A 72,089-nucleotide genomic window follows, 5' to 3' on the forward strand; every position below is an offset into this window, starting at 1 on the left:
AGATGGCAGAAGAGATTCTGAGCCAAGTAATATAGTTCACCTCTAGAAGCAAAAATGGAAATGGAGCTTCACTGTATTAGTCAGATTTCCTGTTGCTGGGAAAACCTACCTGACATTCACATTAAAGAGAACTTTATTTGGCTTATGGTTTCAGAGAGTTCAAACCATGACTGGCTGATGTCAAGACAGGAACATGACAGTGGAAAAGTATGGTGGTGTACAACTGCTTAGTCCATGGCAGCTAGGAAGAAGAGCAGAGAAACAGTCCTGTACAGTAAAGGGCCAAGAACCGTATATAGTACCTAAGACATACCTCGAAATGTTTTTTTGCAAATTCCATAGGTCTCCCAAGCCAATCAAGTGAACCGAATTAAGTTTAACTATTATATTCCAGCATTACCAACTTGACACGTAAACACATTTGCTTAAAACCATATTTCTCTCCAAATAAATATAATAAGTTAATAATTCCACTAAAAATGATACAACTATGTTGTGTATAGCCCAAATCACAATAATCCCTCCCTACTGTCTCAACAGTTAGTATTTTTCAAAAGTCTAAGTCAAAGTCTCTTATGGGACAAGGCAAACTCTTAGCTGTAAAACTCTGTAAAAAAAAGTTATGTAATCTAAGAAGGGGATGGAAAAGAATAGGACCAGAGGAAGACTCAAACCCAATAGTGCAAACACTAAGTCCTGTAGCTTCATATCTGACATTCAGGACACATATGGCAAATTCCAAAGGGCTTGAGTGGTCCACTCATGTGCTTGCAGCCCACATGACACCATTTCTTTTTTAGCTGGCTTCAATCGTGGCATGGAAGTTCCACTGGAAGAAGCTTTTGGGTTCCTGGCAGGACTCAATTCCAGGGGTCTTCCCTTTACTTTCATTCTAAAGTTTCACACATTTCCCCCCTACTAGCTCCTACCCTGGGCTCTCAAACCTTCCTCTGAAATTTGGGTGGAAGCTCTCTGACCCCACAACTATTGCATTCTACATGCCAGCAAAACCACTATCACATGGACAGTACGAAGGTCTGCTGTCAGTGGAAGTTATCAGCTCCTCTTATGCCATAGCTGTAGCAGCCTCTGCATGCCAGGATGGCTGAGTAGAGTAAAATGAATCCCAGGGAAACAATTCTCTAGGAGAACCTACTCAAGCAGGGGTCCCAGACTCTTCTCAGATGAGAAGTTTTCACTGTTTCACTCTTGAGTCCTTGATGGGTGGGGTCTTACTCATTTCTGAGATGCCTTCAAGGCATGTTTCATGTTGCCCCAGTACAGAGTACTTGGTTTCTTCTTAACCTCTTACAGAAGCATACCTGCTTTGGATCTGAATTCACTTGTGGTTTCCTTTGGTCCAAAATGTAGGTTTTTTCAAAGTTTTCTGCTTAGATTTTTGTTTCTGATTCTCATGCCACACACCTAACTGCTGGGATGGCTAAACATTTCTCCTTCATCTTCTGGCACCTTAACTATGTTAACTTTTGTCAGTACAAGATGATAGAAGAACAGTGCATGGGGGAAATGTTTCTCTTCCTGCTTCAGACATCCTTTCTCTTCTTGGTTCAGATGTATTTTCCCTCTTTCCTGTGGTGATTGCTGGGGTCGCCTAACAGAGGCAAGTTCGATGATATCAACTGCAGGCAGTGTCTGAGGTAGCAAGCCTTGCAGTATGCTTAGCAGCACTCTTATGGATGGCATTCTGGTGAACTCTATGGTTCTGATACTTGCCTGGTGCATTCAACAGCAGTTTATGAAGGAGTGTTACTGACATTCAAGGGGTAGTTTCCTACTACAGACCAATTGTGACTTCTCTGCTGTCCAATAAGCTGAAATTATTGCCCTTCTATTAAGGACTGAACATGAGTCTTGGAAGGGTATCCCCTTTCCAAAGGAGATTGTCCTTCTCTGGAGTTCTTTCACTTAGATGTAGGACAATCTTTAGAATTCACTTTTATCCTCTCTTAGTAGTTGATCCCCTATAAATAGTAATTCTTTATATGCCTTTTCATTTTCAAATTATTTTGTGATTTTTGTCTTCTCATTAGTCTTTGACTAACAATTAGGTCTTAAAGTCAAAGAAAGAACTGATTTTTTAAAAAATTTTTTTTGTCTTTTTCTTTTTTATTGGTACCGGGGATTGAACTCGTGACTGCCTGCTTGCAAGGCAGGCGCTTATGCCGCTGAGCTAAATCCCCAGCCCCTGAAAGAGCTGATATTTCATGCAGGGCCAAGTTCACACATTACCATCACTTCTCAACAGAATTTTAGAACAATTTTATCTCTTAGATGTTATTTTTACTCTAGCATGATAATGATGCTATTAATAAGAGTTTCTTCAGTTCAAATTTTACATTTAAGAATTAAGTAGAATATTGACAAGCATTGCATATTGTGTGTATACCTGCACATCTGTAGGCCTTTAGGGGTCAAAGCCATCGGTTCTAATCATAACTCTGATCATAACAAACACTGGGACTATCAGCAATTGTCAGACACAAAACTCCTAATTTCCTTTTTAGAGAGCTTAATTAGACAGATTTTATAGAATTTAAGTTGAAAGGATATGATCAGCTCAAAGGATTTATGATATTTGATCTAAGTGATGCGACGGTCAAACAACAAAATGATGGAGATGGATCATTCTGAAAGCTAACCATAGATTTTGGGTTTATATGTGAGTAAAAAGTAAAGAATAACCACTGAGACCAAGAAGAGATGTTCTGAGCTAGTAGTTGCTCTGCCTGAGTCAAATGTAGGAAAATCTAGAAAATGTACCTCACCTCACAGTTACAGAAAAAAACATTCTTAGGCAGCTAGATAGTAGACATATTTTTCAGTATTGGAGGAGATTCATAGAAAAACATGAAAACAGATGTAAAATTACATAAGTCTGGTTGAACATTTCTCTTTGCCTTAGAGTCTGAGCTTTAAGTATTTGCAGATTCAAAGAATGGAAATTTGTTTTACAGCAATGTTTTACAATAACCAGACCAACATGAAATAGATTAATTTAGCATTGAAAAAAATCATCAGATGATGAAGATCTATGACAGATAACAATAAAAAGATTCTATGCAGATAATTATCTGTGTAGTAAATGGTCTTAGGCCTAGTGACCAACTTCTGAAAAAGCAAAGTGAAGGTAGTTGAAAAAAATATGCTGACTTCTGCCTGTGGACTTATTTATATTAAATGCCTCTCTCTGCTTCTGTGTCTCATTGTCACTCTCTCCTTCTTCCTTCCTCCATATCAGCTGTAATGTTGTAAGATGGCCTAGGAAGAATCACAGGGGCAATTACAAACTGAGGGTAGCAGCTAACAATATTCAGCAAGGATCCAGCTATTCCACTTCTAGGCATATTCCCAGAAGAACTGAAAGCATCATACCACAGTGATATATGTTCACCTATGTTTATAGCAGCACAATTTGTAATCGCCAGATCTTGGAAACAACCCAAGTGTCCATCAACTGAGGAATGGATAAAAAAGTTGTGGTATTTCTATACAATGGAGTATTATTCAGCTATAAAGAAGGATCACATTGAGATATTTATCAATAAATGGGCACAGCTTGAGACCATACTCATAAGTGAAATAAATCTATCTCGCATGTATGAATACCGAATAGTCTCCCTAATGTAAGTAATGATTCAAATATATAAAAATATGTGGTAATCATGATTCCCCATTATGTGGCCTTGAAGCCTTATAAAATTTTCACTTATTAATTAGAAAGGCTTTATTCTGGGCTTCTTGATATGGAAATATTTGAAGCTATAGTATATGAAGTTTTATACAAATATTTCAAGGAAAAAGACAGACACTATGGTAACTACTATTCTTTAAAAAAATTATTTAGTTATTTCTTATGTTTATTTTAATTAAGGGAAAAATTTAAAAAAATTAGGATATATAATAGTAACTCTTTTTGATTTCCTATTAACTTGTTTTGAAGTCCTGTAATACTCCCACGATCTTGTTTTGACTGATTAGACTCTGTTCCATTCTGTGCGATAGTATCAAGTCTGAGGGTATAGGCAACTACTTTGAAGGCAATAAGATTCACAAAGATGCTCATTCTGGTTTGACTATTGTCTCCTTTGGAAGTCCTGTAATGTTTACAATGCCTAAGTTTTATTGGTCTTGTTCTCTACTGTTTTGTCCAACTTTATAATATCTAATGAGATAGACAATTCTTTTTAAGGAAACAAGAGACAACGTTGATAACCATTGTTAATAACCTTGTACTCTGTTCTACATCATGTGCTATGTCTATCCTTGGTTTTGAGTGACAGCTTTGTTTTCCATATTTGACTTTATTCTCCCCCCCCCCAAAAAGTAATAAGAACTAAGGAGTAATAAAATCCAAAATGTGTAAATTTTGTTGTAAAAAAGAGAGGGAGGAAAAAAAAAAGAGCTCTAACGGATATAACAGCAAGTGTGTTTAGGGGTGTTAAATAGCTGACTATATTAATGTTTTGGATCATTGAACACAGCTGTTTGCAGTCTCTCTGTTTGAATGTCTACTTTGTATTCTTTGATACTGTGATTTGAGCAACTATTTCCAAGATGATAATATGTAATCTATTAACAGGTGATTTCTTACTGTTATGTTTTTTTTTGTAGTTCTGTATTATGTGTAAACTTACACTGCTTTGTTTTGTTTTGTGTTTTTCTCTTTTTCCTCTTAAATAAAAAAAAATATTCAGCAAGGATATGTGAGCCTCAGGCTAGCAGCTTGTGGAGAACTGACTTTTGCTCAGACTTTTCTCATTTGAACCTTAAGAACAGGTCACAGGCCCAGTTGCAACCTTGATGGCAGCCTTTATGAGACGCCTTGGGGCAGAAGCATTTAGCAAAGCTGTACCTAGACCCATTGATACTACTGCAGAGCGCAATTGTTTAAACCACTAAGTTGTGTCACACAGCAGTAGGTAATCAATACAAATATATAAGAATATAATATTATAAAACCAATTTCTTGTGGGTGTTATAGCAAATAAGCTACACATTGGTGGCTTAAAACAACAGAAATTTATTCTTTTACAGTACTAGTGGGCAGAAGTTCAAAACCAGTATCACTGGGCCAGCATCAAGGCATTGGCCGAACTACATCTCCATCAGATATTGTAAAGATGTCTTGGTTACTTTTCTTATTGCTGAGGCAAAAATGAAGAAAGGAAGGGTTTATTTAGCTTACCATTTTTGAAAGTTTTAGTCCATAATCAGCTGGCTCCAAGGCAGGGTGGCGTGGCTAAGGGGCAATCATTCATGGCAGCCACAAGCGTGAAAAGGGCAAAAGGGGGAAAACATGCCTCCTTTCATCCCTTATATCACATGCCCTTGAGCAGGTACAGCACTCACACCGCCAATTGCAGTGCTGGACAGTGAACCAGTCACAAATGCTAGATTCAGCTGCCTCCCTGATTGTCTGAGGCGTGGGAGGCCATTCAAACATAAACCATAACAAGGGTAAATCATTTTCTTGCCTCTCCCAGCATCTGGTGGCTGCTAATGTGTCTTGGCTTATGATAACATCACTCTAGTCTTTAAGGCACAGACTTTCAGACCTCTGTCTGCACCCACCTTTGCATCAACCCTTCCTTTGTGTATATGATCTCCCTCTGCTTCCCCATAATAAAGATACTTACCTTTGCATTCAGGGCCCACTCTGACAGTCTGGACATTCCCTATCTCAAAGATCTTTAGTCACACTGCAAAATGCTTGTGACTTATAAGGCCACCTTAATAGGTTCCAGAGGTGAGAAGATGCCCTGCCACAAATAGTTACTGTTTTAAAACTCTTATTGTGCTCCAGATACTATTGCACACACTTTATGGATATTTTATGTACATGCATTATTATTCCCTATTTAAATATAAAAAAATGAATGTTAGAGAACTTAAGTGACTTGACTCAGATCATACAAGCAGTAGTGAAGCCACGTGAATCCAGCAGTTTCATGTTAGAGTTTGTACACCTAACTGCTATGTCACCTCTCCAGCATGTGCTTATGTTACATAGAAAAGTGTATACTTCCGCCTCTGTGTACAATATATTCAGTGAGCTCTTACTAACTCTGTATCTTTTGGTGTCTTCCCAAGTGTTATAGTTTGGATTGGAAATGTTCCCCAGAAGTCTCCTGTGTTCAGAGGAGGAACTTTGAGAAGGCACTATACTTCTCAGTGGATTAATCTGATGAGTTCATAGCTAAATATTTTAGGAGGCAGACTTAGTCAGAAGAGATCATGGAAGTGTAACTTGGAAGGGTATATTCTTAACTCTAGCTCCTCCCTTCTCTTCTTTTTCTCTCTGCTTCTTGGTAGTCATGAGCTAAGCAGCTTTATTCTGTCATGTCCATCTACTATGTGGTATCTAACTTGAAGCCAGTCAAACGTAGTCTAAACCTGCTAAAACTGTGAGCTAAAATACATTTCTCCATTAAATTGTTGATATTGGGTATTTTGTTCCAGTAACCTGAAAGTGACTAGTACAGAAAATTGTTACCAGAAGTCAGGTGGTTGTTGTGACTGTACCCCATCACGTGATTTAGGAGCATTTGAAACCAGTTGCAGGAAGAGTTTGGAAAGGTTAGAAATACCACCTGATAAGCCATAGAGTGCTGCAAGCTGAGCTTAACAGGAAGTGCTCTTTACAGCTCAGTGGACCAAAATGCTGGCAGGCCTGTGGACAGTAAAGCCAGCGTCAGGAGGTGTCCCCTGCAACACCACTCTATTTCAAACTGGCTTAGAGGCTGTGTGTATTTCATTTTGGCAAAGAATGACTTAGGACTTTGTGTGAAGCTAAATTTAAAGGTGGTAGACTAATGAATCAGGTGGAGGAAATTTCAAGGTAGCCAAACATTTAAATTGTAGCCGGCTGTAGCGTTACACACCTGAAATAAAATCAATCTGGGAGGCTGAGGCAGAGAGATCCTGTCTCAAAACTGGGTGTGGGTCTGGGAATATAGCTCACTGTGAAGACTTTGGGTACAATTTCCAGTAGTGAAAAAGATAGAAAATAAACAAATAAAAAAATGCAGCCAAAAGATCTAAAAATTTTACATTTTTTCCAGAAAGAAACTCCTAGAAAGCTGGGGCCACAGAGAGGATAGTTGTTATAAAGACCAACATTGAAAGGAAGCCAGATACTTTGCATCAGGACAATAGACAATATTCCTAGAGCTATGGGGTCATGGAGGCTTCCACCAAGATTTCAAAAGAAGGCCTAGGAGACAAAGCAAAAATGAGAGACAGGGTCATGCCTCCTGGAGTCGTGCAGAAGGAAATATGTAATGATGTGAGATTAAAGCCAAAGGGGAAGTGGAGTCCCCAGAAAATTAGAAATGGAAGATACATAAAATCCTAGCTGAGGAAAGATGCAGGCAGTGAGCAGAGGCAGCCTACAAGGGCCATGTGAACTACAGCTAACCAGGTCATGGGATAAGCCTGCCCACGCCCTTTGGAGGTCGCCTGCCCACGCCCTTTGGAGGTCACCTGCCCCAGGTGCTACATGGAGTTACAGGGCCTAATGTTTGCTCTGATGGGTTTCAGTCTTGCTCTGGTCTGATTTTGTCCCCTATTCCTTCCTTTAGAATACGTATTGCATCACTTTTTTATTTTTTATTTTAATGGGGGCTTACAGCTAATAATTTGCCTTGAGTCTCAGGGGAAACTTTGACCTAGAACTTGTCAACAATGTTAAGACAGACAGACAGACAGACAGACAGACAGACAAGATTTGGTGACCCTTGAAGAGGGTCTGAGTACATTTCTTATGAGATGGGCATAAGGCTTTTAGGGGTCGGGGCAGAGTATTATGGTTTGGAACTATAATGCCTCCACTAAAGTCTTAGGCATTCAGAGGTGGGGATTTTGAAGGTGTTTGGATCATGGGAGTGCTATACTCTTGAGAGGATTAATTCACTCAGGAGTTCATGGCTAAATGTACTGTGGGGAAGTAGGCCCTGGTCAGAAAAAGTGGTCAGTGCTCTGAAAGGACATATTATTGTCCTTAACTCTTTCCTCTTTTCTCTGTCTCTTTCTGTGTCTCTCCCTCTCCCTGTATGCCTCTGTCTGACTGTGTTTCTGTCTGCCTGTCTCTGTTTCTCTTTCTATCTCTGTCTCTTTGTCTCTGTCTCTCTATGTCTGCCTATCTGTCTCTCTGTACGTCTCTCTGTCTCTCACCTTCTTAGCTGTGGTCATGAACTTTCCTCCACGATGATCATCTATTATGATATTTCTCCCTTGGAGTGAGACAGCCATGGAATAGATCTGCTAAAACCATAAGCCAAAGTAAAGTCCTCCTCTTTTAAATTGTAGGTAGCAGGTATTTTGTTCCAGTGACATAAAAGTGATTACTACAGCAAGTTAAAGAGCGCTCCCAGTTTTGTCAAGGAGAAACCTTTCGAACTAGAATTTAGATTGTTTCCTAGAGAAGATAGATCAAGAACAGAATAGCTATCACTGAACAGATTCTGCACAAGTACTCTTGCTTTGGTGCATGGCATACTTCTATGACCCTCTTTATTGGCATTGAGGAGCCAAAGAGCTGGTATAGCCAAGATGTGCTTTGCTATGCAAAGCTCTAGGAGAACTGATTGTTTTGAACCCTGTAAGACACTTCTCAGAATCAGTTTTAGATGTATTCAGTTAACTTTCCTGAGAAATATGGATTTTGAGGTGAAATCTAAGAATAGAGAAGAGGTAATTCTTTTGTTGATCCAAGTGCCAAATGGAAAAAAAAAAAAAACATGCAATGGATTCCAGATTAGATTGCACTTAGCTTTAACAATTTTCTGAATTTCTATGTATGACCTGTGGTCGAAAAAATCATATCTCACAGAAACTTCAGTCCTGTGTACATTTAAGCTTTTTGTGCATGAGTCTGTTTTCTACATGTTTTTTAATGGATGCAGATTTCAAATTTCAGGAGGTTTTGGTGTCAGAGGGCTCAGAGCTATCTCTTGGGTTCTGGTTGTATTGCTACAGCATTACTGATGGTGTGATCATGCCTCCCTCAGGGTGTCATCCTGAGCAAGTATGTAGATGATCAGGGGTCTCTGGAAACGGGACCTGTATGACAGGTGGCGGTGACTTGTCCTGATTCCACCTACAATTTGAGCATTCTGTCCCTCCTCTGACATGCGTCACTTCACACGGCAACCTCATCTGGAGGAGAATTACAATTATTCTTAGCTGTGGTTTTCATGGTGGAGTTGACCTCAAGCCTGATGCTGTGTGAAACGTATTGGCCCAGTTTCTGCCCCTGAGACACTAGCGGCTTACTGATATTCAGTGAATGCTTTGTTGCACTGATTTTAGAAAATGAAGAGCTTTTCTAATTTTACCAAGATTATCCATTCACGGGCATCTTTATATTTACCTTTTAGCGGCATCTTGCCGCCCAGGACAGATGTCTCATGAGACAGGAGTTTTAGCTGGAAGTAAGTTAGGATGGTTAAGGGAAGAAAGTGCTCAGAGGCCAAATGAATTTAGAAAATGTGGTTCCACTCTCCTCCGCCTCCATCACCCTATGTAGCTAGCATGTGGACCCCATTTCCCTTCACCCTGTTTCTGACGCCCTATCTTCTCCTTGCTGGAGGGCTTTCTTTAGCACTCCGGAGCTTCTGGGCTCTCCTCACGTGCTGGCTGGAGCTGTGGTGCACTCACCCACCCACTCAGCAACAGCCCTTGCCCCTCGGGAGACTGGACTATGTGAGGAGGCTCAGGTCTTTCCAGGTCCCTGGAGCCATTCTGAAGCCTCATCACAGTGTTCTGAGGGCGTCCGGCAGCTCCCAGGGCCCTCAGCAGCAGCTTGCTCCTGAGCAGAGCTTGTGGCTTTTCTCATGTTCATGTTTCAATTTTCTGTCTCCTCTGTGCTGCCTTTTTTCATACCTGACAGTAATTACTCAAACCCACATCTTTGAGAATCTTAATTTGTGACCTAGTCTTGGTTCTCTTAATTCATGTGAGAGCTGAGAAATAAAAATTTGTATTTAACCTTGCTTCTTAAACTTTTCATTCTATGATTTTTTTTTGAGATAGGATCTTGTTGTATCCCTGGCCTCAAAAAGCCTCCTCCTCCTTTTCGGCCTCCCTAGTTCTAGGATTACCGGTGTGTACCACCATACCCGGGAATTAAAAAAAATTTTTTTGACATCCTGTGTGCCTAATGTTCTTCACAATGTAGTTTGTGAATTACTTTTATTCTTGGAGATAATCAGAGATAAAAGTCTTCCTTCTGCCCTTCCCTTCTCTTCTCTTTTCTTCCTTTCCATCTACAAAGTCTCATTATGTATTGTATGTACTCCAAGCTGGCCTTGGTCCTCCTACTTCAGTTCCTGAGAAGTATTTCATAAGTATTTCTTAAGAGTGTCCCATGAAAAAGAGTTTACAAACTCCATTTTACAACTGATATATTTGCGTGGGTGGTTGAGTATCCTTTGCAAAATCTTCAAGGTCACAGGTCCTCAAGAGACCACGGAGTCCAGTTATCTTATGTTATCACTGAAGAAACTAAGACCTAGAGTGCAGAGCTGTCATCAGGCTTAGCCGTCTGAGATTTCAGAGAAAAGGTGAAGACAAATCCCATAGTCTAAGGGTCAAACTATGGCTCCTGGACAGAACTCAGCCTGCAGCAGGCTTCATTGGATTTTGGAAACGTGACATCAAATCTATAAATATCCACTTCATTGCTTATAAAATGGAAGGGACTGTGTCAGATATTCTTTAGAGGTTCTTAATTCTCTGTGTTTTCTTATATTCTGTATGTGTCTATTTGGTATTCAGTATTCACAGGGCTACACTGGTGGACAAGGCCCTACCTGTCCCCTATGAGATACAGCTTTTACAGTTGAAATCATGTTGAAAGTCCTCTGGTGAATCCTGAGTCCTTACAGCCAGCCACCTCCTTTCTCTAATGCTCCCTTGTCCTACACAGCATCAACCCGGTCAGGTACCAGCAGTTACTGAGCAGCCCTGCAGCCCAGAGTGGCCAACATTCATCATAGTCTCTCCAGAGCTGTGTCTTGCCTGCCTGCTTTGTATGCAGAAGTACATCAAAGGCTCCTGACCATGTCCATCCTGTCTCCCTCTGGTGCCCTAAAGGGTCCTCTGTGATAAGGGGTCACTTCTTTTCAGCCACGCAGTGTCCTTTCAAAGGCACTGACCTCTTCACATCAGCATTTGTCTACCTTTATGAATGAAGGCTGGGGTACCAATCATCTGGGTGCATTCTAAGTAATGACGTAAGTGTTTGAGGCGCATGAACTTTCTAGAACACGGTGTACTGTCTCTGTGAGCCCCTGCCCAGGTTCCTGACAAACTCAGCCTTTTGCAGTCACCTAGGAGCTGAGCCTGCTTCCCAGGGAGCCTTGCCAGTCTGATGTCCACGGGCTCCTTAGCAAGTCCTGTGGTTTGCCTCCTCATAAATCACAGCTGGGCTCAGGAAAACCTTCTTAGCACACAGATTTCCTCTTGTCTTTCTCCCCCCACACTTGGAACACTGTGCTTCCTATTTAACCCAGGTGTGTTGTGCTCTATTGAATTTTCTCTGGGTATTTTCTGTACTTCTGTGAGAATCAACCTTGCTCTTTTCTGAAGGTCATGTGCCTTTTTGTTCCCACACTATTGTCCTTCTGATGATGCTCTTTCTAGGTGCCTGCATGGGATGATCTCTTTAGGTGTCCTCATTCAGGACCTTCAGGGGGCAGGACAGTGGCATAGAGGAGCAAAGTGGACCCAGTGTGACCCAATAGGGTGAGGAAATGACTGTGTTCTCTTATGGGCTATTCTCAAATTTAAGCAATCATTGTCACACAAGAATTCTGCCCAATAGTGGTAAAATTTTTCATTTCTTTAAAGAGTAATTTCGAATCTAGATTTTTAGGTGAGATCTCCAGAATTATAAATATTTGCAACAAATTCACATTTGAAAAACAGAGCAAAACTTGGTTGAACCAAACACAAATCCATCTGTGAGTTTGGCCTTTTGAGCCATTACTTTGCTATGACTGATCTGTGACAAGTGGAGAAAATTTTTCCAGATTAATTCTTGCTTATTCCCCAAGTTACTCATTTGTCCCAGAACTTACGATGGTTAAACCCTTTGTTCTTTGCTGACATTTAACTGTCACGTATGTCATCATCTCAGGACTCAGCTCTTTGACATTCCCAGGGTAGACGAGCCAATCTAAAGGTTCATTCATTCTGCTGGGAACCAGTCCCAGGTCCTGCTTTCTTTCTTAGTTAAGATGCCTATTTTAAGATAGCACTTGTAGGAATAATATTCTTAGCATTAGAGTATTATTAATACAGTGTTCTAAAGTTGATGATTTTAAATATGGAAAAGAGCCAAGATCTAGCAGGACCAAGAAGGTCACTTTGGTGCGTGGATTAGTGCCCTGTGATAGCTCCTGAGCCCGCGGGCATGTGGGTGGGGCCTGGTTGTTATCAGCCAGGTCAGGTCAGGGCAGACTTAGAGAGGGCCACGAGAGAGCTTTCCAAAGTTGACAAGGTATTTTAGTGTTTACGGATTCTATGTTTAAAAAATAATTGTTTTGTGCATCTGGTAATTGATCCTGTTTACTCTGTTGCTTGAGCACCATTTAGCATTCGTTAATGAGATTCTCTTGTACCTTTAAGTGACTTAAATCAAAGATAAGGGGCCACAAAGAGAAAAGACAGCTGGAGAATTGTGGTGCTATGACAGAGAATGTATTTTGGGGCGTTCAAACGCCCAAAGAACTTCTCTGCCCACTGGGCTGGGAAGCGTGACTCTCTGCTGCTCCCGCCTTCTCTGATCCCCGAAGCACTTACCGGAACCCAGTCAGAGGCTCAGCTCAGAGGTCCTTCCCCAAACACCCAGCACCCTCTCTGCAAGGCCCTGTGCCAGGAGTGTGAGTCATCCTTTAGCCCGGGGTTGGTAAAGATTGAATCAGTGAGTTGCAAAGAAGGGTAATTTGGTTCCTTTCCTTCCCTTTGGGAAGTAGGGTGAGGATGAGGACAAATCCATCTATTTTAGGTGCTTATCTGCCAAAGCAACGTCCCTTTAGACGACTGATATTTTGACCATAGTGTTCAGGTTTGCCATTAAAGGCGGAACTATTTTTGTTTCTTTGGAGCTGGAGACGGGCATTTTCTGGAGGCTACCACCACCATGTGGAAGAAGCGGGCACGACACCCTGCTATTGCATAACAGGCAGGCGGTTTAGTTAATTTTTCATCCATTGCGTCTCTTTTCCTGAGTCACTGCACAGCATCCTAGTGATAAAATTAGTTCTGGTAGGAGTATGATATACTTCTTGGATGCAGAGGATCTTGTGCTTCAGTACACGGGCTGACTGATTTTCAGGAAAAGTCACAAGGCAGCACTCAAGCACCATCTTCACTAGAGCTAATTTCCCAGCACTCTCCAGAGGAGACTGTGGGCTTGGGCTGGAGAAACGCCAGGGCATGTCCCCGAGGCAACTTGCTGACCTGGATTGCCCGTGGTAAATTGGCTGAATCAGGTGAAAGGATAAAAAATAAAATCTGGTTGCAGGGGGCAAATGAATTTTATAAAAGCACATAGCTTATCTTGTTGAGTTAGCAAGTGAAATGGCGTTTTTCCTGTAAAGTCAGAATAGAGAGGAAGGAACGGCGTAATGTAGAGACACTCTACTGATGGTAGCTTCAGAGTGTGAGGCAAACAGAAGATCATGAAAGCCTGGAAAGATAGAAGAAGGGTGTTGGGAGTGGACCCCAAAGTAGCAATCAGCACCTTTGATACCCACCCTTTACTCCTCCCCAGGCCTGGTCTGGCTCCTCCTACAGTAGATGTTAAGAAATCTACAGTTCTGTATTGAAATAGTTTCTTGTGGTTGAAAATGTGCCGATGATAATCCAGAAGGAGTTTGTTTACAGCCATATCGTGCACCTCTCTCCTCTGCAGAAGGTCATAGACTGAACTTAAGCATGAGGACAAGAGGTTGGGCCAGAGGCCGTGGTAAATGCAGGCTTAAATCCCACAAATTAGCAAGTAATTAGCACGACGTTGAATTAAACAATATGCTAGAAGTCCAATAGCAACTTAAAAATCTATGTAGTATGTAGAATTTTTTTTTTTTTTTTAAATCGGTACCGGGGATCGAACTCACGACCGCCTGCTTGCAAGGCAGGTGCTTATGCCGCTGAGCTAAATCCCCAGCCTCAAATCTATGTAGTATGGATGAAGAAGACAGTTAAAAAAGTACAGTTTTGATTCATTTATATTAAAATATTTGCCCAATAGGACATGGAATCCAATAATTTAAGCTGGGGGGAATAATTCTAATTTTTGAAGAAAATTAATAATCTTTCTCTTTACTCTGTCACAATTCGAATCTGGTGGATTAGTCTGTCACCTGCCCCATGGTTTGCCTCCTGTGCAGTGGAGAAGTGAGCAGGAGACTTTTCTGTTTGAAAGAAAGAAGAGAAAGATGTAGAAGATTTTCATAAACTACATGTCAGCAGGGGCTGGCGCACACTTGGCCACCAGCTGAGACCGCCTTGCTAACAGCTGACTCTTGCCCAGTCCATGTGCTGTTATGTTTTTTCCCCTAAGGCTTTCCGCAAATATCTTCTAATTACTTCTCTGTTCTGTAAGTTACGATTGCTTCCTTAACTCCCATCCAGCATGGACTCTAAATTTGAGATACAACATCTTCCCTCCCAAAATTCATTTGGAGCTTATCTCAGTCTGTTCTTGCTGCCCTTGCAAATTACGTTAGACTGGACAACAGAATTTTGCTTCTCACAGTTCTGGAGCTTGGGAAGTTATAGGCCAAGTTACCTGCAGATACGGTGTCTGGGGACAGTTCCTTGCATTTCTAAGATGGTGCATGTTGCTGGGCCTCACATGCTGGACAGCAGAAGGGCAAGCAGTGACCTCTGCAGCCCTTTTCAGAAGGCCACTTGGTCTTTAGCCAGGTTTAAGTGTAAGAGTTTTGGAGGAACACAGATTCAAACCACAGTAAAGAACAAAGAAGAACTTGGAGAGGCAATTAACTGCAGCAGTGAGAGGTCGACCTGCTGGAGGAGGAATTGTGTAAGAATTATGCATTGCAGCACCACGTAGAATAACATTCAACATTTTGGAGACCAGGGATCAGATTCATGGAAGACACTTTATTCACAGGAGGCAGGGAGCTGGTTCAGAGATGATTCATAAGAATGTGTGTGTATCTGAAGCTCCCTGTCGGGTTTGAGCTCCTCTGAGAATCTGAGGCTGCTGCCCATGTCACGGTGGTAGAGCGCTCGTGGCGAGGACAGCATGGAAGTGGCTGAGAACACAGCTCGCCTGGCGCTGCACAGCTTGGTGTTGAACAGGCCTTAGAGCAGTGCTGTTACTGTTGGGATCCCCTGATCTGTAAGTAGTCCAAGACTGCATAGTGGCTTTGCTGGTCCTCAGGAAGCCTTGCCCATTTTCACTGACCAGGATCCCGTGCTCTAGTGTGCCATCAGTTCTGCCCTGCTTCTCTCCATCTCCCAGGTGCAGCAAAAGCTTTTTGTGTTTTATTATTATGAAGAGGGTACTGTAGATTTTAGTTTTAAATAGCAAGTTGGAACAGAATCTCTGTTGCTAATGGCCCAAAGTAGAGTTGGAAAATGCTAGAGGTTTTGTTTGTTTTTGTCTTTTTTCTTTCTTTTCTTTTTTCCTTCTCCGTCTTTCTTTTTCTTCTTCTTCCCCTTTTCTTCCTCCTCCACCACCTCCTCCTCCTCCTCCTCTTCTTCTTCTTTCTCCCCTCTCCCCCTTGCTGGAATCAAACTCAGGACCTTGTGCTTGCCAGGTAGGTGTTGTGCTACAGAGCTAAATCCTGTTTGTTTCATTTTTGTTACTGTATGTTTGCAATAAATGACAATTACACTCTTGGGAATTGGTACATATGCATACCACATCTTAGTCATTTTTGCTTCCTCTTCCCCTTCCTTCCTTCTTGCTTACCCTGAAATGCAGGTTTCATAGAAAGGCCACTGGAAAAGACTCAGGAGGCCAGTTTCTTCTCCTGTGTTCTGTCCCAGTCTCCTTTTGTGGTCTTGAGAAAGTGTCACACTGGACCTGAGTGAGGACTCTCTAAATTGCCTTCCAACTAACTCTATGCATGGCATTGTTGAGAATCTCCTTGTGCCTAATCTGTGTGTACAGACAGCCAGGGCTGGGCTTATTGGCTCACAGTGAGTGCACCTCCCCTGCCCTGGGTACGCTTCAACCTCTCTCTGGTTGGCCATCTGCTCTGCAGTGCAACCGAGGCTTTAGGGGTCAACTTTTGAGTCAGGGACATGCATGGAGCTGCGTTTTTTCAAATGAGAACCTTGGTTGTGTTATCTACTCTCTGAGACTGGCTTTGTCATTTGGAAGGTGGGTATAATGACACCTACCTTGGAGGACTGTGTTTAGTGCAGCAGTGCACATGAATACTTAGAAAAGTGCCCAGCACAGAGTAAGAGTTCCATGAACAGAAGTTCTGATTGTTACCACCAGGTCTTTACAAGGGCAGGGGCTGGCTTTCATGGTAAACTCAGGCCACAGTTTCCAGTTTTATATGCGCGGCACGAGGAACTCAGGTTACTGAGCAGTTAGCTCCCAAACTTTGATGTGCTGAGTGGAAAATAGAAGAAAAGGGGAGTTTAGATAACACAATAAGCCCAGCCCTGGCTGTCTGTACACACAGATTAGGCACAAGGAGATTCTCAACAATGCCATGCATAGAGTTAGTTGGAAGGCAATTTAGAGAGTCCTCATGAGGAAAGACTCCTGATCTTTTGGGAGGGATGAACTCCAGACAGCAAGCTGACTTCTTACACTCAAAGGCTTCCAAAAAAAAAAAAAAAAAAAAAAAAAAAAGAGAGAGAGAGAGAGACAAGGGCAAGGCAGTAGTGGACCTAGAATGGACTTTTTCTGCACTGCTGAGGATTGAACCCAAAGGCTTTGTAATGAGGTACATCTCCACCTAACCCCCTTTTAAAATTTTTGAGAGTCTCATTAATTTGCCCAAGCTGGGCTCAAACTTGTGGTCCTCACATTGTCATACTGCTGGGATTAAAGTCTTGTGCCACCACAAGAATCAGTCTTGTGACTGGAATCAGTCTTGATTCTAGAAACTGCACCCTGGAGCAGAGGGCTGGTTATTTGAGCAGAGGGAGAGCTACACTGTGAGTCTGGTGCTAGCATCCTAAGTGTGCTTCCCTGGGCTGTCCTTAACTTGAAAGAATTGGACCCACGCCATATCTTGGATTACATGTAAGTTTTTCTGAAAGAATCCTGATTTCTCCTGTTCCAGAATAATTATTAATAATACTTTGTTATCAAGTGCGTCTGTTCCTATAGTGTGATCACCTTGTGTAAATCACTTTTCAACAGTGACACCATGTGGCGTTGAGAAGCAATAGCAGTAGATCGATGCATCTCAAGATCATTCCGGACCATTGTGGAAGCCAGAATGATCCCTTGATGCCCATGGACCCCAGAGTTGTCAAGACTTCTGACTATGTAGAAGACAAGGGAAGCCCCAGAAGGAGTTTGGGTACATCCTGTTTATGAGACATGTGAGTGATTCAGAACTTTTAATTGGAAAGATAAGACGTGGCACCATGAATTAGTGAAGTAGTGGATACCAGTTGTAGGCTTTTTAAACTTGAACTCCTTGTTTACTGTACCCCAGAGGTGGATTAATTACAAGCTTTCATGCTAAGCTCCTTGAAGTACTTTTTAATTATATCAATCTGTGATATTGAGAAGTTATAATTTCACTGGTAGAAAGACATGAAGTGAGTTACAGATATAACAGTTGTCTAATTGCTAGAGTTTAATGATTTACATTGACATCTGCTTTTGCCTGTCCAGCATCTTTTCATCTTCCTATGGGAATAGAGACTCTTTTCTTGTGGGAAACATATTCTACATAATTTAGGTGGTGCCAACTCCTTTATCTCTTTCCTCTCCCTTTATCTCATCTCAAGGATTGGTCACATCACTGCTTGACTAATTGAAACTCGTATGCTTTGAGCCCCAGTGACTGTAGGTGAAGTGTAGGTAATCAACCTCAGGTAAGTGGGTTTGTGTTCTTTTCTGGACCTTATGATGGAGCTATTGGACCACTGTTTTATTCTTCTAAGCCTCTAACCTAGTACTATGGAATTCAGGCTTTTTTCAGCCGTCCTGCCACTGAAAGCAGAATCTTATACAAAGAGAGAGGAGCAAAAAAGATGATGCATGGATGACATTGAGGCCTCTAGATCCAGCCCTACCCAAAGCTCTGAACCTTTTATACTCATTTTTCTATTCCCTGAGGAAATGATATATATAAATATAATATTTCAATGTATGTAAGTTATATAAAATTGTTCATATAAATTAAGATTCCTTGTACCTTAAGCCAGTGGTGATGGACTTATAGCATATGAGTTGGTTGTTTCTTTTAAGACAAAAAATGTTAAAGAGTGAGTTGTTTTTCCTAACCTGAAATCTCAGTATTCAGGTTTATTGCAGTGTTGGTACTTTGTGATAAGTAAGTGGGTTTTGGGCTGCAGTGTAGGTACTTTTCTCTAAAAGTTTGCCATCATTGCCTTAAAAGTTTGGATATAAAAAGTGAGCAATCTCTAGGTACGTATTCAACCTCTGCAGATGTTTTGAGATTCACTAGAATCACTGCTCAACTCTGATTTTCTCTAACATCTATATAATTCCCCAAATGGTCAAGGGGACTCTGTTTGCCATCAGATACTGTTCAGCTTCTCCATACAGACACAGAAAGCTAATGACAGAGCTCTTTACTGGGCAATATTACTCCTGGACAAACGTTGCAGAAGAGGAAGTCATCAAACAGACAAAGCTCAAAGGAGAAGCCGGGGAAACTCTCTCCCTCCACAAATGCCACCATTTCTGTTCACAGCTTTGGTCCAACTTGCCTTCTGTTGCCCTAGAATACTTCTTGGCTCAATGAGGCAACAGGTCTTCTGTCTCTAGTGTCAGCGATGGAAAAAGGAAACATCTCAGCTTCCACAAGTTGCTTCTGCTCAGTATTTTCGGCAGGGTGTTAACAAGGAGATCTGGGTTTATAAAAGTGATATGCAAGAGCACGTATCCCAGCAGCCTGACCACAAATAGGACGATGAAAAAGAGACAGTGAAAAATCCTGAAAAGAAAGGTCCAGGAAGCTGTGTTAACTAGAGGTTAGGAAATGCAGAACAAAGTCGAGTCATAATAGTCATAAATGCATATGGCTCCTCAATACCCTAATATCTCCCATTAGTTATGGTCATCTTTCCTGTAACTATAAAGACAGCCCCTTTCCCACATGCTGGTTGACCCTCTTACTGGGTTTTACTATCTTTGTGGCATGTATCACTATTCTAAAATAATCAGTTCTTTTATTTTTTATTTACTTCATTTCTATGAATTATTTTCCAAAGGTTTTGCATCAAATGACACCCCATCAGCAAGGTATATATTTTTGTGGACCCATGTCCTCTCCAACATTTAATATTATCAGGTTTTAAAAATTATGCCAATAAATGAATGTAAAGTAACATCTCTTTTAGTTTCAATTTAAATTTCTCTGATTAAAAATGATACTGAACATCTATTCATAATTTACTGGTTTTGTGTGTCTCTTCTTGCCCGTTTATATACTAGTTTGAGCTTTTCATATTGACTTGTAGTTCTTGTGTTATTTCAACCTTTTCCCATTATGTGTAGTGTTTCCCCAAGTGTATAATTTTTACTTGATCTAAGGTATTAAGGAACAAAATTTCTTAATGTTAACATTGCTTTCTGTCCTGTTTTAAAAATAATTTCCTACTGCAAGACTGGGAAGACACTCATTGTTTTTTTTAAATTTTTTAAATTAAAACTCAATAGTTGTTTTAAAATGTATTTACAAATTCTGTTATTTTTTGCTTCAAGAGATTTCCCTTCATTGTAGTGTGGATGGGACTTATTGATTTGTTTCTTCAGAAAGGAACATGGCAGATATCACAATGTCTTCCTAGACTACCCCACAAAAACACGGTGGCTTCCTCTGACTCCTGGAGGGAAGCCAGCTATCACACTGTGAGGACATGCAAGCAGCCCATTGGAGAGGCCCACGTGTGGAGGAAAAGACTGCCTGCCAAGCGCTAGAAAAGTCATGAAGCAGATAAGAGTAAATTGCTTTCCAGATAGAACCTCCAGCCAAAGACAAGCCTTGAAATGACTGCAACTTTGGTCAACTTTTTGATGACAGCCTCAAGACAGATCCTGAGACATGCTGTCTTAGTTAAGATCACAGAAAAGTGGCTCATAGAAATCTAAGGAAATGTTTGTTGTTAAAACCACTGTTTTTTTGGGGGGTGGGGTGAGGGGGATCTTCCTTATGCAGCAAACATAAAATAATTTTATACATTTTTTTGTTTGTGTTGACATTCAGATCTTTAATGCATGCTCTTTGTGTGTTATATGTAGTGGTCCAGTCTTGTGCTGACCTGATAGCTGTTTCTCCTGAACTGCTCTTACTGAACTATTCTTCCTTCTCCTCTAAGATTTGACCACAGTCACACACCAAAGCGCCAAAGCGCCTGTGTGCCCTGTTTCTGTTACTCAAGACCCAAACCGGCCACCCTACTGGTCAGCTGTCCCATTTCTTTGCCAGTTGCCACAAGACTGCAACTGCTATCACCTCACAGAAGGCCTGATATCTAGAAGGATATAGGCCACCTTTTATGTTCTTTAAAATTATCTAGGTTATTCTTGATTCTACTGTTCCATATATAGCACATTTTAGGACCCTTCCACTCAATTCTATGAAAAATTTTTTGGGGAGTTTGATAGGAATTGAATTATTTGAAGACAATTGGTATTTATGATATAAGTTTTCTATACATTATCATGGTGTTTTTCTTATTTCCTTCATATTATCATTAAAATTTCCTAATAACTTTCTATCAACTTTACTCTGGCAATCTTGATTTCATTAATTACTTAGACTTTCTGATTTTCAAATAATTTTCACAAGCAAGCCTCTACATTATCCTTTCCAGGTGTGCCAGGACAAATTCACTACCTACTTTTTCAGAAACGATTCCATCCTCACCAGCTTTCTCAAGCTTTCTTCTATAATTATCGTGTGACAAGAGCCAGAATTTATTTACTACAGCAGATTAGGCAGAGTTACAATAGAAGGTTTACAAACCCTTCCCAACCTGTCTCTCTCAGACTGAATACAGTGTTTATGGGAAAGCTCTGGGATTATGCTCCCAGAGAAACCCAAGAAATAACCTAGTTTCCTTCTCTTGATTTACTTCCCAGTCTACTAGGATCCTGCAAGGTATAGAAGCAGAACCAAAAGCAACACATTTAGAGTTAGATATGGTTGGCTACAGCTGCAGAATGTCTTTGTTCAGGTTCCCTTCCACACACCAGCGCTCTTCACAACAGCTCATCCTTATCCTACCCAGGAGATTTTATGCTGGGTTTGGGTGCTATAGTAAGCCTAGGCTTCATGGGGAAAATTCTGCTAGGTCTTACAAAAGGGTCGTATGTAAGGATATTGGACTATGTAACATTCCACTTATCTGGTATAAAGGGTGTTCTTCTTAAGCAAATTTCTCAAACAATTGGAACTGATATTTTAACATCAATAACTCTACATTAACCATTTTGATGGAACTCTTGAAATCGTATTTCATACCACTTTAAATGTATGTTTCTGCTTTCTTAAACAGATCATGTTGAACATAATTTGACCTTTTCTTGACAGTGTAGGAACTTCATGAATAATAATTTTACTTCGCTGCTCAGTGATTCCTTCTGGAAAAATATCCACACAACTGTTTGAATCTTGAGTTCCTTCTCAGTATAACAAGCTTTTTTGAGACATTACTATGTGCAGGACACTAATAGGTGCTTGTTTTGCAATCATTTTCTCTCTCTCTCTTCTATCGGCTGTCAGGAAGTGGTAACCTTGTGCCCAGGAGCACTTTAATCCATTTCTAGGCAAATGTTGCTGCTGGGAAACAGTGTACATCAGCTTAGTGAAAATTGTGAAAAAGAAAGAAATACAAGAGTCACCGTATCTATTTTGAGGTGATCAGGATTCTTTTTTTTTTTTCTTCTTAATAGACTGTTGATTTATCACATTGGAAAGTTGAGATTAATTTGCCTTTGGTTAATGAAGTCATAATGCTAGACTGTAGTTGATTATACTAGTTTGCTGACTTGACATGTGAGCTCATGTGTGTGCGTGTGTGTTTGTGTGCATAAAGTATTTCTGGTCTACATTTGCTTCCTGCCAGGACAGCTAAATAGTGCTCTTAGTTTTCCAGGAAGCTTACATGAAGATGTTTTGCTTACCTTTTACACAACCATGTTGCTGTTTTTGGGAAAGAAGTGCACTGGAAGAAGAAAAGAAAACATTGATAAAGAGGGACTGGCTGGAAGCTATTATCATTGTCAAATAGTATTTAGCGAGGTATTCATGAAATATAAATTTAGAAAATATTTTACAATTTTTTTCAAATGGGTAAGTGCACATACTTTTCAAAGATGGAAGTCTTTTGCACACTTATTACAACTGTAATTTTTATTACCATTTTTCATACTAATATGAATAAAGTAAGGTGCAGAAAGATTTAGCATGATGTGGAAGATTGCATAGCTAGTAAGTGGTTAGACTGGGCTTGAGCACTGGCTCCTTCTTCTTCTTAGTTCTGTAAACTGTACCTGTGTTCCTCCTACTGTGAAGAACCTTCCAGGTTATGTAGATTTCACAAACATTTCCTAAGAGAGAAGTTTTGGAAACTATAATAATATAAAAATGAAGATTTATAGATTTCGGTGGCATTTCTTTTCCAAAATATTTTCTCATCTATTTATTTGAGGTTTTACCTTCCTTTGATATCAAAAAGAAGAGAAATTACTATCAGATTTTAGAGTTGTAGAAATGAGTTCACAGAATTATAATTAGAAACTTTCTGAGTTATGAAATCAGGTCTATAGCTCAAGTGGGGTTGTGTTGTATGCCAGATAGTCAATTATTCAGGGAGCCTCTCTGTGAACTTATTTAAATATCAGTAGGTCACTGTTAAGGTTTATATCTAGATGTCCCCCCAAAGCCTCATGGGCTCATATGTGTAGCTTTTGGGAGGTGAGAGTATTGTGTTTGTGTGATGCTAAATTAGAGGCATGTAGCAATTGGATTAGTTATTTGATTGGTTTAGCATAGTTTTGGCTGTGGATAATGAGAAGGCCCACTTTGGGTATGAATGGTATGAATCAATAGGCTTGTAATTTGGATGGAATAAAAAGGGAAAGAAAGACCTGCTACTTTCTGCTTTCTGCCTTCTTTCCATGGACTGTTTCTCCTCAATTATACCCTCTGCTACACTTCCCTGCCTTTGTGCAAGCCAACTATGGACTGAAACTTCTACAAACTGTGAGTCAAAATAAACATTTCCTCCTTCAGCTTGTGTGTGTTGGACACTTTGTCCCACCAAAGGGAAAAAATAACTAAGCCAGCTGATTTACTTAATGATGAAAGTTCTGTTTTTTGTCTGATAGCTGGTTAGAAGGAATAGTTTAATGATCCAGGGGATAAAGATGGTTGAACATGCTTTGGCTGATTCTAGAAAGCTGGGTCCAGTCAATTTTAGGACACGTTTTTTGCAGAGTGAAACATGTAAACTTGGGAGCCACAACAACTTGCTTAGGACAGTGAGATTTACAGTTACCATAGACATGTTCTAACAGAACTCAAATTCCTGGATAATAGGATAATGGCCAATAATTTGTATGTTCTTTTAGAGAAGAGGTGAAGGCTTTGTTGATATTATCAAAACTAGTTATTTTGCCTGCATAAAATGTCTGGGCCATATAAAAGAAAAACTTAGATTCTAACAAATGTTTGTGTTTTTGAAAGAATCTCTCAACAAGTTGCTAATTTGCCAAGGTTGGGCTTGAACTCATGATCCTTCTGCTCTAGCCTTCCGAGAGTGTGAGGATTACAGACGTGCACTACTATGCCAGGTGCATTTATCTTTTAAATCTGTGTGTTTACAATAAGATACCAGGCTTGGTGCTCTATATTCAGGAATGCTGCCTCCTTCAGATTTTTTTGTGTGGTCTTGTATTTTGTAGATTTAAATATGGACATGAAGTTGTATTATAAAGAAGCAATTGTTCACAAGATGTGATTGAAAAATATAATGAAGTTAGTTGTGGTGATGTATGCCTGTAGTTTTAGCACTGAGGAGGCTGAGGCTGGAGGGTTACTGTGAATTCAAGGGCAGATTGGACTACACAGTGAGCTTAAGTCCAGCCTGAACTACATAGCAAGATCCTGTGTCAAAAAACCAAATATCAAAAACCAAAACAAACAAATGACCAAACACAAAAAAAGAAAGATAAATACGCTGAATACTTAAATTTAAAAATTACTTAAATTCTTTCCTCCTTTTGAACACATTTATTCCATAGCTTTTGCTGAAGCAGTTCTGGAAGTCCTCTTTCATGCCTTCACCACTCATGATAAAAATTATAGTGAATGCTGCTTCTGAGTATCATCCAATGGAAAGGCATGCTCATAAAAGCATTAAGGTGTGACCTCATCCACCTTACTTACTGTGTCTGGCACCATGTGATTTCTGGTTCTTCCTCAAAGTCAAAATGACCATGAAAGGAAAGCACTTAGAATTGATACAGGACATCTCTGTAGCTATGACAGCATAACTAGACACTCACAAAAGAGGATATTCCAGAGCTGTTTCAAAAAGTGACAAAAATGAGTTCTGATGAAAGAGGTTCATGGCAATGTCTTTTACATAATACATTTTAAAATATTTTTAACATTAACTGAAATTTTTGATCATACGCCATATGTGATACCTCCTAGGCTAACTCTGATGAAAGGGTGACAGATGCCTCGGGCTTTGTGTGTAAATGATCTGTCATTATACTGGGATCCACAGGAAAGAGCACCATGCCTTCAGGATTTGGGAAGAGGCGAGTGAGAGCCATGTACTGACCTTGTTTTACAGAGCATCCCCTCCTTGCTTTCATTCTGAATTCTCTTAGATCTTGGGCTAATTTTTGGAGAATGTGTCATTCATTATGGCCTTAAGTGGGGAATGGCAGCTGTTCCTTAAAATCTTGTTTGTTGTTTTAGAAGTAGAGTGCTTTGGAATAATAGCAATTCGTAGAAAATGCACATGAACTTGAACCGAGTGTGTGTTTGGTGACTTACATTCCCTGGAAACCCGTCAAAAGTGAGTGATCCTAAGAGGAGCTGAAGATGGTATGGTTCACTTACCTCATTATTTTGATCTTCACAGTTTCTCCTCAGAGAGTCCATGCTCAAGACTTTTGATCTAGAAAGTAGAGTAGGATTCAAGTATTATACTACAGGATGGTGATTAAAACACAGATTTATCATCTAAAGGTACATTCTCTAACGCCATAGCAACTGACTCCATGTGACTATTTAAATTAAATTAAATCAAGCTTCTGTGTACCTACCACCATTGGAGACTTGCCTCCTGTGGGCAGCCAGCATTGGCAGGGAGAAACAGCCAGAGCTGCCTCTGCACATATGCTGCCTTTGGGAAGCTTACTTCCCTCAGATAACCATCACGGGTGGGGGAAAAAAGCCAGATATGTCCCGTGTGCTCACAGGCTACCCTCAGAGACTCTTGCTTCTCATGGGCAGCCAGTGAAGGCTGAAAAAATTGGACAAACACATCCCTGTGTGCCTGCTGCCACATAGGCTGAGAGAAGCAGCCGCCCTGCCACCATGCACCCATGGCCATTGGGGAAGCCTCTGTGTAGCTGCAATGGTCTGGAGAATCCTGCCCCATACCTCACTTCCTCCCTGGGAACCTGACCAATTATTGTCCTACACTGTGGAGTGTCAGCCTTGTGGGAAGTACCTGTGATCCCACAACTGGCTTCTTGGGAGCAATCCAGGAAAATGTCAAGATGAAGGAGCAAAAGGCAGTGTCAGACTTCCAGCCCACATAGAGTGAATACTGGAGATACAGACATGGGAGAAAATGGAAGTCACACACCTGAAATCTCTGAAAGGATAGCAACTGAAAACATCATGGAGATAGAAGAGCAATCGCATCAGAAATAATGTATCAGGTAAAAGAAGAAATCACAAACACAATGAAATAATTGCTGAACATATATAAAGACAGAAAAGAGGACGATAGGAAAATGATAGAAATCTTGAATGAACAATATAGAAAGGAATTACAATTCATGAAACAGAGTCAAAAAGACATCCAGGAAATTAAAAATTTCATTGAAAGCTGGAAAAACTGCTTAAAAGAGATTGAAGATAGACTTTCAGACCTTGAAGACAGGATTGCAGCTAGTGATTACAAAAGAAAAAGTTCTCTTAAAAATAACAAGGACCAGGAAATAACAATTCAACAACTGCAAGAAGACACAAAGAACAATAATTTAAGAGTGCTAAGTGAGGGCCAACACACATGACATAAAAAGACTATTTACAGAAGTAATAGCAAAACTTTCTAAACAAGAGAAAGGGATCTGGCATATAGATAAACATGGTATACAGAACTCCAACTAGGCCTAAGCAAAATTATCTACACCCAGGTTTATAATAATCAGATTCCAAAAATTCAGCACAAGAACAGTATATTAAATGCTGTTTAATATACTATAGAAAAGAAACAGATCACCTAAAAAGGAAAACCCATGAGAATCATGGCAGACTTCTTAACACAAACCATCAAGTCACGAAGAGTTGGAGCATAGTGTTTCAAATTCTGAAAGACAGCAAGTTCCAACCAAGATTGATGTACCCTGCAAAACTACCTTTCAAAATTGATGGAAAAATAAAATACTTTCATGACAAGGAACATCTGAAGGAATTCATTAGCACTGAACCAAAGAGGGCTAAAGGATATTCTAGAGATAAATAAAGATGATGGTGGTTTCAGGAACAGCAGCAGAGAGGGATCACCACCCAGGACATGCAATTGAATACAGGGGAAAAGCGGGGAGCCAACAACAGGAGAATAGCATGGCAGAGACAAACCAATGTATGCTGGTTGTAACCACTAATGTAGATGGTTCTCAATTCACCAATAAAAAGAAACACAGGGAGAATGGATCAAAAAACAATATCTACTATTAGCATGCTGTATACAAGAAGCACATTTAACTCAAAAAGAAATTTATAGACCGAAAGTCAAAGAAGAGAAATCAATGTTACATGCAACAGGAAACCAGAAAAAAAGCAGGTTTAGCTTTCTTATCAACCACAGAATGGATAAGAAACATATGATGTTTTCATACAATGGGAAGCTACTCAGCTATAAGGAAGGATAATCTCAAGGCTCTTGTAAGTAAATGGATGCAACTTGAGGTCACGCTCATGGGTGAAATGGTTTGAACTCTTATGGTGAACACTGTGTTATCTCCTAGCAAAAAAACCTGAAGGAGTTAGTGGGATCCACAATAAATATTATGAAAATGATATGGGAGGAAACATCTAAAAAGGGAAGATAGTACCATTGTTAACTTCATATTACCTTGTTTTGAATTTCTTGTTTTCATAGTTTTGCTAGCTTTGGTTATATTCTGTCTTGTTCTGTTTCATTTTATTGTTTGATGGTATGGGCAGCTATTTTGAAGATAATGGGATGTATTATGGTAGTCATTATTGATTTCTTATTACATTTTTTTTATTTTAAAGAGTATAAAATTAAACATAACAAAGTGGAACAAAACAGATTGCAAGAAAACAATTTAAGAAACACAGATTTCAAAGCAACACCACCGGAGATCTTCCCTGTCTATCATATTGTCTCTTGTTTTCTTCCAAATAGTTGTCCATATCTTCACACACAGTGAATACATACCGAACAAAATAGGACTAAACTGATCAGAGCAGGATGATGAAGGAAGGCATTTTAGGTCTTCAAGACGAGACAATAGAGAAGTCAACAATGGCTGCCATAATGTCTCTTGTTCTGGTCAAAGTAGTTGTCCACACCTTCACGTATATTGAAATTAAACAAAAGAAAACAGACTAATATCACTCTGGACAGAGAGTAATAGTATTGCTAGATTTTATATCATGATGCTACGGAATTAGCACTGGGTACCTTACTGTCTCTTTTTCTTCAAAGTATCTGTTCATTATGGTGTGTATTATATAATCTATTTTCGTAAACTCTTTAGAAGTTCTACACATGTGTGACTCTCTACCTGTATACCTATCCTTTCTGTATTAGAGGGAAAAGCAAATAGAAACAAGACAACAAAACAAATTCCTAGAAAATCAAGAAATGAAAGAGACATATAAAACCACAATACTAGGTGATCTACAGTAGTTACTATGCTGTTTTTTGTTATTTTCAATAGAATTGTCTATATCATCAAGCATAGTACAATTGAACATAGCACCAATTGAACATACATAGAATATAGTACATAGTACCATAGCAATATTAATAAAAACAAAACAATGGAGATATTATAGGACTTCAAAAGCAGTTAATAATCAAGCCAGAATGGATATCTATTGAAACTTGTAATATCTGGTTTTGAAGTCCTGTAATGTTTTCATTCCTTTGTTTTGATTGGTTTTATTCTGTTTCCTTTTGCTTGATTTTACTATGTCTGATGGTATGGATAACTATTTTGCAGAGAACTATTTTGAAAACAAGAGACATTATGGTGGCCATTGATAATTTCCTATTGTTTTGAAATCTTGTGTCACTTTCATTGTACAGTTCTGGTTAGCTTTATTATGTTTTATTTTGTTTGGATTTATTCTCTAAAATATTAAATCAAATTAATAAAATGAAAGTTATTTCCTTTATCACACTAGTACCTTTCAAACACTCAGCAGGCACCTGTTGGGTAACATGAAGATTTTTACATGATTATATATTAGAATCTTCACTTAATCTAACAGTAAAGCTTCCTTAGTGCTCAGAAAGGATCCTAGAGACATGGAGGTGTCTTTTAGGAGCAAGGGCCTCCAGGTCCTAGGACCCTGGCTTCCAGGCCACCGTTTGTATGTGGCCTGTTTAGAGGCTGCATACAGCTTTGATTTAATATTTAATAACTATTTAATAAATGGTAATATAGTTTTACTAAGTTTTATCATAAAAAGAGGGTCAAGAAATGAAGGTGAGGATTTTGGATTTGTACCATTTATACTCTTGAAGTCAAGGAATAGGGGCATATACTTTCTTATTTTTAATTGTCATATTTAGAGCTTAATATAGTAGCCAGGTTTGAGCTTCATAGTACTGTATCTGTAGGGTGTCTAGAGATGAGGCTCAGCTCCTGCCTGGATGGGTGATCTACTCAGATTTGGGGAAAGGGAGAATGGTATTACTTTCAAGGCCTTTCTTGAAATGTAAAGATTATCTTGTCAAAGTGCCTGCCCCACACACCTTTAAAATACAAGCTTTGCTCATTATGTTTTGCTCATACTATAAGCCCAAATAATACTGTGATAAAATTACTAAGGAACGTGTATTTATGTAGTCTCTTTTTAGGGAGGGAATTATACAGTTTGGGTGGTCTAGCAGGACTCAGCCAGATCACTACGGAAGGGGAGATGTGCGCCCTGACTGAGCTGGAGGAGGAGTTACCACTAAACCACGGTGTTCTTTTATTTGCCAAAGCTCACACTTCTCTCTCAAGGAAACGAGTCTCTAGCTCTTCTTCTATCCTCCTCAAGGTTTCCTGGTACTTCTGTAGAGAAGGGAAAAGAAGCCACAGTTACTTCTTACACACTATGGTTTTCTAAACATATAAGCATTATTTAAATTTTTTGGTTTTTTCATACGTAGTAGCAGTATCTTATGCTTACATTCCTTGTGTGGCATTAATACGCATGTACAACACACCTTATTGCTTTTTTCATCCCCCTTCCCTCCCTTCTTCTTTCCTCTATGTCTTGATGCCCTTTCCATTCGAGAAAGATCTACCTCTCCATTTCTTATTAGCTTTTATTTTGCCCTTCCTTCATATTTTGAGTTTCTGTTGTAAGAGAAACTATGCCATAGTTAGGCTTGTGTGCCTGGTTTATTTCACTGAACTTTATGGTCTCTACCGACCCTAAGCACTTACTACACTGCAGCCTTAATATTTGGTGTTCCTGCTGTCATTCACTCTGCTCTTACAGCCCCCCACTGCTGCTCCTGATCTCTGACTATACCTCATCGCTGGCATTGGAAATAGCTGGACGTGCTCAATACCAGTGGAATTACTGGGGAGTCAAGGAAAAATAAAGTGATAATGGTGATGGTTTGTTGCTAACTTTAAAGATTCCTTCAGAGCACCACCGTGCAAAAGCTAAAATTCTTGTGGATAGTAGGTTTTGAACAGCCTAGTTCCATTCCATCCTATCCCTTCATAACCTTTTTGCTGTCCCTTGCCCAAGACGCTGTACCTTTATGCAGAGGGCTTGGTCCTCACAGAGCTGGACTACAAATGCATAGTCTTCTATTATCTGAGGAACCAAAATTGGATCTTACATTTTTCTCAGTAAATTGCTATAAGAACAGGAGTTAAACTGTCATAGACTCAAAATGCAGTCTTCTAATTATTCTTTTTTTCTGTGCCTATATATTTATTTCATTTTGGAAGTGCTTTATAAATTGTGTTTCATAGTCCAAATGAGAATTGGGGTAAGTTGGGAGAAAAAGATACAGAGGATAGGATGCAACCTGCAAAATGTAAATGAAGGTGTCATAGGGGAGTGTGGGTTCCATCTTATCACCTGCTTTTCCCAAAAACGCCCTCACACTGAACACTGGTTATAAGTCAATCATTTACGGAATGTATTAGATTGGCCAAAGATTAAGTATCCCTTTCTTGGGGAGAAGTAACATTGAGGTCCTTGTTGTACCTTGGCCAGTTTCTTTTCTTGGTCTGCACAGGAAGCTTCCAGTTGCTGTAACTTAACCTACAGAAAGGAAAGGAGGCTAGTAATTCAGCAAGGTGAAAATACCCTCGTCTCAAAGATCATCTCCCAGGCTACTGAGAAGTATGAGGGCACCATTTCAGGTGTCTTTTTGATGGAGAAATTAAACCACACAATGCCTTGCAACTTCTTGGTGAACCTACTCCTCCACATATAACTTTCATCTGGTCCTGTTCTCACCCCTAAACTTTAATTCTTGTCTTTCTTAGCTTTTCCATTTGGAAATACAATCAGTCTTGTAAAACTTTGCTCCTTCTTTTGCTTTTTTAAGTCACTGAATCCAAGGCTTTTGCTCACTTCTTTACCTTTATCCGTATTTCTTCTTCTAGATTCTTACCCTAAACACAGAAAACACTGTTCTGTATCAGGCAGTGAAAAGGGTTCGGGTGTATGTGGTAGTGCTGAGGTAGTATTGGGGAACAGATGGACTCGCCAGCCTCACAGAGAGACATTTAATTGGGAGTCATAACAAACAACATGATTATGGCATGTGATATAAAGGAATTAAAAACATTAAAAATACAATTTAGTGCATGTTGGTGGTATGAGGGGGTGATGTGATAGTGGTCCAGAGAGGGAATACTTGAGCAGAAATCTAAATGAGAAATAGTAGCAAAATGGAGATCTGAAATACGTTCCTGGCGAGGTTATTGCCCAGTCAATATTGGAGGGTAGGTAAGTTTTGTTGTGCATGACGTGAGGCTTCTGGTAGGTGGAGAACAAGTGGGAAAGGCAGAGAAGGACTGGATTATGTAAGACTTTGCAGCTTCTAAAGACAGTTTGGTTCTTTGTGGTAACACGAAGCCAGGAGAAGGCTTGAAGTATCAATGTACACACTGACTTGCATGTTTAAAAGCAGATATTTCTGTGTATGGAAGATGGCTTTTTCAGGATTAAGAGCAGAAAGACTAAATCTAGGAGACTAAATTTCAATAGTCCAGGCTATGGTGTTTTGCAGAAGCGTCATAGTAGCAATTGTTTTCTCTATCTTTTATATCTAGCCAGTCAAATAATTCAAGAGACAGTTTCAGCCCACTGGTGTGAGTCATAGGGGTTGAAGCAAGTATACCATTAAGCGGCTGAATTCCTTTATATATCTCAGCCAGATTTTAGATCAAAAAGTTATGTGACTCTCTGAGCGCTTAGCATTCAAAAGAAAAAAGAATATTTTATACACAATCTCATTATCCTCAAGCTGAGGCTGGAAGGGTGTGATTACACTGCCCAAATTCACACACCAAATTAAGTGCTGAAGCTAAGATTTAAACAAGAGATTTTTCAAGTGCTTGAATTGCTGCATATGCATTGGTGCCCTGCTCTTTCTAACAGAAGACAGAACAAACCATCTGACTTCAGAATGAAATTATTTACAGAGGGCAGGAGGAGGAGAATTCAGCCCTTAGGAGCTCAGACTGAAACCTGAAATGGGAGAAAATGTCAAAGCATTCACTCCAAGTTTGCCTTCATTTCTGATTGGACAGCGTGTCTCCTGGTTACACAGTCTAACCTCATTCAGGATACTTTTTCCATTTACCTGCAGCTCTTCTGAGTTGCTGTCCAGATCACATTGTGCATACTTTGTTATCTTGTATGGTTTCCTTGCAAGCTACAGTTTCAAATAAAAATATATATTTCAAATAAAAATACATTAAGTAAAATAGTCAAGAAGACCAGGACTTGTTTTGATGTGTGTGGATCAGTAATTACAGTTTGATAAAAGATGTCAGACGATGGTCCCTTAGGAGATATTTCATGTTCTGTAGAAATATCTTTATTCTACCTATATCCTCTTTTCACTAGGATAACATCCACTCAAGGCAAGGTACTGCCCTGGACTCCTGATTCCTGCAAGGCTGTTCAGGTCACAGGTCAGAGTGTGGGGTGACCACAGGAAGCCCATTGTTCTTGGAACAGGGGTTGTTGAGGTAGAGGCCATGGCTAGCTGAGGGAGAGGAAATCACTGGAGATTAAGTTAGTTGTATCTGTGCATTTCAGTCTCTGTTGAAAGTAAAATTAACCTCGTAGCATATAGGTACCAGTCAGTCATTTCTACAGAGCATCTGTTGGAATCTATTTTCTTGTAAGAAAACAAAGAAAGCATGCCTATGATCACTAAATATCTCATTCACCCTTTTATAACTTGTTCCCTGACAAAAATGGTGGCTTACAGGATTAAGCCTCAGTCTTAGGACAGTGGGTCACAGATAGTACCCCTTTGAGCTCAGGCCTCTTTGATGCAGGGATTTCTTCCCTCTCTTGCCTCTTAGGTTAACGAGGGTGCTATGGGGACTCTGGGGAACACAGAGCTCCACCACACCTTTCTCTGCAGTTCTGTTATACTATGGACCAGAGTCTCGTTCTTCCTTTCCTGGGGAGAGAAAGAAGTAAAAGTATAAGTCTGCATTGGTACATCATCGCCATCTGTTCCAACGCAGCTAATCACTGTCCAATTCACTCCAGCAGTATTTTCCAGCAGTAACTCTATCTTACTTGCATGGTATAAGTAGATCTTGAGATCAAACCACAAGTTAAGTATACACCAACTCAACGGGAATATAGATCTCCATGTGTGGGGTTTCCCAACATTAAACATCACCAAAGAAACCCCACCCTCTACTTGTTCTCTTCCTTGCATGGACACACTTCGTCATGGCTTTGCATGTAAAAAGGGGAGACTAAGCTGTCCTGAAAGTTGTTGAAAGACAGAATGAAGGAAGAAACCTACTGAATGACTCTTTCCAGTTTCACACTTACAAGTTTGGCGCTTTTTTCCTCCAGCTCTTGTAAGGCTCTTTCCTTCTCTACTATCATGAAATTTTCTTTCTCCCATTCTTCATCTCTTGCTGAGTCTTCCATCTGGGTAATCTCACTTTCTAACCTGTGTGACACAAGAATGATGGATGACTCATGATTGGCCTTATAAAATACAGATGTCAGTTCTAAAGACATTTCAATAATGACATAGGTGTACTTCAAGTTGGAAACCCATCTTGATGGGATCTATTACTTCTTTATGAGATCAGAATTACTTCTGAGGCATGAAAAGTAAGATCTGCCCGATTTCCATGGCAAACACCCCAGTGTTCTCTCAACTTGGGTAAATACTACCCAGTTTGTAAATAATCTATTTGAAAAATTCAGTTTCAGTGTTCTAGCAAGAGAGAAACACCAAAAATGAAGAACATGCTTATTGCTTCAGAGGATACAGGTCTCTAGAGCAAGTACAAAAGTTTAGTTTTGCCTTTTCTTCTCCCCACTTTCCTTTGGAGTAAAAATTCCTCTTAAATCTCTGATACTTACCTCTGAATCTCATGCTCTTTCTCTTGGATTTTGAGAAGCATCTCCTGATTGGCTTCATCTATCCTCTGCATGTCCTTTTCAAGATCTGTGTTCAAGCTGATAATGTTCTTCTTTGACTGAGCCAATTTTAAGATTTCCATTTTCTCTGATCTATAAATTCAGTTCCCAAATGAATAAAAGTGGGTTATTTTAAGAGCAATAATTCCTGGGCCAAGAGAGATATTGAGAAGATACATTACTTACCAGGCTTGCTCTGCCTGGGACCATAAGCTTCCTTTTCTCATCTTTAAAAAGTTAAATTTCTTAATCATGCTGCACAACTTGTTTCAAGATTTCTCAACTTAAACAAGGGATATCTTTCTTGGGCTTTCTCCTCCAAAGTCCTCAAAATAATAGTGCACCTCCACACTGGTTTAATGAAAAACTGCTTCCTTAAATAGCCCCTTGCATTGGAGAGAATTGTTTCCCTTAGCAACCTTTTCTTAAGTTGTTCACAAAATCTGCTCATGAAATACACTTTTATTGGTATTTTTATCTAGGCACCTGGTACATCTCTTCTGGTTGGGCCTAGATTTATGCAGTGACAAGAAAGACTGCTACTCACTTCCATCTTTCCCTCTCTCACCCTACCTCTCTTTTTCTTTCATTGCCTACTAGAATGTTTGGGATTCTACCGAACAGTCACGCCACTGAACACACACAGATAGGCTTCAGGCTCAGCTTTCAAGAAGAGAAGTATCTTTAAAAAAAAATAAATTTGAGTAAAATAATTGATACTTTTAGAATAGTCTATAAAGTCTTCCCAACACATAGGAGGTTCTCAATAAACCTTTTATTGCTTGTGAATTAATTCATTGGTTTGTGTCCAAAGCAATTAGCCAGGAGTAGGATCACAAGGATTAGGGACTATTTGTTTTGGTCAGGAATAAAGGATGATATTGGGAAACAGAGCATTACCCAAGAAGAGCTGCCTTGGATGAAGAATTTACACTCGCTGTCACTTTATGAAGGAGTGAGATGCAATGAGAGATGGCTGGGTGGATACAGAAGGAAGAGAGAAGATGATGAAGAAATTCACAACAGACCTACTTCAAGCCTCGATCCTTGGGTGTGACTTTGCATGATGATGATTACTTACTTGTAATCTTGCTCAACTTGCTTTTGGTCTTCCATTGCAAGTTTTCTAAAATTCCAGCAGAGATGTATCTAATGAATTAGAGAAATGGATAAGTTAATGAAATACAGAATAACAAGGCTAGAAGCTCCCAAATAGAAACTAAATTGAAATTGTTTCCTCCCTCAGATCTCCCTAACTCATCCACAAACAAACCCAACCTTCTGTTTCTTCTGCACATAAGGACATGATAAGGGTAGAAAATTCAGTATGTGTTCTCCTAGAAGATACATTCAGAGACAGCTTAGGAATATAAATCTACTTGCAAATTTATACGTGAAGAAATGAAGGTTATCCATTGTTCTACATTCCTCTTTTCTCTAAACCAAGTTGCTCTCCTTAAAGCCCCAATGGCATGGACATGGGAGCATCACACATCTGACAAATACATCTGGTCTCTTGCCGGGCCCCAACATGGACTTTGGGATATTAACACAGTATTAAAGAGAACTCAGGAGACCAAGAGGAAGTAAATTATGTGGTCCTCTTAGCTCCTAAGTTTTTGCTTTTTGCCTATTTCTTCTTCAGACTCTACTTCCCTTCTGCTGTGTATTGTCTTCTGGTTCTGCCCTAGTCAGTTGGCTTCTGAAAAATCTAATGCTTTCCTACTGGGAAAGAATCTCAGTAGAATCTCAGAACCTTCTGAGGGGTTATGACACTGGATGTCACAGTGGGGTGGGTGGCAACAGTTTCTTCTTCGTGCAGTCAGGATCTCCGCTGGGTCCAAAGGTTTAGTAGTCAAGTCTGTCCTAAGCAGTGCTAGGATTCCATGGATCTGATTTCTGGGGCACATGAGGGAACAGACTGCCTTTCTTTTCCCTAGTGGATAAGCCTTCCTTCCTGCCCAAGAGTAGCTAAAATGGGAACTTCGGATCTTTTGGCTAGCAGCGTGATCTCACCATGTATATACCCAACCAGCTACTCATTCATACAGTAAATGTTTGAAGCACTGAAATACATCTGTGCTTGCCAGGTGCATGGGGAGGAAGAGTGAATGGAACAACCTAGAGCATTTCTTCTCTCAGGATTTACCTCAGAAGCGAAGTGCCCGCAGTGGGGTGTGTGTGTGTGTGTGTGTGTGTGTGTGTGTGTGTGTGTGTACTAGGGCATCACAATTTTATTTTTTTATTTAAAGAGAAAGAAAACAGAAAAAAGGGTAGAAATAATACAGAATTTCAGAAAAATAAACAGTAAGAAATCACTAGTTGATAAGTTATATATTGTCATCTTAGATATAGTTGTTCAAGTTACAAAATTAAAGCATACAAAGTTATATTCAAACAATGACACTGCAAACAGCTCTGCTCAGTGATCCAACAAAAACTTAGTAATATGGTTATCAGTCCTACACACTTGTTTTTTTATCTTAAAGAGGGTAAGATTAAACATGTCAAAACAGAACAAAACAGTTCATAAGGAAACAATTTAAACACTGATTTCAAAGCAAGTTCACTGGAGATCTTCACTGTCTATCTTATTGTCTCTAGTTTTCTTCCAAATAGTTGTCTCCATCTTCACACACATTGAATATATACTGAACATTATAGAACTAATCAAACCATTACAGGATGATGAAGGCTTTTTAGGTCTTCAAGATCTGATTTTGGGGAAGTCAATAATGACTACCGTAATGTCTCTCATTCTCTTCAAAGTAGCTGTCTTTATCTTTATTTATGCTGAAATTGAACATAAGAGACTAGACTAATATTACTCTGAACAGTTAATAATAGTATTGCTAGATTTTATATCAAAATGCTACAGAATTAGCATTGGGTTTCTCAGTGTCTCTCCTTCAGAGTATCTGTTCATTACATTGTGTATTATATAATCTGTTTCCATCAATAGTTTAGAAATTCTTCCCATGTGTGAATCTCTACATGTACATCTATCCTTTCTGTATTTTAGGGAAAAAGAGATCAAAACAAGATAACAAAACAAATTCCTAGAAAAACATGAAATGACAAAGACATATGAGACCACAATATTAGGTAATCTATATAGTTACTATGCTTTGTCTTGTTATTTTCAATAGGATTGTCCACATCATTGGCAGTATATAGTTAAGCATATCATTACATAGCTATTTTTATAAAAACACATCTTTGGAGACATTGTAGGACTTGAAAGCAGTTAATAATCAAAACTGGAATGTATATCTTTTAGATCTTGTCATCTTCAGAGCAGTTGTCCCTACTCTTAGATTTGATACTATCAAGCATACCAAATTCGAATAAAATCAGTCAAGGCAAAATAGTGGTCGAGCAAGCAAGTTTCAAATAAGATCAGTCATAATAAGACAATGTAAGTAATACAGGGTTTCAGTTTAAGTTAATAGGAAATTAAGGATAGTTACTATGGTATAACCTGTTATTTTTGAGTTAGCTGTCTGTGCCCTCAAATCTCATATGAGTAGACAGACCAGAACAAAATATAATCACGCTAAATAGAGTGATAATACTACTGTGGCTTTTAAATTCTGATACACTTATAACAATGTCCTCTGCCTTCCTTTTTTTAAGGCAGTTCCTCACCTTTCCCCTTCTCAGGATGCTTTGTATATTTTGGGTCCCAGTAGCTCCTTTAGTTTTTAGACTAGGGGGTCAACCTGTTATCGGTCTAAATGTTGTCGAACCTTTTTACCCCTGAGCTTAATCTTGAACTGTACTCCTTTACTTACTAAAGCCACAAAGGTTTTCCTTCCTTCCAGCTGTGTAGTTCTACACTGCACAAAGGTGTCGTAACTTTCCAACCTATCTGTGGCTGCTAGACGAGTTGTCCCTATTTCTCTCTGGTTTCCTGTCACATATAGCATTGTTTTCTCATCTTTGACTCTCAGTTTATTAACCCTCTTTCAGGTTGAGTGTATTTCCTATTCAGAGCATCTTGATGGATCCTGCCTCTTAATCTACTCTGCCTGTGTTTCTTTTTTTGTTAGTGTATGAAGGCTATCTATATTAAAGATTATAGCTTACTGTCTCTGCCTCATCTCTGCTATTCTATTCTTCTGCTATTATTTGTCCACTTTACTCCTTCATTCCACTGTCTGCCCCGTTCATTGAGGCCTTTCTGCCACTGTTGCTGGAATCTTGATATTTTTTCCTTTCTCTGGAATGTCCTTCAGTATTTTTTGTAGGGTTGGGTTGGTGGCCATGAACTCCCACAGTTCCTCATTTTTTTAAAAATTTCTATCTCTTGTCATGTTTCTGGTTTCTTTCAGATTGGTGTGTCCTGGGGTCTCTGGCCCACTCCGTATTGCTTAGGGTCTTTCTGAAGCGTGCTGACTGGGGTTTTGCTGCCCTCCCCAATTTGCTGTTATCTGAGGTACAGGCAAGGATGCAGGGATGGTGCAGGCTAGCCTCTAGCCTCTGTGCCAGTCCACCCGCAGTTTCTGTCAGGGACTTATGTTGTACCTTGTGGATGACACTGAGTTAGAGTTATGACCTTTTTGTCCTTGGCTATTGGGTTCCAACCAGAAGCGGAGCTCAGCCCCAGCAGAGCCTACCTATCCTCTCTGTGCCAGGGGCGGCTGACTGATGCTGCCACGGCCCAGGCTCTGCCCAACTGCAAGATGTCCTCCAGCCAGCGACAGCAGCCGCGGGACCCCATCCCCAGCACTCACGGGGAATCAACTCAACTTCTCCTCTTGACCACACCATGCTGCCATGCTGCGTCCTCCCGCCAAGGGCTCGGGACTCAACAATTCCTGTTATCAGCAGCCATTCCTTCAGCTCAACCTTGAATCTCCTGACTCCACGGCGCTCCCAGTACAGCGCATACCGGTCTCAGTGAGCCCACAGGGCTCCAGCCCTATACTCGCGTTTTTCCTTTCTTCCCAGAGATAGAGTCTAGCTTGATGTGGTTTTTCCACGTCTAGATCAACATCCTACCTCTTCAGAAAACTGTGTGGTGCAGTGCCCTACTTTGGTGCCCAGGTGCGTGGTCCTCTCCATGGCCTCCTCTGGCACAGGGCCCTGGCATCACAATTTTAAACTGAGTGGTGCAGAGAACACAGCTAGCCTGTCTCAATCCTGGAAGTGGTCAGTGTCTGTGGGAAAAAGTTTGGTGGGCAGGGAAGAACCTGGTCTGTGCAGGGTGAATGCAGTCCAGCAGAACCAAGAACACACATAGTTGTGCAAAGATCCAGGCTTTTCCCTTTGAAGGACATAGATTTCTAGCTTTTCCCTGTATCTGCCACTGTAAATGGCATTACAAAAAGAAATTTTAAAGGATACATTTTTTTCCTTTAGATATAAGCAGCTTGTCCAAACTTCTTTGAACTTAGAACATAAACCACTACCCCATCTCTCCTCTGGCCAGATGAATGAACAGAATAGAATATGCAGATGCTGGCCCCAGGAGGTCAATGTACAATTTCCTTTCCTTAATCAAGGGAGGGAGAGGTCAGTCCAAGAAGGATAAAACAAGCACAAAGGTGTCTATTGTCTCTCAGTATTCCCTCCTCCATTTTTCCTTGTTATAAAGTATCCTAACATCCTGCACAAATTGAGATGGTGATTTGGGTTATGAAGCCCCTCCCCTCTATTTTCTCAGAGCTAGCTTTGAATAAATCCCCTTTTTTCCTTTTTACCAACATAAATGGTCTCCTCTGATCTGGTCAGCAGTGAGCAAATGAACCTGAGTGTATGCACCAGCCTGAGTGGCTGGTAACAGCAACATCCCACGAAAGAGGAGAGCCCTGGAGAAAGAGATGCCTTAAAAGACAAAAGAGGTTTTTAGCAGGAAATGTCTATGATGTTCGCATTGTCTCCACTGGGTTTGTCTTGGCTGTAGGAACGTATCAGTTAGGAAATGTGAGGAATATATTTATGTATACCTGAAATGTGTAAATTTTGGCCAGATTATGCATAATTTGGAACTTTTTGTGTATATGAGTCAGGGAAACCTGTGAAGTTTCAGATATCTACTTAATGAGCATCACAGTGAATTGATTTGTGAGCCAGAGTGACTTCTTAACATACTGTAGTTCTAACAAACTGTTTGTAAAATTAATGGGCTCTGATGACCCCCATTAGCATCTCCCTTCCTCCTGAAAGCAGACATTTCTTTGCTTTATGAAGCTGTACACAGAAGAGTAATTAAGCAACAATTCAGGCCAATGGTCTCTCCCAGGAATTAATGGTAGAGAGAGTTCATTAACCTCAGCTGGTTATAGCTTCTCCAGGAAATGCCCTGGACCAAGGTTAACCTAGCCATTAATGGATTGGATAGGGACTTAACTAGGATAAAAATAAAGCCAACTCTCCTTCCTGGGAACTTTTCTCCTTGAAGGGCTACCAACAGTAAGCTGTCGGGAGTAGCAGAACCTCCAACTCAGGCCCTGGCACAGATGAAGACCACATATGCTACCAGTGAGAACTGTTAAATCAAGGTAAAAACAAGGCCTTTGGGGCAAATTAAGATTTTTAATATAAGCCTTCCTACAGTGTGGGAAGGGGTTTGATTAACACCCAGGGCTGCTCGGATGCAGCTGTTTCCCTTGATCATTTTTCTATCCCTCCCTTCCTTTGTGCAGAATTGTTACTGAGAAGCATTTCACATTGCACTTGTTGGGGACAACGCTACCTTTGGGCAAAGTTTTAGGCAAACACCTGCTCTGTTCCAGGCTAGGCACTCTGCTCCATTTGTTGGGACCTGTGTCCTCATGCTGTGTGCAGATGGCCAGGTCCGCCGAGCCTCAAGGGGAAGCTGGCCAGCTTCAGACTGGCCAGCTACCTCCAGGAATGGGGAGTTCTTCTTCTGTTTACCTGGCTTGTCCTTTGCAAACTGGTCTTGCTTGTCATTATATATAAGCTTGCTTTTAAGGTTCACAGTTAAGTGAAGTTCTAGAAGTTCATTTTGGAGCACTGTTCCTTCAATACAGATCTTACTTATGTGTTTTCTTAGTGACTTTTTGTACAAACTTTAGTCTCCTAAAATCTCTTTGAATTTCTTCAAGATATTTTTCTTTTAGCATTCTTGAAAGCAGAAATGTGAACTGAAATGAAAATGAACTGAAGTGAAACGGAGAGAAAGAGGCAGAGACAGGAAGAGTGAACTCATTAGGTGATGATACAGGTTTGATCCAGGTTTTTAAAAAATTTATATATGTGTTGAAATTTGGATTTAATAAAGATTAATATGTGCTAGTTTGGAGATTTCAAGCTAGCAAAAATGTCTTTTCTTTAGAAATTAAATGCTTTTGAATTTATCAAATCACTGCTATGCAATGGAAATAAAAACTGAAAAAGTTCGTGGAGGATCTTTCCTTAAAGCAAAACAAACAAACAGCCCCACTGCATTTTCCAAGTTTTGTTCTGTTCTTTGTCGATAGCCTGTCTCTTATTAGTTATCATAGAATAGATTAAATTTTTCCCTTTCATTTAATATTTTAGAATCATTTTCCAGGATTGCAAAATATCCTGTGAAATTATTGTTTCAGTCCCTGCATCAACTTCTGCTGAGCTGCTAATGTTCATACTGTACCTTTCTTACAGTACTGGCTGGCTGCCTCCCAGCTGGACTGTAAGCTGTTGAGGGCCCAGCGAATGCCTGCCTTATTTGCTAGGACTTCTGTGACAAGTGGTGATGGACACGTGACTTGATCAACAGACATTTTTTCTTCACAGTTCTGGAGGCTGGAAGTCTAAGATCTGGCTGTTGGCACAGTGGCTTCTTTTGAAGTTCTTTGGAGTCATGCAGATGGCATTTCCCTGGGTCTTCACACAGTTTTCCCTTGTGTGTGTCATGTGTTCCTGTCATCTTAAAAAGACATCAGTCACATTGGATGGTGACAAACATATGGCACTCAGGCCACACTGGACTGTTTGTATCACCCAAAGCTTTAAAAAATTTGCCATCACTGGAGTAGAGCCTATCCATATCACCTCATTTTTACTTAATTATTTTAAAGGCCTCATTTCCAAAGCCAGTCACATTCTTAAATATTGGAATTAGGACTTCAACTCAAGAATTTTGGGAAATACAGTTCAGCTCATGACTGTGCTTACATTTTCCTGTTAACTCCAGTGCTCAGCAGACATTAAACACTCAAAGAATGTTTAGCTGTGGCTGAATTTATTAACATTCAGGTTGTTCTCACATGTTTCCCATAAAACACTTCAAAAAATATACTTGTGGGTTTAGGGGCGGGGGATGAAGGGTGTAGCTTAGTGGTAGAGCTGTGTGCTTAGCAACCATGAAGCTGTGAGTTCATTATGTTAAGATTGTTCCCAAAATACAATATATTTGTATAATCATTTAGCAATTTTGAGTATTACCAAAATGTCAGAAACATACACTTTTTAAAATGATTTTTGAAAGTGCATTCATAATTAAAAAGACATGGAGGAGGGAATAAATGTTTTGCTGTGATTAATAGAGAAAGTTAAAAAAATCTAGCTATATGACTGTGCTCCTGGATATTTTCTAGTTTATATTCTCTAATTCTAGAAAAATGAAATGGGAAAAGAGTTCTTCAACCAGAATGTAGAGCTCATGTTATGGAGCAGTTATTCAGTCCACCCATTATTACTAGCATAGTTATTTGTTCTCAGTAGGATTGTTTCTTCTGAGGTTATTGTTGCTTGGTAGCAGCTTTAATCAAGCTTGGTTTTATTTAAAATTTACATCTCTAGTTTTTGCTTTTCACATTTGCAATTAGAAAGTGAGTATTAAATAGACAATTCCTAGAAATGATAACAATCTAAATTCTTTTTTTTTTTTTTTTGTCTTTTTCCTTTTTATCGGTACCGGGGATCAAACTCACGACTGCCTGCTTGCAAGGCAGGCACTTATGCTGCTGAGACAATCTAAATTCTTTTAAAAATTCACACTTGGGAGGCTGGGATTTAGATTAGTGGTATATGGTATACTTAGCATACACAGGCCCTAGAAAGAATTTATACTGGAATTTGATATAACTGTATACTAATTTCTCAAGTTTTATAATTCTGTGTTCTTTCTGCTGTACGTAAGAAGCAATCATTTACATTTTCTTACTAGTGCTATTTGATAATCATAGAAACTCTTCCACACATTGAAAATATACAGTGTCTGGCTTAACTGAAATAAAATCTTGCTGGAATATTTATACAATAAATGATTTATTATTAATCTGGGCCATGTATTCCATTACTCTTTCTTTTTTATTTTAAATAAAATAAAAAAGCCACTTTATTTTTTATTTTAAAGAAAATAAAACAAAACAAAGCAAATAGAACAAAGTAGAAAAGCTTAAATCAATGCAAATAACAGGATTTCAAAAAAAGACAGCAGGAAATCAACAGCGGCTACCATAATATCTCACTTCCTTCAAAATAGTTGTTCATACCTTCACACATGATAAATTAATACACATCAAAATAGGATAAAAGCAATCAAAACTCAAGAATGAGAGCTTTCAGGGCTCTCATGACCAAATACTAGGAAATCAATAATGATTACCATAATGTCTCTTGTTTTCTTCAGAATAGTTGTCCATACCTTCATATGCACTGGAATCAAATAATTGAAAACAGACTAAAACCAATCAAAACCAACAATAAAAGCATTATGGGCTTTTGAATTGAAATGATAGGAAATCATCAATGGCTACCATGGTGTCTCGTTTTTTTCAGTGTAGTTGTTCATACTATCATACTTACTAAAATCAATTCCTGTGAACTGTTTAGGTGAAGTTCTACCATATATAAGCACATACATGTATATCTATCCTTTCTGTATTAGAGGAAAAAACAAAACAACAAATAAATAACTATATCTAAGAGCTCAGAACAGTATCAATGTAGGCTTTCAAAATAAGGTGGTAGGAATGTAAGAAATTTTGTTGTTTTGCATAGTTATCTTCATAAGTCTTATTTGAATTACCAGATATAGTCATGCAAAATTGATCTAATCCTACAGACGTTATCTGTTTTGTTCCAAAAGCTAATAGAATTAGTAGTAAAATTATTTTAGTAATCTTAAGTGTATAGACACTAATTTATATCTTATTTCATTTCTCTTCCTTTTCTCTTTTTCTTTGTCTGAGTTATTTTTTCTTCTTTTAGCAATTTCTTAACATTTTATAATATTTATTTGGTATCTTATTTACTCTTTCAGTTTCTTACACTAGGGAGACTGTATGGTATTTAAACATATGAGTTTGATTTATTTCACTTATGAGTATGGTTTCAAGTTGCATCCATTTACTTATAAAAGCCTCAATGTACTCTTTCTTTATAGTTGAGTAGTACTCCATTGTATAAAATTACCATAACTTTTTTATCCATTCCTCAGTTGATGGGCATTTGGGTTATACCAATTTCTGGCTATCACAAATTGTGGTGTTATAAACATGGTTGCACATATATCACTATGGTATGATGTTTTCAGTTCTCCTGGGAATATGCTCAGAAGTGGAATAGCTGGGTAAAATGGGCCTCCAATCTTTTAAAGGACTCATTATGAACTGGTGGAGATAACATGATTACCCAAGGATGAACTGATGACTCAGTTTTATAAGAGAGGTAGATTTGTACCCTACCATGTGGATACTACATTATTCACAGCCTTACAAGGCGGTATGTGTTATGGCATATAATGGAGAAGGCAGTCTACATCAAGCTCAAAGATAGAGACTGCTCAGTGAAGAGTAAAAAAATCCATGCTGGTTCTTGTTTAGAAATGTATATTACAAACTGTGTTTGCAAGGGTAGTTGATGGTGTAATGGGTAACAGGTGGGATGCAGAGGTACAGTTTTTAATTTTAAAATGAATTTTAATAGTAGTGGTTAAACATCTAAACTACAGATAGTACGTTCAATTTAATGTATAGATATTGCTTATAAGAATAATTTTATTTAAGTAACAGCAAATACTTGATTATAGGCAAGCCTTAAATTATTTTGAGGTGAGTAAGGTGTGATAATTAGTGCAAAACAGGTGTGGTATGGCATGGTGGGCAAGGTTAACTGGAGAGCAGTTTGGGTCTCAACTTGAAAGTGCTCAAAGTGGCAATAGAGACTGTTAAGCAGAATGGTGGCTCAGCCATCATGTTTGAAAACTGTAACTCTGGGGGAGTGAAAGGTGACTGCGCAAAGGAAGTGCTTTCTGACACTGTGCATTAAAGTCTGATATCTCAGAGGAAATATCACTCACTATCTACCCAGTTGGAATGGAAATACAAGACTTTTTATTTATTTATTTATTTATTTTTAATTTTATTATTTTTAATTTTATTTTAAAGAGAATAAAACAAAAGAGGACAGAAAAAAAGCAAATCAGAACAGAACAATGTAAAGAACACAGCACTTCACAAGAGAGAACCCAGATATTAACAGTAGCTACCATATGTCTCTTTGAGCACACCTTCACACACAATAATATCAAACATAATAGAATAGTATAACACCATTCACGGGAATGAAAGTATTATAGGGCATTCAGAACCAAATAACAGAAAATGAACAATGGCTTCTATAATATCACATTTTCCATTAAAATTTGTTTATACTATCATACATATTAAAATCCATTAAGACATCACATGATTGAACCAGTGGAAATAGAAGAGCAAAAGCATGGTAGGACTTCAAAGCAAGATGATATTAAGACAGCAATGACTGCCGTAATGTCTTGTTTTCTTCAAAGTACCTGTTCATACCATCACACATAATAAAATCAAACAAAACAGAATAAAACAATTCCAACCAATGAATGAAAACATTATAAGACTTCACAGAAATATAATAGGTAACCATGATTACCATAAAATCTTATGTATTCTTATCATGTCTTATACTAGGGAGACTACAGATATTTACTCATGTGAGTTTGATTTATTTCACTTATGAATGTGGAATCCTGGAGATTTCTCAAAAAGCTGCGATTGGAAGTCCCATGTGACCCAGCTATTCTACTTCTAGGCATATTCCCAGAAGAACTGAAAGCATCATACCACAGTGATATATGTGCACCCATGTTTATAGCAGCACAATTTGTAATAGCCAGATCTTGGAAACAATCTAAGTGTCCATCAACTAAGGAATGGATAAAAAAAGTTGTGGTATTTTTATACAATGGAGTATTACTCAGCTATAAAGAATGATCACATTGAGATATTTATAAATAAATGGGCGCAGCTTGGGACCATACTCATAAGTGAAATAAACTCACATGTATGAATACGGAATAGTTTCCCTAGTGTAACAAATGATAAGAATACATAAAAGTATGTGGTAATCATGATTCCCCACTATATTGCTTTGAAGCCTTATAATATTCTCATTCATTAGTTGGAATGGTTTTATTCTGGGGTGTTTGATTTAATTGTTTGTGATGGTATGAACAGCTATTTTGAAGAAAACAAGACATCATAGTAGCTAGTGCTGATTTAATATCATATTGTTTTGAAGTCCCATCAAGCTTTTGTTCTTCTGTCTCCATCAGTCTTATCATGTTGTATCTTATTGAATTTTATTGTATGTGATAGTACAAACAAAAAATTTTATAGACAAGGAGATAATATAGAAACCATTGTTCATTTTCTGTTAGTTGGTTCTAAATACCCTGTAATACTTTCATTCTCTTGAATGGTTTACACTGTCTTGATATGTTTGATGCTATAGTATATGAAGTTATACTCAAATATTTCAAGGAAAGAGACACTATGGTAACTAGTTATGTCGGGTTATCTTGTGGTGAAACACTATGTTGCTTAAATTCTTCTGTTCTGACCTGTGCTGTTGTGTTGTTGTCTTCTTTTATCTCAGTCTCCTATTTTATTTATTTATTTTAAGGGAAAAATAAATAAAAAATAGCAGGATATATCACAGTAACCATTTTGATTTCCTATTAACTTGATTTGAAGCCCTGTATTGCTCTCACCATCTTGTTTTGACTGATTTTACTCTATCCGGTTTTGCTTGATAGTATCAAGTTTGAGGATATAGGTAACTACTTTGAAGACAATAAGATTCACTATGATGCCCATTCTGGTTTGACTGTTATCTTCTTTTGAAGTCCTGTAATGTCTCCAATGCTTTGGTTTTATTGATTTTGTTCTGTACTGTTTTGCTCAATTTTATTATGACTGATGATATAGGCAATTATTTTTAAGATAGCTCTAAGAGGCATTGTAGTAACCATTGTTGATCACCTTGTATTCTGTTTTTACATCATGTACTATGTCTATCCCTTTGATTTAACGGGCTCTGTTTTGATTTGTCACATTTGGTTTTTTTCTCTTAAAAGAAGTAATAAGTTCTGTGGGAGTAATAAAACGCAAAATGTGTAATTGTTATTGTAAAAAAGCAAGGAAAAGAAAGTACTCTAAAGAATATAAATACATGTATATTTAAGTGTGTAAGATAGATAACCATATTACTAAGTTTTTGTTGGATCATTGAATAGAACTGTTTGCAGTCTCACTGATTGTATGTCTACTTTTTATGCTTTAATTTTGTAACTTGAACAATTATTTCTAAGATGACAGTATGTAATCTATTAAGTAGTGATTTCTTACTGTTTATTTCTTGAAATTCTTTATTACTTGTACCCTTTTTCTGTTTTGTTTTTTCTCTTTAAATAAAATTTTAAAAATGAATATGGAATCAAGTTGCATACATTTATTTATAAATATCTCAGTGTGATCATTAAGATCTGGCTATCACAAATTGTGGTGCTATAAACATGGGTGCACATATATCACTGTCATGTGATGTTTTTAGTTCTTTTGGGAATATGCCTAGAAGTGGAATAGCTGGAACAAATGGGACCTCCAATCCCAGCTTTTTGAGGAATCTCCAGACTGACCTCTACAGTGGCTGCACCAGTCTACACTTCCACCAACAGTGCATGAGAGTTCCTTTTTCCCCACAGCCTCTCCAGCATTTATTGTTGGTAGTTTTCTTGATCCTAGCCATTCTTTCTGGAGTGAGATGGAATCTCAGTGTTGTTTTATTTTGATTTTCTCTAATGAGTAGTGATGATGAACTTTTTTTCATGTATTTATTTGCCATTTGTATTTATTCATCTGAGAACTATGTATTTATCTCTGATGCCCATTTTTGGATTGGGTCTTTGAATTTCAGAGGTCTGATTTTTTAAAATTCTTTATATGTTCTAGAGAGAAATCCTTTGTCTGAGGGACAGTTGACTAAGTTTTTTTTTTTTCCCCAATTTGTGGATTTTCTTTTCACTATGCTGGAAGTTTCTTTCAACATGCAGAACCTCTTTAATAAGACATGATCCCAGTTATTGATTCTGGGAAGTATTTCCCATGCGGTTTGATTCTTGTTCATGAATTCTCTACCTACCCCTAGGCCTTCAAGATTTTTACCTAATTTGTTATTCAACAGATTTAGTGTTTCTGTTTTAATATTCAGATATTTGATCTCTTTATATTTTAGTTTAATACATGGTAATAGGGATGGGCCTAGTTTTAGTTTTTGGCATATGGAGAACCAGTTATTCCAGCACCATTTATTAAAGAGACTATCGTGCTTCCAGTGAACGTGTTTGGCCCCTTTATCAAAGATGAGGTGGTTGAGTGTGTTTGTAATTGTGGTTGTATCTTCTAATCTATTCCATGATCTTTGGCCATGATCCAGTACCATGTTGATTTTATTACAGTAGCTTTGTAGCATAACTACAAGTCAAGGATTGTGATGCCTCCTGCCTTTCCTTTGCTGCTTAAAATTGCCTTTGCTATTCTAGGTCTCTTCTGGTTCCAGATAATTTTGGGAAAATTTCAGCTATTACTTCTGTAAATAGCCTCTTGATATCATTTGAATTGTCTCCCTTTTTTATTTATCCCTATCAATCTTATGTTGTTTTTCTTTGCATCATCTTGCTGCTGTTGAATTGTTATTTCCTGGTTCCCTGTTACTTTTCAAAGATCTTTTCTTTCCTGTTCACTGGCTGCAGTCTTGTCTTCGGGGTCTAAAATTCTGTCTTCATTTTCATTGAGGCAGTTTTGCCAACTTTCAATGGAATTTTTGATTTCTTGTATATTTCTTTGAATCTGCATCATGCATTCTGTATGTTTGTTATATTGTTTATTCAGGGTTTCCATCTTTTTGCCTTATTCCTCTAAATTTTACTGTCTTCTTCAGATCTGTTCAGCAGTTCTTCAGTTACCTTTATCATTTCTTCTTTTACATGGCAGATTATTTATGATTTGAGCTCTTTTATAGCTTTCTGGAGTTGTTTCTTTATTTCAGTTGATATCATTTCAGGCATTTCAGGTATATGGCTTATATTTTCTTCTATGTATATGGCTCCTGTGTTCTGTTGGGATGGGCTGGGTGTTTGAGATTGCATTTTGGTCTTTTGTCTTGTCATTTTCCTATATTTCTTGGTTTTTAGCAATGTTCCAAAGCTTCCCCTGGATATGTTTGAAATCCCCTCATGTGCCCTTGGCTCTTGAAATTCATGAGGCCTCAGGTCCCTGGATTGAAAGAAGGTTGCTAGGTGTGGTCCCGTCAGGCCAGTGGAACCTTTGGTGTCACCTTTGGGGTTTCAGAAAGCTGGGCAGGCTCTTAAGTGCTGGCAGCAATGATTTAAAGCTCTCCCTGAGCCAGTGCTGGTGCGTTGGAACTCACCTGGCATGACCTCAGCTCCTTGGATTGAAATAAGGTCGCTAGGTGTGATTCAGTTAGCCTAGTGGAACCTTCAGTGCCACCTCCAGGGTTTAGAAAGCTGGGTGGGCTCCTAACTGCTGAGTGCGATGATCTAAAGCTCTCCCAAAGCCAGAACAGGTACTCTGGAACTTACCTCGTGTGACCTCAGGTCCCTGGATTGAAAATACAAGTCTTTATCATGCACCTTTTCCTATTGGGAATCGTATGTTGCAGATTTTTCCCCTTTATATTTATTAACACTGTGTGGCTTATAAAGGCAATACTGAATGTTCTGTATGCCCAATCTCTATGAAATTTGAAACTTAAAAGGGTTTCGATCCTTAATTCTCTATGTTGACTTGGTTATAGAATCATTTCCTTGAGCAAGTACAAATCTATAGATTGTTTATTTATTTGTAATTTATTTATGTATTGGGACTGATTCTTATTCTAAATGGAAATTTTCAATCCCATAATTTATTCTGATTTCTTCCAATTACAAAACAGTGTATCAGTCCAGTAGCCAAGGAATTTGGTATCATGCGATAATTAAAACTCTGAAGTTGGTATAGAGTTGAGTCTTTTCTGGAAATGGAGGCCCACTTTAGGCAACTGAGGAAGGAGGCTGTTACAGTATAGATCTAGAATGCTCCCCAAAAGTCTAACGTGCTCAGAGCGAGGTAATTGGATTACAGGGTTCTATGTTTGTCAGTGAATTAATCCACTGAAGTATTCACAGCCCAATGTGCTATTAGGAGGCAGGCTCTAGTCAGAAAAGGCAGCTCCCTGAGGACCTGGCCGGCCTTCCTGTGACATGATCTCCTTCCTTGGTTCTTTTATCCTCTCTAATTCTTGGCTGCCAAGGGAGCTTCCTCTGTCCTGGCCCTTTCTGCCTTGGAGCCAGGTTGTCTTATACCAAAATCATGAGTCAAAGACTTTCTCCTTTAAGTCATGAGTGTTGGGTATTTTGTTCCCGTTATGAGGAAAGTGACCAAGACAGAGGCTTTGTTGACATTTGTTTCCATGTGAAGTACATTGACTTAGTGTACCTAGACAGCTGGCTATAATTTTACATGCCTGCTAGATAAGAGAAAGAACTTCTAAAGTTCTTACTTGAATGATATGGCTATTTGAACCCAGCTTTTTGAAGCCTGACTAGTACTTAAACCTTATTCTTCCGTTAGTGATGCTCTTCTGAGTATTTCAGAGGTTTTCCAACACTCTCATGATGTATTTGGGATCTCTACTCTTGTCTTGGGTAATTACATGCCTAATCCAACTCTTCCCTTGCATCTTCTTCTGCAGAGGCATCTTAATAGGATCTCTTGCCTTTCTAAGCATACAGGACTAGCCACATAATTTGCAGAACTCAGCATAAAATAAAAATACATAGCCTCTTACTGAAAACCAAAAAAGGATTTCAAGAGCTGGGTGGTAGGGTGCTTATTTAGCTTGTTCAGGCCTTGAGTTCAATCCAAATAACTGCTAAAGAAAAGAAAATTCAAACTAGAGATGAATATTATCAAGTTCTTGTGTGACTGCACAAACCCAGTATCCACGATGTTGGCCTGAATGCAACTTTAGACCTAAGACAACATTTTGCCATTAGGATGTTTTCTATATTCTTTGTTTGAGTAGCTCTGGAATATAGCCAAAATCCCAGGGTTTCACCCTGATGTCAGAGCAGTTAGTTAACCTGTGTCATGCCCTTATATGTTCCAGATGCATCAGACAGCAGTCTTCTGTGTTTTCTAAATTTTAGAGGACACATAATGAGATCACCTAGTGGGCTCCCTGAAAACTTGCTTTTGAATTAGCATCCTATTAAATGTTGTGGTTTTTCACATCACAGATTAATCACCATGTAGTCCTACAGGTCAGAAGTAGGCACTGATTTGGGCAAAATCAAGATATTAGCAAAACTACTTTCCTTCTAGATGATCTAGGAAAGAATCTATTTCCTGCCTTTCCTAGCTTCTAAATGTCATTTTATTCCTGGGTTCATGGCTTCTTCTTCCATCCTCAAAACCAAGAGTGTAGGATGTTCAAATCTCTCTGGGACTCCCCAACTTTTGTTTCTGTTGACTCATTGCTTTTCTCTGACCCTCTTTTTTCTCTCATAAGGATCCTTATGATTACACATGATCCACCTGGATAACTTGAAATAAGCTCCTCATTTAAAGATGCTTAATGTCATCTGCAAAAAACTTTTGCCATGCAAAGTACCATATTTACATATGGGGGGAATTAGGACTTGGGCAGACTTTATTTAGCTTATTTATTCTCAGTCATAAGGAAAAGCATATATGTTACCTTTTAGCAAGAACTTGTCTACACTTTGATGAGGCAAGTACAGTTGCTGAAAATATTAGTGCCATTAAATAAAAACCAAGGGAGGTCTGGGAAGATGGTGGAACAGCAGGCAGCAGAGTAAACAGCTTCTCCGAGAGATACAGCCCAGAAACTGGAATATAGCATTCTGGAGAAGACCAAAAGGAAAGAAATGGGTCCTGTCAACTCAGGAAGAAATTAAGTAAGAATTGAAGCCCACAGAGAGAATTTTAAAAAATGAAAAGAAAAAACTTAAACAGAAGATGGTAGCTGAAGGTGCCTTCATGGAGTTGGTCCCACTGAGCAAGAAGTGCCACTGGAATCCGGAGATGCACAGTCACAGTGAAGCTGGTGGCTGGCAAGCCTGAGGTCTCACTGGGGAGATGCCAGGGTGGAGGGGAGCAGCAGACTGAAGAACTGCACTGGCTGATGGTGAGTGTGAGGGACTCAGTCCTCCCATGGGAGTGGGCAATTGTTTGGGTGCCATTTTGGAGTCCAGCAGGATAAACCTAGAACCAGAACTGCAACCAGCTTCATTCAGCCACTCATACAGAACAGACTGGTGAAAATTGCTTGGACTGAGTCCCACCCCTGTGTGTGGTCCAATAGCCAGTGCCGAGGTTTCTCTAAAGCTGTCCCTAACCCCCCGCCCCCCAGCCTGGCACACACAAACTTGGTGAAGACTCTCTGTGCTTAACCAGCTAGGGAGGGAGGACCCAGTCTGCTCCCCCCTCTCCCCTGCCGCTTCTACTCCAGTAGTCACCAGCAACCTGGAAAAAGCAGAAAACAGCAGAAATCCCTAGCCAACACACTTCGGAGTAATTATAACCAATACCGGAAGTGTTGGGGACCCCACTACCCACTTGTCTAGAAGAAACCAGGAACATGACCAGAGGAAGAAACAAAAGGCAGTCTCTGGCCTCCAGGAGATGTAAACACAGAAGAAATTCAGAGCCACACACTTGTAGTTTCTGAAGTAACAGCAATTGACATAAAGAAACAACTTCACAAAACTAGGAAAGAACTCAAAACAGAAATACTATTAAAGGCAAAGGAAGATATAAGAAACATAGTAAAAGAATTATTAAGCACCTCTAAAGAAGACACAGGTGGAAGAATAGAGGAGCATAGAAAAAGGATGGAAATGTTCAGTAAAGAATATAAAAAAAACATAGAATACATGAAGCAGATTCAAAGAGATTACCAGGAAATTAAAAACTGCATTGAAAGCTGGCAAAACTGCTTGAAAGAAACTAAAGATAGACTATCATACCTTGAAGACGGGTTTGCAACTTGTGATCATAAAAGGAAAGGTCTCTTAAAAATGACAAGGAACAGGAAGTAACAATACAAAGGCTAGAAGATGACAAGAAGATCTATAACTTAAGAATAAAAAATGTGAGTGAAGAAGCAGAAATAAACACAATGAAATACAAAGGCTATTTACAGAAATAATTAAAGAAAACTTCCCAAGCATAGGAAAAGAAAATGATATTCAGATAAATGAGGTATATAGACCTCCAGCTAGCTATAACCAAAGTAGATTTACACCCAGACATATAATAAGATCCCAGAAATTCAACACAAGAACAGAATATTAAAAGCTGTCAGAGTAAGAAAACAGATCACCTATAAAGGAAAACCTATCAGAATTATGGCAGACTTCTTGACACAAACCATCAAATCAAGAAGAGCTTGGAGTAAAGTATTCCAAATCCTGAAAGAAAATAACCTCCAACCCAGATAGATGTACCCTGAAAAACTGTCTCTTAAAATTAATGGAGAAACAAGATGCTTCCATGACCAAGAGGAACTGAGGGAGTTCATGATCATCAAACCAACCCTACAAAAATTACTGACGGACATTCTACAGAGACAAAAAGACCATGGTTTCAGGATCAGCAGCAGAAGGGGCTCACTGAATGGGGTAGACAGTGCAAGGAAGGAGAAAAAGTAGACAACCAAAGGCAGAAAATTAGCATGGCAGAGATGAGGCAGGGAAGGTTGGCCATAATCACTAATATAGTTGGTCTCAATTCACTAATAAAAAGAAACACAGGCAGAGTGAATCAGGAGATAGGTCTATCAATATGTTCTATGTAAAAAATATAATTAACCTGAAAGAAGGTTTATAAACTGAAGTCAAAGATGAGAAAACAATGCTTTATGTGACAGGGAAGCAGAAAAAAGTGGGAATAGATTGCCCATCAGATGCAGATTGGTTGGAAAGACATGACACTTTTATATAATGGAGAACTACTCAGCTCTAAGGAAAACCTTGAGGCTCATGTAGGTAAATGGATACAACTTGAGACCTTCCTCAAAGGTAAAAAGGTTCAGAATCACTTAGGTGAATAGCAGGTTGCCTCCCTAATTTAAATACTAAAGGAGTTAGTGGGATAAAAATTGTATAATGTACCCTGTGAAAGTGAAAGGAGAGGAATTATCTAAACCAGGAAGGCACAGGATATTGTCAATCTTGTATCATGATTTGAAACCCATATTGTTTTCATCTCTCTGTTTAGTTTGGTTTTATTTTTTTTTTTCCTGTTTGTCTACATGTATTAGATTTGATGGCATGGACAGCTATTACAAAGATAGCAGGATATGCTATGGTAACCATTTTTGACTTCCTATTAACTTAATTTGAAGCCCTGTATTGCTTTCGTTGTCTTGTTTTGACTGATTTTATTTGAATCTGTCTTGTTTGATTGCTGTCTTGTCTTCACTGATTTTATTCGAATCTGTTATGTTTGATAATATCAAATTGGAGACAATAACATTCACTATGATACCCATTCTGGCTTGATTACTTTCTTTTGAAGTCTTATTGGTTTTATTTTGTACTGTTTTGTTCAATTTTATTATGCCTGATATTGTGGGCAACTCTTTTGAAGATAACTAGGGACATTATGGTAACCATTGTTGATCATCTTGTATTTTGTTTTTAAGTCATTTACTATGTCCATTCTTTTGTTTTGATTGACTCCATTTTGTTTTGTCTCATTTGGTTTTATTCTCTTCAAAATAAAAAAAATAGAAACCAAGAACTTTGCATCAGGAAAATAGGGGATAGTTTGTGGTATTTCTGGAGTTGGCCAGATGTCAATTCAGGCTCAGAGGCTCACCTATATAGAAGAACAAATACATATGAGAGACTTTGCTTTGAAAAGAGTGCCCCAGGATGCTGTGTTCATTTAGGGCCACCCAGGGAAATAAATTACTGAGTTCAGCCATCAAGGCACCCAGAGACCACTGCAGTCCTGGTTCAAGGGGAACCCCAGCTACTACTTGAGCTGGAAATAGTCTTTGACATCATCCATTTGATACTAGTTTTCAAGCATGCAGAATTCAAGAATTATGGTGTTAGGCAAAGTGACCAATAGAATACGCCTGTTAACAAGGCTTGTAAGGAACAGCCCTCTTACCTTTCCCTTTTAGTTGTGTACACATAGCACAAACCTCTGAAGAAATTGTTCTTTATTTTGGCTTAGCTGGGCTTATTTTATTTCTAAAAATATTATTAATGGTATTTTTGATTGACAAACCATGTTTATGGACTCATGAATGTTTTGATATGTGCACATAATGAGTGTCATTAACAAAATCAAAATGCTGCTGCTGGAACCTTACTTACCTATCACTTTTTTCTTTTGGAGACAGAGTCTTGTTATGGAATTCAGACTGCTTTTGAACTCACTAGGTAGCCTAGGTTGGTCTCAAACTTGGGGCAATCCCCCTGCCTCAGTTTCCTAAGTGCTGGGATTATAAGCATGTGTGTGCTACTATGCCCCACTTCTTCTTTTATTAATTTTTGATTTTATTTGTTTTAGTAGTCTTTCTTTTTTTCTTGTTCTAGCTGAAAGTTTGTCTATTTTGTTTATCTTTTCAATAATTAATTCATTTTGTTGGTTTTTTCTATTCTTTTTCTTGTCTCTATTTTTATTTTGACTTTTGTTATTTTTTTCTTTATACTAACTATGGACTTTGTTTTTTTGCTAGTTCCTTGAGATAAAACACCAGACAGTTCATTTGTGACTTTTCTTCTTTTCTGAAGGATTTTTTTTGCTATGAATTTTCCTGTTAGGACAGCTTTTGTTGTATTCCAGAAGTTCTGTACGTTGGGTTTCCATTTTCATTTGTTTCAAAATATTTGTTTTGTTTCCATTTTTATATCTTTGCACCCCATTCATTTTTTAGAACCATGTATAATTTTTACATATTTGTGTATTTTACAAGATTTTTCCTTTATTGGTTTCTATTTTTATGTCATTGTGATCGGAGAAGATTCTTAACATAATTTCAGAAAATGTTCCATGAATACCTGAGAATAATGTGCATGCTGGTACTGCTGGATGAAACGTTCTTTCTGTTTGTTAGCTTAATTTACTTTAAAGTGTGATTTATGCTCAAAGTTTCCTCTAAATTATCTATTATTTAACGTGGCATATTAACATCTGCTATGATCGTATACAGTGTGTATCTTCAGCTCAATTTAATAATTCTTTGTGGGTTTAGGTGTTTTGATATTGGAGATATATTTATAGTTATAAGTGGTCATGGTGAATAAAGTTCTTTATGTAATAGTGCTTGTTTCTCTTTATAACTTTTGAATTAAAATATATTTTTATTTTGAAGCAAAGAAAACATTCCCTAGTCACAGAATAATATGGAGGTCTGTAAAAGGGATGGATGGGATAGGTAGACATCAACAATATGTTAGTTCTAATACTATTGGTATTGTCTTATATAAGAAAAGCTGCTTCTGATTTTCATTTGTATGGGGTATCTTTTTCCATTCATGCACTTTTCCTTACTACTAAAGCAAGTCTCTTGTAGACAGAAGATGGGTCAAACGTTTTATCCTTTCAGTGCTCTGTTTTTTTAATTGGAGAATTTTATCTATTTAAAATCAAGAGAGTTATTTAACGGTAATAGTAACTTGCTAACATCATTTCATAACTTATTTCCTGAATATTATGGGTTTCTGGTTGACCATCAGTTTTCATAAACTATCTTAGTTATAGAACAGGCCAATTTAAGCAGATAATGATTTGCCATTAATTGCTTAGAAATAGTCTACACTTTCACTTCTTTCCATGTGTGTTTTAAATTTTGATGTAAAAATTATGTTTGTTTTTGCAATTTGTATCCCTCACCAATTTATTGTAGCTACAGTTGTTTTAATAGTTCTATATTTTAACTGTCACAGTAGAGATGTAATTACTTATGATATTAAAGAAGTCTGAGTATCATTATGTTTTACTTACATGAGATTTTTTCACTTTAATTCTTTTTTTTCTTTTTGCTATTATAAGCAGTATTTTATTTCAGCTCAAAGAACTCCATTTAGTATTTTCTGTAAAGCAGCTGTGTTGATGAGCCACCTTAGAGGTTATTGGTCTCTGAAAGTTACTTGTCCCTCATTTTTGAGGGTGGCTTCACTAAGTAAAGTATTTTTGATTGGCAGACTTTTTCCTTGAGCACTTTGGGTATATTATTCCTCTCTTTTCTGTTCTACAGAATTTCTTCTGGGTAATACACTGAAAGACATATTGGAACTCCCTTGAATGTATTATGTTTCTTATTTTTTGCTATCAATATTTTTCTTTGTTTTTGGTTTTTGATAATTTGATTACACTATGTCTTCATGAACTCCCTTTAGAATTGAATTTGATGAGTGACCCCTGCGCTTTCTATACCTGGTTGTTGCTGTTTTCCCCCAGATTTGGAGGCTTACTAGACATATTTCCTTGAATATATTTTCTAAGCCTCTTTCTCTCTGGGGATCATTTAATTTGCTTAATGGCAGTCCCATCAACGAACTAAGCTTTCTTTCATTTTCCTCTTTTGACGAGATATCTTAACATGCTCTGTCTTCAAACTCATTCATTTTTTTCTTCTTGACTATGTCTACTGTTGAAGATTTCTATTGAATATTTCACTCTAATTATTGTAGTTTTTATCTCTGGAATTTGTGTTTCTAATTGTTTCTATTTCTTTGTCAAAATCACTTTGCTCACCAGCTGCTTTCCAAATTTCATTTAACTTTCCATTGATATTTTTTCATAGGTGCCTATGAAAAAGGGGTTCTTTTGAATTTTTTATAGTCATTTCATACATCTTAATTTCTTTTGGATTGATTACTCGAGTGTTATGAGTTTCTCCTGGTGGTGTGATAGAGACCTGATTTTTCAAAAGAGTTATTTTCTTTCATGATGCTGTGTTGGCTTGTGGGAGGGCAGCACAGTCAGAGAGAACTGTCTCACCATGTGGTTGCAGCTTTTCTCAGTTCTGTTATCCAATAGAGTTTCTCAGTTTCACTCCTGAATTTTGGATATTTACATCAGTATTCTTGCCTATGAGCAGATTCTAGCTTGATTTGCGTGTTTGTGTGTGTGTGTGTGTGTGTGTGTGTAAATTCAAAGAATTCCTATGGTACTCTGCACTCTTGCTGATGTTACTCTTGGGTTCAATTTTAGTAGGCTTGTAGGTTTGTGGTAGAACACCTGCTTAGTGCACCCAAGGCCCTGCATGCAACTCCCAGCACTGCAAACAGATACATAGCAGAAATAAATATCTTAATTCTGAAATTAGATGAGGGATTTAAGGGTCACCCAAACAGGAATTCAGAGAAATTACTTACACTCATGCCCTTGTCTGAGTCTGTTTCAAATTCATCTTCTGTCTTATTATTTCTTGATTTCATGGTTAAAACATTTCAGTAGCAAATAGTATGTTAAATTTAGTGCTTGTAGAAATTGCATTTCATTTTCCATGAGTTAAATGATTTATTTCACCTCAATGAAAAGCTTTTAAAAGAATTTCAGCAGTTATTTTGTTTCATTTTCTGCTCTGAGTACCAATACCTTGCAATTTGTATATGGAAATGACCTAGTACAAAATCTTCAAGTGGCATTTCAAATGAAGTGCTTTTTTAAAAATTTGTTTTCTTGCTTTTGAAACAGAAATGGGATCTTGAAGTAGGTTCTGTAGGATTTTATGTCCCTGAGTATGACAGCTCTATGACGGGCTCCAATAGCACTCTATCACTGGTCACGGAAGTCTAATTCAGGCAGTATCCAATCACTTTGTTGCAAAGTGACTGTTGGTGTCCCTAGTACTCATATGTTGAATCCCTCACCCTGAATGTGATAAAATTTGGAGGTGGGTCTTTGGGAGACAGTTTTAGGTGAAGACCTGATGGCATAGCTCTGTGATGGAATTAGTGCTCTTATAAGATTTTTTTTTCATATGTGAGAATATAGCAAAGTGATGCTTCTTTGAAAACCAGGAAGAGAGTCTGTTTTAGTCTTCTTCCTGATTCTATAACAAAACACTTGAAGAGAGGAGTTTACATTTTAAAAAAGGTTTAATTAGGTCACAGTTTTAGAGGCTGAAAGTCCAGTATCAGTGGCTTTATCTGGTTAGCTTCTGTCCAAGGTCCTTGATTGTATCACAACATTCTGGAGAAATAGAAAGGAAACTGAGTCTGTTTAGAAGGAGCCAACAACATGGAGAGGGTTTGTTTTGTAGCCATTCACTCTTATAAGAATGAACTCACTCTGAGAAACTAGCACCAATCCTTTCTGATGGTAGTGCTTCTAGTGCTGTAGCTGCCATACAAATGTCACCCTGAAATATTCGTCTTCTCTACACTGTCCATCTCTGTTCCTGGTTTCCATCACATGAACTGTTGAAATACACACTTAAATCATATCCAAACCATAGCAGGGCTCTTACCAGGAACTAGACTGCCTAGTACTTTGATCTTGGACTTGCAGCCTGGAGGACCACAAGAAATAAATTTCCATTGTTATAGATCAGAGATTTAGCTCAGTCACACAGGTGAACTTGGCAAGCACAAGGTTGCAAGTTAGATTCCTGGTACAAAAAAGATTCTATTGTTTAAGATCCCTAGTCTATGATATTTTATCTTAGCAGTCTGAAAAAACTCACAACCTTGCACTTCCCAGGCAGGCACAGTGCTGCTGAGCTGTATCTCTGGCTCTAGGAATGCAGTTTTGGATGTTTCTACATTTAACCCTGTTCATATCAGAACCTCCATATATAAATGGTTGACACTAGATTTTTCCTCAAAGCTGGAAACTATCTATGCTTGTACATCTAGAGTCCTGCCTGCCCAAGGACTAAAGTCCTCCTGTGTTTCTGTTTTCCCTGTTTAATGAGAGCATGACCCAACTGGCATTTGTTGGATTTCTTTGGCGCTAAGTACCTCCCTGTCCCTCCTGTGGCTGTCTTAACTTTCTAGATCCTGAAGGCTTCCCAGGAAATCCTCTTTCCTTCTGCTAATGAAAATCTGAATTTCTGTCTCTTCTAGAAGTTGTTTTCTATCCTGAACAAGTAGAATATTCTGTAGCAGAAGAAATGCTTATTGTAATAATGTTAGTGTATTAATCTATATATTACTTATGCAAATAAAAAAAGACTTTAGAAATCAGCCAGTGCTGAAATGTCTATGCTTGGAATGCAATCTGGTGACACATAAGCACACATACCATGTAGGGAGCTATTTTTACAAATAATACATTTTGTCAAAGGCTATTTTGCTACTGTTCTTGAGAAAAGGATGCTCCCTTTTAACACTGACCTTTTATTTATAATATTATTTGCTGTTTGTGTTCTTATAATATTTAATAGACCTCAGAAAATATAAACAAACAAAATTGAGTTGAATGTCTTTTTAGATCAATCTTAAGTTTTGAAGAAAGTCAAGCTCTAGATAATTTTGGAATTCTAAACAGGTTTCATAACCTTGATTGGCAGGAGATCTGTGTTTGCAGAATCCATAAAGCTTTTAAGGTATAGTTGATATTGAAACAATAATGACCCTGGAACAGGATATTTCCTGGAGATTAATGACCAGCTGGGAGGGGTTGATGGCCTGGGGTGTAGTTGAGGGCCATTAACCTCAGACAGTCATTAAAGCCCAGGAAATGTCCTTATGTCTAGGTCGTTATTGTTATTATAAATTGAAAATGGAAAAAAGAAACAGGCCTACTGATTATTTGAAGGGTGACTCCATTTCCAATGGTTTGAACAGGGAGCGTTCAGGGAGAATTTATTCCCCTGTCCATTAGTCAACCAATCTCTCTGAATCTTCTGTCACTTTGTCCTTCAACTGATGAATCCTTGTGCTAGAAATCCTTGAATTCCCCAGATGCTGGGGTAGAAGAGACCATTCCTTGCAGCTGTCTTTGCTCAGAGTGACTGGATGAATCAAATAGTGGTGAATTACTTTGCCACTGTTCTTAATTGCATCTTACATTACCATCTACTTGCTTCCCCTGAGGCCAACTGTTTTCTTTTCTGTTTAGCTGCAGTAAATTTCTCATAGTGAAATTTTAAGCTCCTGTTTTGTTTGTGCTTCTTTAGCAGATCCTTGTGGGGAGGAGGGTGAAAGCACACATTATGTGCCTACATTTATCTCTAGTGAGGGTAGATACGACATCCTAATCCAATTCCTTGTTCATTTTCTTGGAAAGTACTACAATTCAAAATTATTTTGAGTTCCCAACCATAAGGGATGCTCGGTTTTGACTGCAGTTAAATTTTAAGTGTTTTAAGTTTTCAGGAGCTGATTCACCTTTCTCTTTTTATCCTGAGGAAACTCAGAAACCTTCAAAATGGGAATGGTATCACTTTTGGGTTTCTAGTATCTCTTTAAGACTTTATTACAAATAGTCAAATAGGAACTATTCAGCAGGAATGTTTTGAGGTAGAACCAGGTAAATTTATCCACTCGTGTAGAATAAATAGGAAAAAGGAAATTTAATGTTGGACTTTAAAAAACCTTAATCTGATCTGAGTTCATATGGGCAATGGACATGAGTAAGTTAGACAAATAAGTTGGATCATCTTAAATCCATTAGTAAACAAATAGAAAAAAAGAAATGAAAGAAAAGATAACATTGGTCTGAAACATCACCTTTGTGGAATAAACAGCATATGCCACTAGACTGCCAGCGCTGTGTAAGTTTTAGAAATATGAAGTCCATCGTCAAAAGACTCCTCTACAGACAGTGCTGTAGAAGCACCTGTAATTTCTAGGTGACTTTAGTACAAGATGGTAAAAAGCTCAGTTAAAATACCACACTAAATTTTCCCATTATTAGTTACAGTGATCTTCATGACTAAAATCACAGTCTGGAGTTTTAATATAACCAGGGTGGTAATATTAACAGATAATACAGAGAAGCATTATAGAAGTATTGTAATTCTTCTCCTTCAGACTCTTATCAATATAATGATCTGTGATATCCCTTCTTTTGCTCAGGTCTTCACAGCGGTTTATATTCTCTTTAGTGTCTATAGATGTCCCTCTTTGCCCTCTGTCTGAGCTCTGTCACCCTCCCTTTCCTCTTTTTAGGCTGACATCCTTGATGCTGGGGATTAATGATCATGCAGGCTGCAGGATTAATAATTGTCTTGCACAGTTCTTGGTGAATGTCATCCCATAGGGCTGTTAGTGTTACTCACGGCGAAGTGGAGATGAACTCTCCTATTTCCAGCTACAACTTTTTTTTTTAACACCAATCTGATCTTGACTTTTCATTTCCTGGTGTGCCTATTGATTTCCTGATTCATTTTTAATTTAATGAATTGCTTCCCTATTTCTTCTACACCTTTCATCACTTCTTCTAGTGGAATCTGACACAAGTCATTACTGGAATAGGTTAGGACATATTGCAAGTGCTTTTTCCATGGTAACCTACACAATCAACCTCCTAACCCTCTAAAGACACAGGTATCTTGACTTCCCAGGGGGAGAAATTCTTCCCATGTTTTACACTTCTAAGGATTTCCAAGCCTCCCTCCTTGAACATTTATGTGGGCGCATTCTACTCCAGTGGTTATTGCTCCTTGCTAAAGTCTATGGACTCATTCATGACAGTTTCCACAGAGGCCCTGCGAAGTTACAATAGGGTCCTTCACGGATCCTCACCTTAAATTCAAGTCCTTTTTATTGTGCCTCTATGGGGGAATATCAAGAGAAACAACATCTTCATTGTATCATCACAGTTTATTATCACAAAATGTCCAAACAAGGGAGAAAAAGGGAGAGAACTTCAAACAATGACAGAAAGGGTCCATTCTAAACAACGCTGAAAGGTGGAAAGCGGTAACTACATACATTTGTTGGTGAGTTACAATTCACTTATACATTTGGTGTAAGTTTTCAATTATTATTCCACAACATTGAACCATGATACCCTTAGGTATTCTAGCTCCTAAATGTATGAAATTAATAGTAGGTAAATTAATAATATGTTGGCTAAATTTCAGAAAGTTATAGGCATTTTTAATGGTTAGAGTCATCTTGCGTGTTTTTACATTTTAAAATTTTAAATTTCAAGAGTTCAAAGAGAAATAAGAAGACAGACAGGGGAGTGACTTTCTAAAGAGATGCTATTCAGCAAATGCTCCTTTCCTTCCTCCATTCCACAAATAAATGATTCTTCCTCTTTCACCAGCTGGCCACAAGGTTTTCTCTAATGTTCAGAAATAATTGAAGAGGAAAAAAGGCAAGCGACATATTATTTTACCTGTCTGTGATGAGGCTGAGCTCTCTGCTTGTTCAGGTGAGGTAGTCATGAATGATCTCTATGTGGTCGACATGCTGGTTCTTTCATATGCAGGTTCTTCTGAAGGCCTCCGAAACCCTTCATTTCTCAGTACCTACTTCCAGATATGAAAAATCAGGCTTTATTTTTTACATTCAGCCTATCAGAAATTGTATAGCCCCAAACTGAAATATCTTTTCCTGGGATCAGCCCTCTTGTTGATGACTGGGAAAGATAACTAGAGTCCAGCCACTATATTCTTGGTGTTCACGGACTCTGGAAAGTCACATAACCCTGTGTGTTAGATGGTGTGGCTACAGGGCTATATTACCGTCTCTTCTCAGTCTTCCCATTTTCTCCAGTTCTCTTTTTCCTTGGCTCAGCAGTCAGATGTCTTTACTAAAGAGGTTGCCAACTGGTAAATGAGTTGCTTATACTGTAGTCACTTCTACAGGAGCTCTTCCCTTGGTTTTAGATAGTGGGTAACTATAGTTCCCCTTTCCTTGCTTAATGATAGCCCGTTAGAAGGCTCTTTTCCACTACCTCCTAATTTTCTTTATATACTGTTCAGGGAGAGATCTAGTAATTCAAGGAAAAATTGAAATATATCCTAAATTTTACAGAGTAACTCCACATTCTCAAAGATATGATGAAAACTATGGGTGAATTATTGTTTGCTTAGGAGGATTCACAGCTGTTGAAGAAGCAATGCATTTATTCAAAAAAATCTGATTTTTTGCAATTTAGTCAATATGCTTAGCTCTCACAGCAAAAGGATAGAAAAATAAACATTTAGGAAGTATCTGCTGTGTACCATGTGGTATGAGATCTCTTTTATTCTTTGAGTGATAGGTAGTTTTAGAGCTGGCCTTCCAGATAACAATACTAGCACAATGGTGTAGCTGAGAGTCTAACTGTGGTCTTCCTGATGAAAAATCATGGCTTTTCATAGAATTTGTATTAATGAAGTTCTCAAGATTGAATCAACATGCAGATCCAATGAGTTATCTTATGATGAGTCATAAAAAGAAGCTCATTACTAATGTTCTGGAACCATCTTTGAATATCAGTGACCTGAGCTTTGCTCCTCTCACTTTGACTTTAAGGGGTTCATATAGAGAAAGAGGAGCTATCTGTCAGAGATGCTGTGCATATGGCAACCATGTTGGAAGATGTAGCTCCACATCTTCCCAAATTCACTTCCTCTTAGAGGAACCTGTGAATCTGTGATGTTCTGCCCCTTCAGTGAAAAAAAAAAAATGGGGCGAAGGGGCAGGTAACTTTTAAGAGGAACTTCAGAGATTTCTTTGGACTCTCAAGATTATGCTTACTATAGGCATTTTTAAAAATTCAGAAATGCAGTAAGAAGAAAAGAAATACTATCTTATTACCCAGTGATAGTCACCATGAATTATTTATTTTTCTCCATATTTACAAAAATATTAAAATAGTTCCAATCATGTTTTATATGCATTTGCTTATTGTTAACCATAAATGTAGGCGTATAATGAACATTTTTACTTTAAAACTTTAATATTTTTTGAAAACCTTTGCAAACACTGTTTTTAATAACACAGTTTTGAAGGTTTTGTATAGAATGCTTTGTATTTGTTTCAGATAACAGATTTCTAAATGTAGGATTATTGTAATGCAGTGTGAAAGTTATCGAGTCTCCACATATTCCCAATGGTTTGGTAAAGACTGGGTAGACATACATAACCAATGTTTGAAAATGCCTGCTTACTTTATCTTCCTTTCCATTTTGAATGATTAATATGAATTTTTAGTAAATATTATAGGTGAAACATTTAGGAACTTCACTGAGAGGTCCAGATTCAGAGTCATCATCACAGCTCAGATTCTTTCTAAGTTGGCCTTTTTAAAAATCTGGAGACAAAACTGGGCATGGACAGATTCAACTTTCTCAGTCAACTGTGTGTAAAGAGCATCCCCTTTCTCAGTCATTTTAGCACAACCCCTTGAGTTAAATCTCACTGATTGGAAGCCTACCATGTGCTTCTTAGTGAAATAGCCCTACAAGGCTAGAATGTGAGGCTGACCATAATTGTCTTAAGTGTCTATTTTCGAGAGATGATGACAACCTCAACTAAACCAAAAAGAAACAAAAATTAAAGTGCTATTGTCAAAAAATTAGATATATAATCTATTTTAAATTTTGTTCCAAGTTTTTTGATATAAAGATTCAAAGTATTTTGCTATCAAATTTAATTTTCCTCTGTAATTTCTAGTTTAATTTTAGATCTTAAAAAGTTAAAGAATTGATTAAATTATCTTTCATTTTCTCCTTGCTTTTATGGTTTAACTTTTTGCATTTTAAAATAAACTAGAGGTTAATAGATTTTTAAAGCCACATTGTTCATTAAATATTTCAGTAATATTTATTGTTGAAACTAATTCTGGTTATCATATTTACTATATGTAGACTTTAATAAACAATACTATCCATTTCTAAGCCATCAGTTGTCTTTGTGTCTATTTTTGGTGCTAGAATCACAAAATTTTAGCTATCTGTGCAATATGCTTTAATACTTGATGGAGTGAGTAAATGTCAAGCAGTGACTGAAAAAGGAGGTAGGAGAGCTGGATTCAGGAGCCTGAAGGACCACGCGGTACTTATTTTCACCCGGAAGTGGTTTCCTGTGCACCTGGACTCTCCCAGGGCTGAGCTTAAGAAACAGTTGAAAATCAAGAGAAAATAAGAAAGAGGGGCTATAAAAGCCAAAGAATGCAATCATTGCTCAGTGGTATAAAATATGACAGTGCCTTTGCAGTACAGATGATGGGATCTTCCCCATTTGGGGCTTGAGGCAAAATGTGAAATAGGCAATTTTTTTCAGCACATTCTTTTTATAGATCCGCATTTGCTATTGATGTCTCCAAATCAGGCTCTCTAGGTTTCATGTTTCAGAGACTGACATCCATGGGGTGTTGGTACTCTACAAACTTGCTTCTGTTGGGATCATTTGCCATGGAGAAGGTCAACGCAAAACAATAAGCAATAGCCTTCCAATAGAAGGGTACATGCAAACCTAATATGGGGGCTGCTGGAGAAGTACAGTGTAAGAAAGGAGCTCTGTGGGTCTTCTCCAATAATATCACCTAAAAGCTGTTCATTTTATCCTCACTTAAAGCTGATTCTGTCTCTAATAGTTTAAAGAACCTCAGAAGGAGCAGTATCTTTCTGTTTATCCTCAAATATTTGTTGGACTCTGTATGTGCTGGGAATTATGCTTTGCTTTGGGTACTCTAATAAGAAAATAACAGTAACCCATTCATTAAGGATTTCATCTGAGCTGGGACATCTTAGTTCTTCACTTTTTTAAATTTCAGTTTTTCACTTTGAGGATTTGAGGTCCTTCAGATTGTACCCACCTTCTACTTAGAGGTCAGAATTAACTGCTTTATTTATTTATTTAACTATTTATTTATTGGTACCAGGAATTGAACTTAGGGCTTTGAGCTTGCCACTCAGGTGCTGTGCCATGTCTTCTCTCCTCATTTTCATACCTGGCAGTTTTTAAGGGTATAATGACAGAAATGTCTTGATTCCTACTCTGATATAGTAATTGCTTAGGTTTTCTAAGTCATCATGCTGTATTTTGCATATGGTGATGTGACTAAATTTTCTTGCTTTTGAAACTGAATCTGGGCTCTCCAAATCATGGACTTTCATTTGCATAGATCTATTATTATTGCCTTTTTAGAATATTTGTGCTGAACGTTTATGTTCTTCCAAAATTTATGTTGAGGTTTTAATTTGAAGTTGGTTAGGGCACGATGGTTTCAATCTCATGGATGGAACTGGTGCATTACAAAAGCTAGGACCCTCTTTGTCCTTGACCTCATTTTGCCACATGAAGACTCAGTGTTTCTGTCCTTTGTGAGAAGCAGTATTCAAGATGCCATCTTGGAAGAAGAGGCCTGGTCTCATCAGAAATTGAAGTTGTCAGTGCTTGGATCTTGAATTTCTAACTTTAGAACTATAAGAAATCAATTTCTGTTGTTTATAAATTTCCCAGTCTCAGGTGTTTTCTTATAGTAGAACACTTAACGATATTCCAGTATATTAGTCAACTTTCAGATTGCTGATGCTCAGTATTCAACCTTCACAATTTAGAGGAAGATAGGTTTAACTTCACTCACATTTCAGAAGATCTAGTCCTTGGTTGACTGGTTCCGAGGCAGAAACATCATGGTGGAAGTATATGGTGGAGGAGAGATTCTCACCCCATGCCAGCCAGTAAGAAGAGAGAGGGGAGAGACTGGTGAGGGAGATGGACTCTCTGAAAGTGTAGCCCCACTGATGCACCTTTGCAAGCCAGGCCCCACTTTTTAACTTGCTGTGCACCAGTGAGCTTTAGATGTTCACTGGGGAAGGATGGTAAGAGGATGGGAAAATAAACAAAACACAGAAAAGCTGAAGCCAGGTGGAGCCCTCTCTCCTGATGGGAGAAAAGGAGCTGCTTAACCAGCATAGCACATTTATTTATATACTCAGGAGGATGCTGTCAATTTCAACCCCTTTGCTTTGTAAATCCTTTGCCTAGCTGGCCTGGGTATCTTGCCTTCTTGGAGCTGGGGTAGCTTATTTATGTGACTTGTTTTGGGCTCTCTGTGTTCTCAGGCTGGCCTCACTTTAGTCCCACACCTGTGATTGATCTCCAGTTTTAGCTGCTCTCTACATCTAAGGGCACATTTAGCAGTGATGCTATCAATGGATGAATGCACTGATGAGAATAGCCCCACCCCATACAATCACTTTCCAAAAACCTCACCTTTGAACACATGAAACTTCGGGAAGGTTCTCGAGATCTACATCCTAATACTGTATATAATTATGTTGCTAAGAGGACCTTCTGGCAGGTCAAATGACCAACTTGTGTCTCTCTCAAGACCCTCATCTCAACGCTGCAGAGATTCAGCTACTCTGGGTGCCTCTCAGTGACGAGAGGACATGCTTTTTTCCTCACCGATCTTGTTAAGTGATAAGATCCTGTCTTTTAGGGTGAAAAATCTCCATGTGATGATATGCTCTAATTTATCATGCAATGATCATATTAGTTCTGTCACCTTCTAGCATTCTGTCATCTAGGTCCCACTGAGAGGTGAGGCTATTACCTTTCACAGGAAGGTGCTGACTTACTCATCACAGGGAGGCTGGTTCCTGCCAGGAATGCTGCGTCTCTCTGGAAGCCTTCCAACAGGGACATCCGTTGTTCACAGATTGATTTGCGCTGCCTTTTCTAGCATTTAATTCCAAATTTATTCTCTTGAAGCTTTCTGCAAAAATCCAACTATTCCCTCTTGAGTTTCTTTCCCTTATTGTCTAATACTTTATTTTTATTTTTTACTGAGAACTTGACAAAATCTACTTTTGCCAAATTTGTCTTTCAAGCCCCTATTTTTTAAAAGATCTTTCAGTAAGCCTATTTGACTGCTTTTACAGACGTCAAAGTCACAAAACTTAGTTATGTGCTGCTAAATTGGTATTTAATTATTGAGCACTTGGTACCTTAGCATTGAAATTAAGGTCACAAGCAGAAGTGTCAGACTAAGTTTTTGATTAGCTTGACCTTGGGCACATTATTTACTATTTCTATTCTTCAGTTTTGGCATTGCTAAACTGGGGTCAAGGTTTACCTTCTCTGAATCATTCCGGAGTCTGTCTGGTGTTTACATACATAGCTAATGTTCATGCAGGGAAGAGGAACTATTTATTTATAGTTTTTTTCTGCCAAAGACTGACATACTTTAGAAAAAACTTTTCCTGCTACTTGAGGACCAATTTCTTATGTTGACTAAGACTGATCTATAGGCAAAAATATTATTGAATTTATAGATAAAGGATTATGAGCTCAATTAGCAAATAACAGACAAACTCAACCTTATTTGAGATCAAATCAGAATAATAAAGTTATCATATAGTTTCCTGGCAGATACCAAAATAAGGAGTAGAATACTGGCCAAAGAATCATGTGAATTATATTATTTTTGGAACATTCTGTGTAACTTGACTTTTATCATAGGTAATGTTGAAGTGAATCTAAACAAACTTTTAGAAAGTTTCACTTATGGCTTTGGTTCTTTCATATTTTCACCAATATTTTTCTTGATCACATTTAGCCATAGATGTATAAATGAGGGTTGATTCAGTAGTAGGTCCCCCCCCCCAGAGAATTTTTTGTAACTTTGTTTAAGGAGAGTTACGGTCCTTAATTTGGCTGAGCAAGGCATTTCATTTCACATGTTCTCCTCTCCCGTTTTATGGAGTCCTCCTCCTGGGCTCATAAATTCTAATTTTAGTTCTATAGTAAATAAGATATAGAATCTTAGAACTAGATTTGTTACAATAAATGGATAAATTAGATGATTCTGAATAATTTTGAAACTTTACATATTTCCTCTAATACCACCATTGATTATATATTTGGTATATTAAACGTACACAACTTTTCTTATTGAAGTCTTCTAAAAATCATCTATAATGTATGTAATATAATGACATTTTTAAAATAACTTTCCCAACCAAAATGTACTAAGCCTTTTGGGGGTCAGCCTCCATTATACAAGTGCCATCGTGGCAAACTCTAAGTTAAATACTTTTTTTTTTTTTTTTTTACTTATTTTAGTTGATCTGCAATGTTTATTGGCCCTGCCTGTAGAAATGAACAAATTTCTGTAAACTAAACAGTTTAAAAATTACTTGTATACTGCAATGTAATCTTGGAGTATTTTAAGCAATCCAAATTAAAAAAATTTAAAAATCCATCCAGGTGTTTCCACTGGTAGAAATAACACAGCTGAGGCTGTTGGCTGCACATTGGCCAGTTTGTGCTGTGCCAGTAATGAGGACCACAGATTCTTCACAATGTGCTCTGCTCCCTGGACAAGGTCAGATGTTTTTTTTAGACTTCTAATCTGATATGTCTTAGAAACAAGAAAGCATGGGGTGTAATTTTGCTATTCTGATGTAATTTACCTCCTTTCATTGCCCTGCTATCAAAGGCAAGTTTGTATTATTTATATGTATTTATCAGACACATTTTCTGAAATAATTTACAGGTTCGAAAGTCATGAATATGGATGTTGTTGTGTAGGAGGAAAATGAAGGCCACCAAATGGATTGCAAAGGTTGGTGAGCGTTTTGGTATCTTCTCCCTTGGTATCTTTCCATTAAGGCATCAGGAGATTCAGTGGGCAGGGTACTTTCCAGATCTATCTTTTCCTCCAGGCCAGAGAAGAGAAGGCCCAACACCTGACAGTTGGAGAGCTTCAGTCTCAGAATGAAAAATGGCCGTGAATTTGAGTGGTGATAAGAGGGACAGCACAGTGCGAGGTGTGCCAGCGGTGAGGGACCCTGGTGCTGGCTGCCACCCACCCCTCTTATCTCACCTCGTGGCCGCTGCCTGCCAATGTTTATTTGGCCATTGCCATTCACCAGCTGCTCCTCTACCACGTTGTTTTTCTTCCCAGATGGCAACACGATGTTCCACGATAAAACTGACACAAAAAACAATGCGAAATTTGTCTAAGAGAGGTTCAGCAAGCATGAGGAAAACATCTGATATCTCTCGGAGCCCGCCAAGTTCACAGCTCACCGTGCCAGAGTAATTACGGGATGATTTGCACAGAGCCACTGCGCTGCGGAGGATGCTTCCAAATGGACCAGGTAGGTTTCCAGAGGGGCAGGGGGTGCTGCTCACCCTCTCTCCTGACCCCTGACAGAATCCGCGAGGATAGTGTGTGGCTCCCAGAGGCCTCCTATATTGTGAATCCCGTGCTTTGCCCCACGCAGCCTAATTAACAGTTTACTATTTAAAAAACTCTTTTATTCAATTAGACTCTGCTTTCAGTAAGATAAACAATCCTGCCATCAAGATGTTGGGAAAGCAACGTTCACAGGCTCCCTTCTGGCCAAAGCATCTGTTTTCCTGTTGCCACTAGTCTCTTCCCCTGTCTGGTCTCCATTTGGCTGTTTGAGCTTGTGAAAATGGACTGCTGTTTTGGGGATTCATATGAAAGGGGAGCATGTCCTTCCCACTTTGGTAAGATGAGGGACATTTCCCTCTTAACCCCCTACACAAGAATGTACAATACTAATCAA

General features: G+C 38.5%; 1 protein-coding gene across 5 annotated transcripts; it reads right to left on the reverse strand.

Moving 5' to 3' along the window:
* Window positions 1-18,794: 18,794 nt before the first annotated feature.
* On the reverse strand, window positions 18,795-35,476 carry Tmco5a (transmembrane and coiled-coil domains 5A). Of its 5 annotated transcripts, XM_063249692.1 has the most exons (11): window positions 35,413-35,476; window positions 34,275-34,424; window positions 33,729-33,852; window positions 33,292-33,342; window positions 32,509-32,580; window positions 30,900-30,956; window positions 30,441-30,500; window positions 29,676-29,740; window positions 25,308-25,365; window positions 22,355-22,395; window positions 18,795-19,160 (listed from the first exon to the last, which is right to left on the reverse strand). In XM_063249692.1, the coding sequence occupies exons 1-11, from the start codon at window positions 35,445-35,447 to the stop codon at window positions 18,962-18,964; spliced, it is 912 nt and encodes a 303-aa protein (XP_063105762.1). In that variant the 5' UTR covers window positions 35,448-35,476; the 3' UTR covers window positions 18,795-18,961. The 5 variants fall into 5 exon arrangements, with proteins under 5 accessions (XP_063105762.1, XP_063105763.1, XP_063105764.1 ...); XM_063249693.1 differs by lacking the exon at window positions 33,292-33,342; XM_063249694.1 differs by lacking the exon at window positions 30,441-30,500.
* Window positions 35,477-72,089: the final 36,613 nt, after the last annotated feature.

The sequence above is a fragment of the Cavia porcellus genome, unplaced genomic scaffold (genome assembly GCF_034190915.1).
Source record: "Cavia porcellus strain 051 isolate PalLab524CR breed Dunkin Hartley unplaced genomic scaffold, mCavPor4.1 scaffold_6, whole genome shotgun sequence".
NCBI lineage: Eukaryota > Metazoa > Chordata > Mammalia > Rodentia > Caviidae > Cavia > Cavia porcellus.

Excerpts from the sequence above, each read along its gene's own strand:
- Tmco5a (XM_063249692.1), bottom strand. The coding sequence starts at position 35,447 with ATGGAAGACCAAAAGCAAGTTGAGCAAGATTACAA. Across the intron at positions 32,581-33,291 it reads TAACAGAACTGCAGAGAAAG|CTTGCAAGGAAACCATACAA; the intron begins GTGTGGTGGAGC and ends TTGAAACTGTAG. Across the intron at positions 30,501-30,899 it reads AAGAAAAGAAACTGGCCAAG|ATAATAGAAGACTATGCATT; the intron begins GTACAACAAGGA and ends TTGGTTCCTCAG.